Below are 68,595 nucleotides of genomic sequence, written 5' to 3' on the forward strand. Positions count from 1 at the left end.
CTCCGGTGCTTTTGCTCGTTTCGGAGATTTATATGCGGAGTGCAAACCGCGACTCGCGGGTTGCAGTCATCGCGATGGGACTTGCGAACGTTCTCGCTTGTACATTAGTCACTCTGTGAGTCGTTTACCTGGGGGCCATGCTATTGGCCGTAGATCAAAGGAGTTCGTGTATGAGGTACGGTTGATTTTAATGGAGCTGTTATCATTTTGGTTTCCCGCTCAGAGAAAATAATTTGTAGAACAGCAGACGGTGTAGGTGGGGCTGGGACTGTATATTGATTGCGTTAGATTCTCGCGTACTTTGGTTGATTTTAATTAGATCTAATGATATAATTTGTTACTTATAAAGTAATTTACCTTTTCATAATAGAAGAATTATATTTTTTTATTTTATTATTTATTTATAATTTATTGAAATATAAAATATAAATTCGATTTTGTATATTCAGACAAATTATCAAGCATTTATCTATGGTGCAAGGACATGATAATATTATTTATACTTGCAGTAGTAAACTTCAATACTCGCTATAGTGTTTCTTTCTACTTCCCCCAGTATCTTATGCTTTAAATGGCTATCGAGTTAGTCTTATGGTTGGACTTGTCTTTTAGTACCTGTGTTTAAAGTGTCATAAATTAGTTATTATACTTTTTTCTCTTTTTATTATTTATTATTACTATTTTTTTTATTAAAGCAGTGACCCCAATGTTATTAAAATGGTATAGTAAATATCGAATAGAACTAGATAGGGTAATGAAGTTTTTTATATTATAATTTAACAAATATTACGGAAAACAAATTCAGTTAAAAGTTAACTAAAAGTTATACTAACGTAAATTCGTAATCTAATAAAGTATCTGAGTTTTTTTATTTTTTACGAATATTAACAAAGGAGCGAGAAAGAAAAATAGAACCACAAGTACTAAATTGATATATTTAATCATAAGATATTTAATTAGAAGGGAATTTATTAGATCTAATTGATATATTTTAAATAAAATAATAAAGTAAAACATAATAAACCAGAGATAGTATTAAAGTTTTTTAATGATTATAATATATGTGGTCTTGATTATAAACAAATGGATATCATTATAAGATGAGGTGTACCCGGAAACATGAGAATAAAAACAATATATTAAAATATGTTTGTTACGTTTTGATGGATGTTGATGTGTCTTCCGACACCTGATTGCTATCATTGTGGAAGGTTGAAAAATGTCAATTCGCAGGTGTGTAACAAATTTCTTGAAAGCTCTGATGAAATTCATTCTGAGTCAGATTATCGTCACACTTATAGATTATTTGATATGAATCTTATATTTTTTTTTTTTTTTTGGTTATGATTGTTCGTTTGCATTATTATTATAATATTCTAAATTCATATATTTTAAACTTCTAAGAATGTTTAGTGTTAATATTCATGCCTAGGATAAGAGTGTACATTATTTGTTTTTTACATAATAAATTATGTACAATATAAACTATTGATCGGTTCCTTTAAATTTATTATATGTATCAAACTTAATAAGATCATTAGAATAGTCAAACACACGATGCATTTTTTTTTTTGCCTTATGTCCCAGGTGTGAATTCGAAACTTTTCGATCTATTAAATATTCCAATCACTGCACTAGATGAAGTGTTGTTCTGCTGTCGAAAGTGAGTGTAATTTACATCTACAGTATTTTGATCTAGGAATCTACAATTTCGATTGCGTTAAATTCGTGGCTTATCGTTTGCAGATGCCTCTTCGTGCTCAGAATGATCCTTCGGCGCATGAAAGGATAGAAGTATCTTCCTCGCCCCATATAAGCTTTCAAGATTTACACGGCTTGCATTTATTGGACTCATTTGATTGTATTAGTTCTTTCGAGGCCAGTCAAGTCCCATTTGTCATTTATATCGAAATATTTATTTGCTTTTATTTACTATCACAATAGATCGCGATCTGAGTTTATGGTGCTTTCTCTCTCTTGACAGGTGTACTTCTATTTTCAAATTATGCCTATATATATTATTTTTATTCTTAAAAAATATTTTTGGCTTATCCAAAAAAATGTGTAGTTTTACACTTTCATTATAAATTGATCAAAATTTAAATATTTTTCAGTAAAAATAAAAAAATATGAAAACATTTGCATAAATAAATATTAATTTATTTAGAATTAAAGTGCGTACCTCTTAAATATATATGGTTTCATAAACAAGTGTTCTCTTTACTTTTATCGCTTGTACGTATTTTTGTTTTTTATCGTTATTTAGTTTGATAATGAATTCTTCGGGTGGGACGCATGTATTTGCCTGCTAAATTTTAAAAGTAGAAAAATAGAGAGAAAATTTTTTTTTCAAAAAAGCACAAGCTAATGGAGAGTAATTATGTTTGTCTTATCATATTTTTTTGCTGAATTTTTGTCTAATTATTGTTTAAAGAAAATATTTGAAAATTCTTTTCTCAGTTTAGGCAAGTAATAATGTTTTAGGATTTATCTAAAATGAAATACTTTTTAGGCCAAATTAAAAATTGTTGTATCTTTATATTGTATCAAATTGCGGAGGACAAGTGCAAAAGGGCTTTGGTATTGATACCGAGTATGCCAAGTTCGAATTATAGTTGATTCCAAATTTTCAGCTATTTTATTTAAATGGAATAAGAATTAAGTAGCGTGTATTATTTCTAAAAAAGTATGTATCACAGGTTTTCAATTTTAACCACGACAAAATATAATTGTGTTACGGTAAGAGAAAAAAAAAAAATATTAAACCCACTAGGCACAAGCCCGCTTGTATTAATTCCAGATTTTACTTCTATTTTTCTGGTGTGAGCGGAAAGGAAACATATTGTGTAAACAATGGTTAAATTGTTTGTTCGGCACGAATTAGGCAATGTCCTCTACAAAGGTAACATTGTAAATAGGATTTACGATGTTCGACTGTTAGTAATATAATTCGTTGAGTCAATTACTTGGGTCAAGTGTTTTATTTTTAATCTATTTTTGTTACTAGCGTTCTGTTCGCATATAAGTCGTCACACTTTTCACATTATTAATTCGATATTTGAATATGTTGGTGTTAATAATGATGTAACAATCATATAGTGGCCAGTTATACGACTTAGTGTAATTATTTTATTGTGTATGATTTTCATGGGCCAATTGAGAGTGACAACAAAATTTGAGAAAATTTAAGCATTAGTGTAGTTATACACTTGTAAGAGGCTTAATTTATACTTATTAAATACACATTTTTTCACTTTCATTTATATTCCGATCTTTTTTTCTTTTTCTACTTTACCAATTCTTTTGTTCTAGGCCAACAATTTTTTATCTATTGTTTTCTTTATCCTTTATTTAGCAATGAAGTTATTATTTTAATAAAATTTGTTTAAAAAATTATTGTTATTAGTGGTAAAGCATGGATTCAACTTTTTTAGTGGAATCAACAACAAAAATTTAAAAATAAACAAAAAAAATTTGGGCAATTTGCATAAAAATCACAGTTATTAAGTTTTGTAAAATGGATCAATTTCCAATTTTGCAGATTAGAACGAATTTTTTGCTATCGAGACGAAAATAGTCTTATTTTTTTTTTTCTTCTTCTTTCTGTCCTTCGCGATTTTTCTTTCCGCTTCTCTTCCTGCAGCGCCCTCCTTCCCACAACCAATTCATGGCCCTCCAAAATGCCATCCCAAAACTCTCGTTCTGTTCCCCTCCTCCTGCTCCTCATTCATTCCATCTCCTTCTTATCTTTCGTCCTCTCCTCCTTATTCCGATCTTCACATCGACGGTTCCGCGCCGACGCTAGTGATCGCCGAGGTATCGCCTGCGAGGAATCCGCGTTGCGTTGCGCGGGATCGCGTTATGTTCTAGAACCTTACGAAGGAGGCGGGTGCTGATGCGCCAGCGCGACCTAAAGCAGGGCAGCGGGGCAGGGCGCTGAAGGTACTCCGCGGTCGAGAGAGACCTCATAGAAGAACGAAGCCTCGACGAGGGTAGGAGGAAGTCGCTGGTTGCGGCCAGGTCGGTAGTAGATCTGAGCGATGCGGACGCGACTAGCGACCTTATATCCGCCCCGGTCCGAGTCCTCTTCCGGCTTGAGGGGAGATGAGAGCGTCCAAAGTGATTTTGTTAAGGTGTAAAATAGTTGTAATGTTAGAAGATATACTAGTAAAGGACAAACGAAAGAGTGACAGAGGAGAAGAAGAAAAATTGTTATAATTTTGGGCGACAAATGAATGAAATTTGGACAAAATGTTACAAATTGTGCAATTCTTACATCAAATTGACTATTTTTTACCATTTTTCACTATTTTATCCATGATTTCTAAATATTTAGATAATTTACATTTTTTCTTAGATTAATTTTCTTATTTCTCAATTTATACTTATTTTTTCTTCTTTTCTTCCTTGTTTTCTACTCCTCCTACTCGAAGCCTTACAAAGAAGTGAGATTGCAAGGCCGGGCTGCGGCAGCGGCAGCGGCAGCGTGGCGCAGGGCGGAGCCGGTAGAAAATGGATGTGGCACGACGCGAGTTGTTGAGCCGCATGATGTGTGTGGTGCGGCCCTGCAACAGGCAGCGCGGCACGAGAGGCGGAGTAGGAAAGTCGGGATGTTCGGCAGCCGGCACGGCGCGAGAAAAGGTGGCAGAGCGGCGTGGGGTGGATGGGCATTAGGTGGAGATACGGGCAGTGGAGGGTTGGCGGAGAGGAGCGGAGGAGGGGAGGCGGGTGGTAGTTAGAGGTAGCTGCGGGAACTGTAGAGCGCGACGCGTGGCGAGGGCGAGCGCAACGAGCGCGAGTGCAGCGGGGGCGGGCAGGGGTTAAGCAAGGATGGCAGCGGAGCTGAGCGGAAGAAAAAATAACATGCGAATGAAAAAAAGAAAAAGAGAAGAGAAAAAAGAAGAGAGGAAGAAAAGAATAAAGTAATTTCGTTCGACAGTGAAAAAATTCGGTTCGATCTGCAAAATTGAAAAATGTTGTCCAATTCTTACAAAGTTCAAAATTTTGTAAATTTTTTTGAATTGGCTAAAAAAAATTGTAAAAAACTTGAATACAAATTTTTAGTAGTCACTATTTAAGGCAAGTGTCTTTCAATAAATTGTTGATTTTTTCAGAATAATAAATGCATTATCATAATGATAGATGGGTAGAGAAAAATAATTAGATTTCTATAAATAAAATAAATAACTTGTAACAGATATAGAAAAGAAAAATAAATTGAAAAATAATATAGAAATGTAATAAAATATTGAAATATAATAATATTTTTGAAAGGTTACTATAATGGTAGTAACTAAGTAAACTAAAGATAAATATAGTTAAGTGTAATTAAGCCGTTATAAATCTGAAAAAAAAAAAAAACTTCCTATACACCCTATGTGGACATCCTTATAATTTTTTGGTTTAAAAAATTTTAATTATATTCTTAGTAAAAATAAATGATAAGTGAATAATTCTAGTATAAAAATGAAAAAAAATTAGAATGTAAAATTTATATTTATACTAAATATACAAGTAGCATTACTCTACCAATATACACCGTCGCCATATGACACATATGAGGTTATATAACATTTGGGGACCAGTGAAAATACATTTCAATAACGAAAATACAGGTTTGATTGCCATTATCTATGAGATGGTGACCATTGGGTGGTTATTTTCTACTCAATCTTTGTTGTACCTGTCCAGATAGATGTCAACGGATCGGATTCGGTGTAGATTTTCAAAAATCCGAACCCGAACCCAACTCTAAACCCGAGACCCGAACCTGAATCCGAACCCGATGGATTTTAAAAATCCATATCCAAACCCGAACCCGACCAAAAATCCGAAACCCGAACCAGAACCCGAACCCAAAAATTTGAATCCGAAATAATTATTTTTTTTACAATATTTCAAAATATATTATATTAAATATAAATTTTTAAAATACAAATTCAAATATAACATCAAATTTTTATATATTTATTATATATAATACAATATAAATTTAGTTTCGGGTCGGGTTCGGGTTCGGGTTCGGGTCGGGTACAATCAAAATCCATATCCGAATCTATATCCGTCGAATTTCTATTTTTGATATCCATATCTGAATTCATATCCATTTAGCATCAGATATATTCGTTTCATTCGAGTTCGGGTTCGATACAATTTCGAGTTTCCATAGCCATTAACGTCCCTATGTCTAGATGCAGAAAGGGTCATTATCCAGCTAATATTCTACGTTACGTCAATAGGACCTGTTTGATTCATTCCTTATTATTTTGCATGACCATAAATTAAAAAGTACAAAATAAAAAACAAAAAACAAAAAACCTTTTAGTGTGATGATAGAGCTATGAAACTATAAATTCTTTTTTGAAAAAAAAATAATATGTTGCATATTTTATATAATTTTAAAATCAACTTAATTAGAAACGTTATTCAAATTTAAAAACTTGAAAATCAATCGTCAAACTTTTTATCATTTGTGTTAAGAATAGTCAATAAATTATAAATTTTAATATGAGAGATGACATATTTAAATGTATCCTACTTTATTTTTTTGGGTCTTTTGATGTTGCTTTCCTGATTCTTGCTCATTTGATGATATTTTGAATCAATTAAAGATCTTTGAGATGTGTGAACAATAACAAAACAGATAGCTTCTACTTCAATATAGTATAATGACTCCAATCCTCTTCATAGTGAGATTTGGATATATATCTAAATCCAAGTCCACTTGAGAACTTAAACCACTATAGCTGGTCGATTTGAATCTGAAATCATAATCAACAACTGATACAGTCGAAATCTTGTAAACTTTTTTTTTTTTTTTTCAATGCCATCTCTTAAGCAGATAATCTGAGACTAATCCCACTTTAAACAAGGATTTTGTACAGAAATAAAAGCATCCGAGTCTATTCATCAATACACCACTTTTTTTTGTTTTCAATCACCGTTCTACGAAGAACTAATCATTTCGCATATGAATAGTTGGTTTATACTCTAAAATCTGAACTAGAATATCTGAGGTTAAAGCACTGTTTTTTGCGAAAATTGTGCATATATCGATCATTGAGGAGTTTGACCACATTATTTGGATGCACTGTAGTCTCCAATGGTTAAAATGGCCTTGGGACATGTCACGAACCTCGTCAATATTAGAGCCCAATTATGTTTTGGGCCCTATATCAACGTTTATCGGATCCAATTAGGCCCAAGTCCAATGGTTCTCTTCGTAATTTGTGGCCCTTTTAGGCCCGTTATCTAGAAGCACCATTGTTCGTAATCTCACGGTGAAAACAGCTGGCACCGGTTTCTCTTTTTCCGGTAATAACGCGAGAATATCCCTTTTTGGGAACATTACCAAAATGGAAAGAAACCGAAAAGCATTAGCGCAAGAGAGAAACAGGGTTTAATCTCTTGTTTTTAAAAAAAAAAAACAAAAAAGCATCTGGTAAGTGAGAGTTTCTTTTTTTCCTTTTAATTTTTCCGAAGCAATCAGAAAATAAATTACTTTTGTAGTTGTTTAATACCAAAATAAAACCAGATATATAATGTGGTTTAAGGGACACTTATGTAAAATATTATTGCATGGTTTAGGAATCACAATTCACAAGTGAGAATGTAAGGAGTAATAACAGAACGAAAAAGGCAAGAAAACACATATAACGAAGTTTAAGAGGAATATAACGAAGAATAGTAGAACACTAAGATAGGATTATGTATGATGTGACAGCATAGGTGGTGAATTATTACATTTAGTAATCCTTCAAAATTTATCTGTTTTTTATTTTGCAGAAGTTGAAGCCACCTGCATATATTGTAAATAATTTGCGTAATTTAGTTTACTTTTACTCCAACATTTTCATTTATAGACAGAGACTGAATGTAGTGAGTGCACAGAAGTTCACTGGAAGTGTTTAAACTGACGAAGTAATTTGATTGCTTCGATACTTTTTAAGATTCATTCATCTCATTATAAAAAAATATTGCATGCGTATAAACGAAAGTTATCCCCGCTATTCCGCCAAACGGGATCATTTTTTGCCAGGATATTTTATTCCGGTCAAAGCTTACTATTCCCGGTTATCCCGGAATAGCAAGCTTTTTACTATTCCACCATTTTGGTGGAATAGTACTATTCCACCATTTTGGTGGAATAGTACTATTCCAATGCTTAATTTCAAATTTAATTAAAATTATAAAATAAATTAAAACTAAATTATATAAATATAATATATTATATATTATAATACATTATTTTTATTATAAAATTATTAATTGTACTATATTAATACATATTATTTATATTTNTAATATAAAGAAAGAAATAATATTATTATTTTTTATTTATAACTATCCATTTTAATTCTTATTCTATCTTATCTAACCAAACGTTATTTTTCTTATTCCCATGAATACCCTAATTTTCATCCAAACGCAAAATTGATTTAATCCAACCAAACGATAAAGGACTGAACGCTAATCATTAGTCATATGGAATAGTAGATTAACAAACTGGGTATTAACTAACTACAGGTTTCTCGAAACAAAAAACATAGTGAAATGTAGAACTGATAGAAGAACTATCAAAGGAGATATATAGGAATAGCAGGTGCTGTTATAACCAATTCCAAACAAGGGGGAAGAAAATCCCAAAGCACAGGAAACAGTTTTTGAGATCACCAACTCCATCTGTAATCGTAAAACCTCCTTTAAAGAACTAAGGATATCCTAGCGATGTAATGTGTTTATTATAAAAACCACTATCCAATAGCTTATTGCGATGAAGCCTATTATGGTGGCGGAGGACGGCATAATGTGCTGCAGCAATGTAGTCCGCGGAACAAGTGGGTTTATTTGTTGGTCTTCTTTGGCACACCGAGCCGCAGCCGGAAATCATCTTCCATGAGCGGCAAACCCTCGCGCAGGGTAATCTTCGGCTCCCATCCGAGTAGTTCCTTGGCCTTTGAGATGTCCGGCTTTCTCTGTCGCGGATCATCAGGCGTGTTCTCCACTGTCTTCAGTGGTACATTCGGGTCAATCAACTGAAATTTACACGAACAAATCATTCCTGTTATTCAACCTTTGGAGTTAAACCATCAGATGATTTCATTGTTCTGATGATGGTGAATGAATGAAAACTGAGTTATGGTACGATACACAAGGAAAAACCATTTAGTTAGTTAACTTCGACTATTTCTCGATTCTTTTATTAGAGTTTAAAGTTGCATTCCACAGTGATTTTTTTTTTTCATTTTTTTACGCCAATTGTTTTCAATATTCTGACATGCTTTGCCAAAAATTAACTACGTGAAGAAAAGGATTAGCGGAACTAACCTCCTTGACAGTTTCAGCAAGCTCCATCATGGTGAATTCACCTACAGCATGTTAGAGACACCAATAAGTACTAAGGGATTAAATTACTTATAATGCAGTCCCCATTGAGATCTCATCAATGAGAGCAGTGAAGTATCTTAGCAACCAAGAACAGGTCAATCAGAGTGCAAGTCGAAGAAACAATGTTACCTGGGTTCCCCAAGTTAATAGGTCCTGTGTTATCCCCTTCCATAAGCCGAATAAGGCCATCAACCTAAGCATGGTGAACAAGAGTGACGTAATATTGGAAGGAAAAAAAAAGAAGAAGTGATGAATGACGTAATATTGGGAGAAAAAGAAGAAGTGATACTAGAGACCATAAATGAGATATTCAGAAAGGGGATATATACCATGTCAGAAACAAAGCAGAAGCTTCTAGTTTGTGTTCCTGGTGCTTGAACAGTCAAGGGTTCACCACTGCAAAATGACAAAAAGACATAAGCACGAAGTCTAAGATAAGTTTCATAACTTTGCAAAGCTATGCAGAAAAGAGTCCAAAAGGAAAGAGAAAAGTAGAAATTACCGCAGTGCTTGAGCTATGAAGTTACTCACAACACGACCATCATCAATGTTCATGCGTGGTCCATATGTATTGAAAATCCTAGCAATTCGGATTTCTGTGCAAAGAAGAAGATTTTCATTAAGTAACACATATTATTTGCTGCTGTACGTGAATAGTAAGGGGGAGCAGAAAATTCGCAGTAGGTTTTAATTCTAGAGAAACTTTTACCTATGCCATGCTGCCTATGATAATCAAACATCAAAGTCTCTGCCACACGCTTCCCCTCATCGTAGCAGCTCCTAACTCCTGCAAACAGGAAAAAAGTCAACAGTTAGAGATACTAAGAGAAGTGTTATTTAAATACTCTTTGAGGAAAATATATAGAGCATAACACAAGCTATATAGCTACTTATACAAATTTGGCATACCAATGGGGTTGACATTGCCCCAGTACTCTTCCTTCTGAGGATGCTCAAGAGGATCACCATAAACCTCAGAGGTTGAGGTAAGTAAGATCCTATGTGTGAAAAAAGAAAAAAAAAAGAAAAGAAAAGAAACAAATAATAGCAGATTTATAGATATCATCCTAGAAGAAGTAAAACAATGAAGGGGAATATTCCTACCGTGCACCAACCCTCTTCGCAAGGCCCAGCATATTTAGTGTGCCGATCACATTGGTCTTTATGGTCTGTAGCACCAATTTTCAACTTATCAGCCTTATTTAAGACCAATTATTGATGGAAAACAAGTATTTTCAGGTTGACTCTTAGAATTTGACTGTTGTATAATCCTTCCTTCAGTGATAAAACAACACAATGCATTTTATCTGTATCATAATAATGTTATTGGTAGGGAATAATACACACCTTCACAGGATTGTATTTATAAAATATCGGAGAAGCAGGGCAAGCAAGATGATAGATTTGATCAACCTCCACTAGCAACGGTTGCGTAACATCTGAAAGACAAGTAGAAATAATATTGTTATTCTCAAATAACCCTAACATAAAAGTGCATTGCACACTCAGAAGAATGCAAAAGGGATGCGTCAACAAATGCTCCCAGGGCATCCATCCACGAGAAAGTCCTTGTTAAAGTCTATAATTTGGTTTGCTGGCCATTCATTAATATGAACAAAATCAGTTGCTTCAAAATGTGAACATATGAATTACCATGTCGGATGAGCTCAAATCTTGGATGGCCAATCCATTTTCTAAGGTTGTCTTTCGATCCAGTGAAAAAGTTATCCACGACAATGACCTAGATACATTAAAGATGGAAAAACAAGTGAGTGCAAAATATTAAGGAAGAAAGGACTGTAAAACAAAATACGATGCTTGGGCATTTCAACCAATTTTATAATTTCATTGCAAGATAACATCCTTTTCGAGATAGTCAATTACTAAGGAAGTTAAATAAGAAAGATTTGGACCAGTCATTCCACAAACTTCCGATGAGTGTAAGCCAATTCTTTAAGGTGATGATAAAATCAGGATTAAAAAAGAAAATAAAAAAGAACAGTGGAAACTGTATATCAGCATCTCAATACAGATCCATGTGCATCATAGACAGAATTTTCTACAAAGGAAATCCAAAGCCAGTTATATCATTATATGGGAGTTAGCTGTCGAGAAGAAGAGATGACCATGTGCAAGTGATCCAAATTATTTATGATAAAATGGATCGATTCTTAAACTGAATCTACTGTCCTGAAGATTCAAAATTACTACGCTTCCGAATATGCTAAAGGTCAAACTCTTAAGCCCCAATTATTAAAGGAAAACCTCAATACACATGGATTTACGGTAAAACTTGCTTCAACATCCGAACATGCCCTTAGTGAAACCCTACAAATTGTTGGATGTGCCACATTTGCTTGACAAGAAAGAACAAAAACTGTTTCTTTACAGAAAATTCTATAGAATTCTCGAACATAACCGTCATATAATACTGATAAAAGTAACATTTTCTAATGATAAGCATCAATATCAGTAGGAAACCATACAAAACAAAAGAAGATTAAGACCTCATGCTTTTCATTCTCCATCAACTTATCCACCAAATGGGACCCAATGAATCCAGCTCCTCCTGTAACCAGTATCCGCAAATTGGCCTGTCACAGATGGAGAATATATGATAAATGAGAAATCAAAGCGATTTTCAGATCATCCAGATCCACTCCTATCCAACTCGAATTCATGCAAAATAACAAACTTTCTAGCTATAGAGATCTAGCTTTGCAGATAGTTACTATTGTGTGTGAGCATGCATGAAAGAATAATACACATAGACATTAGAAGTTGCTTAATATGGAAATCAATATCAGAGAACTATAATTGGGACCATACTGAATAAAACTTACCTGGAAAAATTTAGAGAAGCGGAGAGGCGACGGGGTCGGAGGCGGCCTCGTGATCTTCTGCTCCCCATTTGCCGATTCCTTCGCCATTGTTGCAGCTTCTTCTCAATCAACAGATCTGCAACCAAGCCTGATCTCTTTAGATCTATCTTACATTGAAACAAAATTCAGAAAATTAAAAAGAGAATTGCAGTAAACAGTCCGAAGTTCTGATAAAACTACTATCTCTAAACATTAATATACACAAAATACTCACAAATGGTACAAAATCTCTTTGTTTAATCTGAAGAGAACAAATCAATTCACTCACAACAAGCCCCTTCAGATCCGGGACCCTATATATACCCAATGAAAACCTTACCAACCGGAATAATTAATCATCAAACCTCACACACACACACACACACACACACACACACCAAAAAAAAAATCGCATATATTTATTCGGGGTCGACACAAATATTACGCTTGTAATTGAAGCAAAGGACAACTCGAGAACGATGCCTCAACGATTCGAGATCTCGACTTCAGATCCAAATCTATACCTTAACTAATGATTAAAAATGCGAAAAAAACACAGGAAATTACCTTGATTGATGAGGAGATCTCTAGGGTTTAGTAAGCAATTCGATGGGATTAAGAGAAGGGGAAATGTTCGTTAACGTGGGGAAAGTTGGGGATTTTGGATAGTATTGATAGGTCGTTTTAAAGGTATCCGAATTTTTTCTGCATAATATGGACATATGGTAATAAGTGTAGTGCGGCTAAAACCGATGAGCTGGAGCCAAGGAGTATCATTTGACCCACCGAGTGGAGCGAACGGCTGAGATGATTCCCCATAGTATTAGTGCTTTTGATGGAGACCGTTGGATGAGTAAACTTATCTGATGATGACATCGACCTACTAAGAAGAAATTGTTGCATGCACCTGGTGCACCATGCACCAGCTCACACTTAAAAATTCTATAAAGGATGCAATTGAGAATTTAAAATTATATATACTCGAGCATTAAGTGGGAATGTATGATAAAAAAATACTTTATTCGTTTCAATACGTAATAAGACTTTCTTAATATCACAATGAGTCGATTACAGTATATTTTTCTTAATCCTACTATAAAATTGAGAATTTTTTTCGCATACTAATATTAGATGTGCCTTAAACCAAACAAGCTATATATATTAAATTTCAGGCCTTTATTATCACATATCAAATGTGGCTCATGAGATGCACGCGTACACCAGGCGCAGCAGGCCGTTTCTCTTTAGTTAGTACGAGTATGATGACGTGGATTAAGATCCATCGTTCATCTAGTCGCACCAAAGGCGAATATTATCGAGGATCAATTTGTAGTAGGAAACAGATCCTCTATAACTCATGTTTCACAAATTTAGTTCAAGAGGGTTTATGTTACTAATAGGTTGGGTATTATTTTGGTTGGTGTGATTAGACATTTAACGAAACACAAACAACAAACAGGATAGTGCCACGTGTTCTGATGGAGCAAATGATGATCCTATAACGTGCGACTCGTAAATCGTGGGGTTTTAATATGGAGATGTTTTCCAATTGGGATCGTGCATGGAGGTGGGCGCACGATGTTGAGCTCCATAAATGAGTTGTGCAAATGATGTTAGGTAACATGACGTATTAATAATTTGTACGATACTGGTCGCAGTGGGTCAAGCTATGTTTTTTACCTATGAAGAGGACTCTGTTCGACACAGCTTTAGCCTGTTTCTCTATGTGGCCTATTTGTTTGCTCCTAAATAATTTAGAGGTAAAAAATAAATTTTAACTGAACTAAAATTCAGATAATTATTTTTTTAATTATTTTTTGTTAAAAAATTAATTACTTTAGAACTGTAATTAGTTTTAAATTTATTTTATTGAAATTTTCAATACTATACTAGCATATGAAAGATGGAAAACTTATAACAGTTAATTTTTTTTTTACTATTTTTCTTTCGTAATTGATTTTGACGCTATTTAAGACAAAATAAATGATGATATTTTGAAAAGGTGTGGAAGAATTTATTTACATCAGACCTAATAATAAAAATAAATGTTTACAACCAAAAAAAATTTCAACCTATTTTTACTTTCAGTAAAGCAAATATACCATTACCACATCATTTAATGGGGGATTGAAAATGTTTGTACTCCCGACTTAAATAATATCCCCACATTTTTTCCAACGAAAAAGAATAATAAAACAACTGTGCCGCCCACCTTGACCTGGTCAAGCTTTTCGAAGTGTCTGAGTATTAGAAACACAAATAATCCGATAGTCAATAAGTTTTAAAATCCAAAATTTTTCCTCCAATGCGAAAGAAAAATAACTTTCCTAATTACTCAATGTAGAATCTTCTATAGAAAGCTTTGAAGATGTGGAAAAAAATATTGCTAGAAAGCTTTGAAGATGTGGGAAAAAAATTTGCTAAAAAACCTGTCGTGCCTTTTGTTACGGCTCCACCGAAACACACACTTCATATGAAGACAAAATTTCTTATTTCGTAAATACAAGCTACTTCACGGACTCACAGTAGTTATTAAGAATCAGACACGTTACCACTTTAGTTTCACAAAAAGCCTTTCACATCAAGAGCAAAATGGAGCAAATGGAGCAAACATGTTACTAAGCGAAACTGCATGTGTACTTGGGAAAAACAAAGATCTAATTCCTTCAGGTTTTGGTAGACCAATGAATATCCAGCGATCGCAGTAGTATAAAGAAGTGTTATTTTAACGTAAAAGCAAAAAAGATCCATGGGCCACAATAACACAGCCATGCCTTAAAATATTCTGGGAATACTTGCTTGTGCATCAATTTTAGGTACCACAACTCACATAATCATCAGATGAACCCATTCACTCCCTTCTAAATGCCAGGCCAAGATCATTTATTTCGGCCCAAGTCCACACCAACGGTTACAACATTAAAAATACAACACAACGATCAGCAGTCGAGTCCAGGAAAATCAATAAAAGACTTGTATTGGGTCTACCGACTAAAATTACTAACTAAAATACCCACATTATGAAGACATAGATCAGGCTAATAGCTTAGATGTAATTATAAGATCATAAAGCAACAAAATATGATAGCTTAGCTGAAACAATAATTGATCACATTCTTATACTTCGCATTGAAGCCACTACTTACCTAACTCGGTTAAATAAAGCAAAAATAATACAAATGCAAAAGACTATTACTGCAACAAGCGGATGGAAACAAGTCGACTGATGTAAATTACAAAGCTCAACTCCTCTTTAGAGACACCTTTCACCAGTCGTACCTGATCAGGATATATAGGGGACACGGATGCCGATGAGGACGATTGGCATTTGGCATTTGGCATTTGGCATTTGGCGTTATTATACTTTTGGTGCTTATACTTTAAAATCAATAATACAACTGCTTAAGGCGGTTTTTTTCTTTTTTAGAATATGTCTGGGTGGAAATGATTTGGAATCGAATTGGCCTCCTGTGCCTTTTGTAGATGTACCTTTAGTGTATAGTTGGTCATCTGCCAAATGAAGTACCCATTAGTGATTCAGATGATAACAGACCAAATGAACTCTAGATAAAATGCATTGAAATGAAGCTACTTCTCTACCTAGCTTCATTCCTATAGTTAAAATTATTCCACAAGAACAGCTTTATGGTTATCCACAGCATGATAGTGGTGATTGGCAATTCTAGAGTCCTATGAATCATTTTTAGTTACCTCAAGATTACGAACTTGCTCTTGGTATTGGCTTATAATAAGCTTCAATTGTTGCACTTCCTTTACCTTCTCCTCATGCTCCAAATTGCGTTCATGCTGAATAGCAACAGCTTTCTTCAGGATTTGGTTGTCTCGTATTAAACATTGCAGCTGCTCCTTGAGAGAATTAGCTTCATCCTAATCACAATTAGCCAAGATAAGAGTAGATACTATTAAAGGAGCAGAAAAAGTTGAGCTTCCGCACAAACCCTTCTAAGAATGGAGATAACTAGGAAGTTTAACCCTGCAAAAAAGATATGAACGTATATAGCCCTTTAAAAAAAAATTTCTAACATTCATAATATTACTTAAAAAAAGCTACTCTTTAAATCTTTTTTCTTATATAAAACCAACTTCATCAATTGCATGACTTGCCAACTTCATAAGAGATTTTGTTTAGTACTTTGGCCTATTTTTTTCTTTTCCAATTCAAATTCTTAGATATCGGTGCTCAGGAAGATGGACTTATCTATTCTTGTCATTGTTGGTTAGCTTGTGAGTCTTCTTAGGAAAAAGAAGTGAAAAATTAAAGAGTAACTAAGATGTTTTCATTTTTTGTTGTCAAATAAACGATATAGACAGAGATAGCAAGTAGTATGCATTCCGCCTGCACACTCCATCAAATAAACTTGAGTTAGACAAAAAAAGGGAAACAGAAGTGCTAAACAAGGCAAAAGGGTCCATTCTGTAAGAAAATGCACCTTCAAGGAATATGTATGAAATTTCATATTTTACAGGGGAAATATGTAAATAAGCAAATTTGCAGGGACACACAGAGTCATGTACATAAGCCTCGTATAAGATTATCTACCTCTGCTGATGCGGTGGCATTCTCAACAACATTTCTTTCAAATGCTTCCAAGAATTTCATAGCACGGCCTCTAACATCATCCCAATCTGAGGCATTCATCATTTCTTGGACAAACATATCAACCCAAGCAGCCCTATTCTGAAGCATACTCTCTCCAGAGTTCACATTCACAGCATGAGTGCTTTCCACATGCTGTTCAGTTCTCTCTGAATTCATACCACCTGGGGTGTTCATAGATAGAAAGGGCATAAACTACGTTACATACAAGGATACTGCATAGTTTGGTATCATCAGATTCATCAATAAACCATCTAATATTTTAAAACCAGTTTTCTTACTATCAGTAGGATTGTCATTTGGCATGAGCATTGAGTTAAGTGCAGTTAAATCATTAAGACCAGTTAAATCGTTCCTAGCAGCACCATCACCGAGGCACAGAGCGTGGAGGCTCTTGATGGCATCATCTATTTTGTGGTCATGGTTATTTAGAACACTCTCGATGACCTACAAAATAAATTCAAGTATCAAACCAATAATCATTAACAAATAGGATAATTTAATTCAGAACTAAAATGAAACTGCATAGGACGCAATTATCAATGAACAAACACAACAGCATCCCAAAACCCAAAGCACTAGCGAGGGCATCACTTGCTCGACAAAAAATATTCAGACATAGCTTCAATCACGTACAACATCCAATGCAGGACCTAAGAAGATGATAGGCACTGGCTGATAATCTGACAAAAGGAAATTTAAGTGAAAAAAGAAAATGGCATTATAGGAAAAGTGAATGAGCTATTGTTCTCAAGTCACAACAACTACACGATACAAAACAGATCCTAACTACATCAAACACCATTACAAGATGACTTCATACACACTTTACTGCGATTTCCAGTAAATGACTTCAATTTACAAGCAAGATAGGTAATTCTCACTAAATTAATCCTATCAATATACTTACTCAAAAGGGTATCTTTCCCAATTATGCAAGATCTAAAGAGACTAAATGTAGTTTTTGAAATCGCAAAAATTGGAAGTAATTGGGAAATAAACTACACATATGTTCCTACACTTCTCAAGCTGAATATCTCTCACTCGGATTTCAAATCAGAAAACTAACATCAACATACAAATCACAAACCAAACAACTTGATTCAGAGATTAATTAACCAAATCAACGAATCGAAATCGAGGTAGAAACAAGTGTATTCATATCAAATCGATGACTTACCTCCCGATCCATGGAAGGAAACAAGCTGAGGAGAAAGGAGACCTTATCCTCGGATCCGAGGGCCAAATCCGGGGATCGCACGGGGGAACCGTAGCGGGAGCAGCGAGGCCTCTTCGCCGACGAGGACGGCGAGGGCGATCCGAAGATTTCCTCAAACCCTAGGCGCTTCCCGCAGACGCCCGCAGACATGGCAGGCAAACCCTAGCTCGCCACGCAAAACCCTAGGGTTTCGATCGAATCCGAGCGCCCTAACTCCCCCGTCTTAGCCAATTTCTCGCCCCCTCCGCCCCCTTATGTTCGTTCGCCGCTCCCTCGTTATTCTCCGCAAAACCCTCGTGGTTTGATCCGAAACGCCCCCTCACCTTTTCGTTCCATTTGGTTCGTTCTTCATTTACTTATCATGCGTAGCTCAACGAGGCGCGGTTTCCATGCAGCGGTTATATGTCACGGTTGCTGGGAAGGTGACAGGTCACCGCAAGTGGAGCCCACGGTGTGGGCCCACGTCTCGGTATACAACGTTACACAGGGTTATCCCTATTCCTCTGACACGCGGCGCTGCGGGGGTTTGTCGTTTTGTGTCTCGAAGGCCCGATCAAGTGATCACAGCCATCCGTGTTTTAACAGCTGAGATCGCAAGCTGAGTATCCCCTGCTTATGTCGTACCGTGCATTGTGGTGGGGCCGCGTGCTACGCATTGGGCCGGATACTGGGCCTAGGACCCATCCGTTATCCTTACAAGTCCAGAGGTATTGATAAAAGTTTTTTTTTTTTTTTTTTTTTTTTGGTTGGGGGTGAAAGAAACCCTATAGGCCACATCCATTGATCAAAGAGTTTCATAATTACAATGATTTCTAAGCTTATGAAGGGATCCCTCCTTAGCACTTTTTTCCTTTCTTTTTTCTATTTATTAATGTAAATAATTAATTTTGTTTTTAATGTCTTCTACTCATAATGGCAGTGATATGGAATAGCACACTGTTGAGAACCTACACTTTTCCTATTTCAGTTAGATTATGAGATCAGATGTAATATAAAGCTTAAACTAATAGGTGAAAAAATCAAACTTAAAAAAGGTTAAATAATAAAAAAAAAAACTAGGTGAAAAACAAAAGCGATGTACGTGAACCAAACTGTGGTATGTATTTTATTAAAGCGCTTGAGTCTACTATTAGGTTGATAGGTTGAAAAGCGTCGATCTCACGTCATATATAAATCAACATTTCGATTTTTATTTGATATGAGACTAATATATATCCTCAACCAAACTTAGTGTCTAATGTACGTAATAATATTGCATGATCCACATAAGCCATGTAAATTAAAGCTTAAAGACAAGGGCAAGTACTTGATGAAAGATGCGCGTGCATTTCTCTAAAGGAACTAATTTATTGGATATTGAAAAATTCGAAACAAAAGTGGGAAATTAAGCAAAGAGACAATCTAAAATCAACAATTTACGATGTTTCAGATTGGTTGGGACTAAACCATTTATGCAGTTTGGTTTTATTATCAACTAAATTTTTGGCACTCACATGGGGAGGGAGCTTAAAACGCACAAAAGGTAAAAATGTCTACATTATGAACCAATCAACCATGCATGTTAATTTAATTAGTTCGCCTACCACTATATTGAAAAGCAATGTATGCAAGAATTGGTCCGAACCCCCAATATATATATATATATATATATATATATAGAGTAAGGCTACTATGCTTTTGAAAGTACGGAGCCCTCCATACTTTCAGGTTATTTTTGATGTTGCGAATTTTGAATCGTCAATCGGCTCCGTTAAACTTGATCTAGAGTATTTGAAGTACCTAGAAAATAAATTTTATGATTTTTCGATATCGTTTGCCTTGTGATCGAAGGGGCTCAAAATTAATAATTTTAATGGTCGTAGTGAGCTGTTTGCAAGTTTAACAGTGTAGAAATACCCAAATCACGTAAAATTTTGATAGAAAATTCTTTATACTATATAAAACAAGATCAATATCTTTGATCTAAAATTTTAATGTCATCACGTTTTGTAAGATTTTTATTTTCAGCCGTTGATTTTGAGCCCCTTNAGAGAGAGAGAGAGAGAGAGAGAGAGAGAGAGAGAGTGAGTGAGAGAGAGTTGAGCTAGGATACTTCTACAAGTACCAAAGAGGTGGTGCTTTTGAGTTTTAAGGCATTGGATGAAAAAATATAGGGTTGGGATGATGATGGTAGATGGTGGTAGGTGGAATAGTGTTTGATCCAAAGGCTATTAATAATCAAGGAGTAGATCAAAGGACTAAAAACTTAGAAGCACCAAAGAGGTGGTGCTTTTAAAAGAATTCTAGCTCAATTCTATATATATCACTACAACAAAAACAGTCTATAGCGACACTTTTAAATGTCGGTACAGGTTAAAAAAAAGTGCTGCTGGCTAAATTACCGACACTTTTAAAAAGTGTTGCTATATGTGGGGTCGCTAGGTATATAGTGACAGCTAAAGAGTGTTGCTATAACCTAAAAAGAGTGCTGCTAATTTATCAATATTTATTTAAGTATTTAGCAACCGCCGGAACTCTACCTCGTTCGCTACGGTGGCGGAGGAGGACGAGAGGAAGGGATCTTCATCTAGGATTTCAGTCGATTGAGTAAGGGAAGAAGGGGAAATGGTAATCGATTTTTTTTTTCTTTTTCATTTATGTTTTTAATCGGGCCGAATGGGTTGCGTGGGGTGGGTTGAATAAAGTAACCTTTTATTTTTGATTAGATTAGACTTTATATTTAGGCATTAGTAGATTTTTTTAAAAGTTTTGGTATAAATGGGACACTCACACAAAAGTGTCCCAAACACGTGTCCCTATAATCTAATTCTGTTGTAGTGTATATATATATATATATTATAATACATATCATGCATACTAACCTAACATTATCATGTCAATTAGTGTGGGCTGTGTTCTCTCATCTTTTAAAAAAAGAGAGTCATATTAATCTAGAAAATTGACCAAGTTCGTAGCTCTGGACACTAGCTATTGCTTAACATGTCAGCCACCATAAACACCCATCTCGAATTATTAATCCCATGCATACAGATCTCTCTCTCTCTCTCTCTCTCTCTACTCATCAAAATAGAACCAATCAATGGTCAAATATGACTGGGACAATGCACCATTCATTACTCAATCCCTATATATACTATATACAAGTAGCTCAATATGAATCATATATATATAGTGGGTGCACAAACACATAATTAAGCTTACACATCGATCCAAAACATACCAAATATAATATCGAAAAATGACATCAAAATACCATGATCTCCTCCTCAGTTTCTCTCTCTCCTTATTGTTCTCTTCATGTTTCTCTGCGGGCCCAATCGCCCATTACTGTGGCAAGGGCTTAAACGACACCAACGGTAATACAACTCTCTCTAATGATATCAGCTACGTGCTCGCAGATCTCGTCGCAAGGGCGTCGGCGGGAGGCTTCGCGATCTCCTCCTATGGAGGCGTCCGCAGCGAGAAAGTATACGGGCTCGCGCAATGTAGGGGCGACGTGGACGCGCGCGACTGCTCCGCGTGCCTCGCCGACGCGGCGCGGCGGCTGCCTGCCACGTGTCCGGGCGAGGGCGACGCGCGGGTGTGGTACGACTACTGCTTCGCGCGGTACGAAGTCGGCGTCGACTTCGCGGGCGCCGCCGACTTCGGCCTCGCCACGATCCTCGTCAACACGCAGAACGCCACGAATCCCGAGGCGTTCGACGCGGCGGCGGGGACGGTGATGGGGAGGGCGGCGGCGCGCGCGGGCGGGGCGGGGGCGGGGTTCGGGACGGAGGAGGAGCGGTTCGACGCGATCGACGTCACGATATACGGGCTCGCGCAGTGCACGCGCGATCTCCAGCCGTTGATGTGCGCGCAGTGCCTCTCGTCGGCGGTGGGGATGCTCCGGGAGTATTGCAGGTTTCGGCAGGGGTGCCAGGTTTTGTACAGTAGTTGCATCGCACGCTACGAGATTTATCCCTTCTATTTTCCTCTCGATATATAAGCGTGAGGGTTCCTAGTAAAACCATAGGGATAGTGTGACGTGTGCGTTTGTGTTTTTGTGTTATCATTATGACATATACTTCATGTACGAATTGCGATGAATAAAAGTTTAAGTTTCTTTGGTTATGACAATGCATGTGGGACATATTTTATTTGGGCTGTGCATATACTTGGTTGACTTGGACTGGGCTTAGTTGGGCCGATGCGGGCCATTGATATCTCTATATATCTACTTAATTGGCGAAGGATACTTGAACACTGTAGGAGAGAGTCAAAAAGACCAACCAAGTGAAGCCAACGTGGAAGCAAGGGAGATGGCCATGGCGTGCATGGACGCCACCTCTCTCGCATGTCGCTCGCTCGCTCGCTTATCCCTTCATTTTGGATTTGCGCCTCTCCAACAAGTAGATGAATTTGTAAGTTCATAGCCATCTGGGATCATATATAAAGCTAGGATAAAGATGAAGAGAGGAAACAGTTAACGTACAGTAACCTTTGATTTGAATGGCGCCGACGAATCTGAGCCCTGCGTTCGCGTACACGGTGGTGTACGTGAGAGACGTGGCCAAATCCGTGGCCTTCTACTCCGCCGCCTTCGGCTACAGCGTCCGCCGCCTCGACGACTCCAACATGCAAGTCTCTCGCGCGCGCTCTCTCTCTGATTATTTATTCTGTTATAAATTTTGAACTCCATCCGTACGTTAATTTCGACTCACGTAATACGTCTGTGCGATGCACGAGTACAAAACTAGCTAGCTGAATACAACAATAAATAATAAAAAAAGAAAGGAATAATTAATGAGATGTGCGTAGGTGGGCGGAGCTGGAGAGCGGGCAGACGACGATCGCGTTCACGGCGGTAAACACTTTTTTCCTTTTTTTTTTTTCGCCACTAATTCTCGCTAGCGGGTGGCAATTGGTTGAATTGGATGGAAGGGGACAAAATAATACCTGATATATCCCTAACAGAAAATTATATGCTGTAAATAATTTTTCAAAAAAGATAAAGATTGTGAAAAAGAATGGGAATTCAAAAGCGGCTAAAAACTAGATTTTTTAGCTCAAACGAAGAATAACCACATCAATCATAGAAATCGTGAATCAACCTTGCTGCCATATTCAAACATTCACTTGAGCGCAGCTCATTTACATCCAAAGATGTAACCCGAGAAAGAAATTTAACGCTAATAAGGAATTTAAGTTAATGCTGGTATCCATAATACAACAAATAAGATTAAGAGAAGAGAACTACTTATCCTGCTCCTGCTAGATTAGGATCCAAGTCCCGCTTAGGGTTATCAAACAAATTTATAAATTAACTGAGAGAGAGAGAGAGAGAGAGAGAAAGAGCATGCGGTAAAAAAAAGAGTTGATTGAGGCCCTCTGAAACATTTGCCCAATGCAGTAAATTGAGAAAAGTTTCACATAGACGCGTGGGTCCTCAAGAGTGAAAAGCTAAATCCAACATTTTGACGAAAACCGACCATCATCACTTCGACAAAATGTACTATGAGAGAAATCTGCTTGGAAGTGGGTAATTCACTAGCGAAGCATGCTATAAAAGATTCCCCACCGCCCCCCCTCCGTGATAATTATAGCTTCTACATGAAAAGCGGAGTTCACACCAGATATCCATCGAGCTTCTCTCACCCAAAAGCCTTCTTCTAAAGCATCTCCTGCGATCGTCGGACGATGCGGCTCACTTTCTTCTTGAACTCATCCCTTCTCTCCCTCCATTCCTTCTGCAGTTCGCAACCATGAAATAATACAAGTATATTAGTTATCTGGGTTTTTACAAGGTTTTTTGACGTTTTTCACGAGTTCAGAGAGATATGTAAGTTATTTGGAGCGGTTTACAGGGATGTGCCAATAATGATCACAAACGGATGATAAAAAGGAAGAACATCGGGATGTCTAATAATGCAAAAGGGCGATATGTATTCCAATAAATCATGCGATGGCGCCAATCAGCTAAATAACAAAGATACAGTTTATTTTCTCATCCAAATAGCAGAGAAACATTTGCTTGACAAAAAAGCTGAATACTAAATCTGCGTGCGTCTCCATCCTACATATATGTGTCATCCTTTCTATCAATCTACCCCTATCTTCCAAAGTTTGCTAGCTAACAAATAGTCTTCCAAAATTTGTGAAGTTGGTCGCATAGCAAGAGGAATCCAGATTGATGTAATTCCTAATATCTACAAGCAAAGAAATATAAATATAAATCTTAGGTAGCATTGCCGGAGGATACAGTAGGATAGTAGTGAATATCACTATTGTTCCACCAGAGATGTTAGAAATCCTAGAACTCTCACCTCAAATAGAGATGTTAGAAATCCTAGAACTCTCACCTCCAATAGAACGAGTGAAAGTGCCAGAGAGTAGAAATGTAATATCTCCTAAGGACAGCTCACTATTCTACATAATCCCCCTCTATTCCTGAACCAAACTAATTGAACCTTTAAGTTCGCATGAATGATAGTCATCCTTATCCCTCGGATAGAGATCCCCCAACAAAACCTAACTTTGTTCATCTTCACTGGCTTAATTTTCTAATTCTCAGTATTTATGCATGATGTTCTCTAACTGAACATGCTACCCAATGATTCAACACAGCAAGGGAAGATTAGAATTGACAGAAACTTCATAGTTGGAATATTTTTTCAACTTACAGCTGCTTCGACATTTGCAGGAGATTCATCATTGGGACTTGAAAGCATCGAAATAATACTCAAAACAATACTCTCTACCTGCCAAAAAAAAAGAAAAAAAGGATCATTAGTTGCAAAGAAGTATTTCCCTGCGTCAAAAAGAAGAAGAAAAAGAAAAAACAAAAAAAAGACATAGCTTCACCATTTGAAGAAACATAAGGAAAGATTTTTTTTTTTTTTTAATAAAAAGCTAGCACAACTTAAATATCAGTTTGCCTTCTAACAAGACCCACTATTCTTATAGCACCTAAATCAGTACAATTATGCATCGAGCTTAATGGTGCTTTGACTCCATAACAGGCTTAATGGTGCTTTGACTCCATAACAGCCTCATCAAACATAGAAATTGAATAATTTTCATGATTAATCTTCAGCTAAACAGAAGGGTGTTAAAAATTTCCTAAACAGGCAACAGATAACACCAGCCCTGCAACAGTACAAGATTTTTTTTATCTCGTACTTCCATTATCTCTCTCATGAAAAATATATGAAATGATAAATATTATTAAAAAAGAAAGTGACAAAGCACATAAAATAAAATTTGAATTACCGTATGGACCGGTGTCCAACGCTCACTTGCAAGCTCATAGCCATTTGGATCTTCCCCGGGTGCATGAAGAATAGATATGCAAACTCGCCCATCAGGATAAACTGTAACCACAATGCAATTATTTTAGGCATTTCAGTAGAAGCATATATAAGAAGGACAGAGAACAATAACCTTGATGACATAACTAACCATTAGGGTGCCACATCTCTGAAGTAAACCGTACAGTAGGTGGGCTATTAGGATAATTTTTCGGAAAGCTCATAATGGCATTAAAATAGCCTCCTTCACTGCAACACAAGTATTAAACAACCAAGGTCAGTAAGAGAAAAAGTAACTATAAAAACTGCAGGAGTGCTAACAAAATCTACAATATACAAGGTAGAGAAGCTGAAATAGACGTTAGATAAAATCAGTGCCGAAGTTTTTGCTCTCTAATTAGTGAAGAATAATGGATAGGTCTTTAGTATCCATAAAGAGCATTGGTCATTTATTTTCCTTGAAGATTTGAAGGAAATCAAGGGCTAATTCAACAAATTTTGGTTTATTGCACACTGTTTTAATTCTTCGATTAGTGAAATCCAGTCTATTGTTTTCATGATAATGAAATACCATACTTAACAAAAACATAGAATAGACGACTATAAGTGAAATACTTACAAAACATATAGCCAAGATGAAAAAAAGAGAGGAGTTATGGAATCACTCTATAATATCTTCTGCCAGCCCTAACACCAATCTTAGGACGACAATAGAGGCTGTTTCATATCAGGAAAACTTCTAGGACTTTAATTAATAAAGATAATCTAGATTTCTCTTTCTGGACGACAAGTTGGATCAAGTAATAATGCATTAGCTCTCCGCATGTTCTATCAAATATCTCAAATATCAATTTGTAATCTCCTCATGTGAATACATCCAGTTAGTGGTCTTTCGGCATAGTCAACCAATCTTTAATATCAGCACAAAAGTTTGACACTCTTTAAGATGATAACATGCACAAGAGGTCCAGCAAAATGACATATGTGCGATAAGATTCTGGATAAGTTGCCAGATTAGAGCACAGCATATCGATCACCCAAATTTTGCAGGGCAGAATAATCAAACAAAGAAACAAAGTTTGCAGGATAGAAGTATCAAGCAGGGATTCCATGCAGTATAGTTTAAAGCTTCTGATATTGCAGTTGAAGCTATAGCACAATTTGGACCCTGCAACAACTTACGCAGCGTAAGGAAGTTCTAGAGAAAAAAAATAAAATAAAAGCCTGAGGAAAGAACAAGAACTTCATGTAAATCTTAAGGGATAGTTGCCCATGAGAAACTAATTATACATGCCACTAAAGGGCAGCTTAGATCACCTTTTAGAAAGAACCATTTGTTAGAAAACTTCTAAATCAAGACTCCTAATCTTTCTGACTTTCTTTTAGAATCACCTCCCATTACATTAATTAACTTCAATTCCATAACCTTAATTTAACTTCAATTCTAACCAGCGTGAACCCTGTACGATGAGTATCATCCAAAGAGTTAAACTTCAGATATGTTAGTCTGCATCAGCATGAGAGCTCATGTAATGCAATTTCTTCGGAATAAAATGGAGTCAAACACTAGAATCTCCATATCAGCTTCTGATCCAAGAGAAGAAAAGTTGTGCCCAATCATACCAAAGAAAGAAAACAACTTTTCTACAAACTTAAAACTATAAACAATTATCAAACTGAGAAAGAAAACAAAGGTCCCAAATTTAATCAAGAATAGAACCCCCGGATTGTAGAAAATCAGGGATCATCGATGACAAACAACTCCAAATGAGGTTCAAATAATCAAACCAATTGATCGCATAAACACTCCGAATTGCCACTATAAAAAGGAGAAACGAAAAGGAAAAAAAAAGAAAGAAGATAGCTTTTTTTTTTCTCACAAGCACTGAGAAGCAATCTATTATTAGAATTCAAACCCTAATTCCAACAACCAAGACGCAAAGAACCGATTAGCGATCGAAACAGCGCAAGGGATTGATCCAACTCACTAGAGCGTGTCGGGGGGCCCGATGATGGTAACGCTCCACTCGAAGATGTTGGAGTCGTCGACGAGGCCAGCGGAGAAACCATCGACGGGGTTCTTCGAGAGATCTGACCGAATTACGCAAATAAAAGAAGCCCTTAGACACGGATCGATCGAAACCTCGGGAAAACCCTAGAGATCGGGGCGCGAGGGTCGCGGAATTGACCGTACCTTTGAGCTGCTTGTGGAGGAGGAGGCTCGCTTGGCTATGCGCCGCCATGGAAGAGGGGGTGCTCCGAGAAGAAGCTCCGAGAAGAAGCGCTTTTGGGCGAAGCCGCGGTTGGGGGTGCGGAGGAGGGAGGAGGAGCCGAGAGGGTCCTCGAAATCCCGAGGAGCGTGCGGCGGAGGGAACGAACGAGATCGAAGCCGACACGCTCGATGGCTTATATACGTGTGTAGGCTCGAAACGGAGAACAGAGGAGAGAGTAGGATTAGTAAAAAGAAGAATATATTATTATTATGTAATATGTTAGAATTGTACAGTAACATAGGAGATTAGCAAAGAGTTATCGAAAGAATCTATAATAATATGGTTAAAATACTAAAATCTAGATAAACTTTCCTATTTAAAAAAATATTTATCTCAATATCAAAATTAGCTCTCAACGTAATATCACGATTTCCTATTTTATCTTAAATTTTAAAAAATAAGTTATTTTGAAGTAAAATTTCAGATAAAAAGTATATGGTCCACATGTCAAGCTACAATTTTTATCTTAATAATAATATATAATATATAATAAATTATTTTATTATATTATATTATACAATTTTTTCTGAAGTCTTGTACGGCTTTACGTGCCTTTCTCGGTAAACTTGCTTACAAATAGGGAAAGGCACAAAGATGGGCGCAATTAAGAACAGAAGCAAAAGATTTATGGTAACCATTTCCCAACTCACAGTGCAAACCCTTTTTTCTGAACTAGATGCTTGTGATGATGGCATGATGACCCTTTATCTCCTTTTGCAAAGAAATTTTTAATTTTCTTAAATACTAAATTAAATTTATTTATGATTCTCATAATGATAATTAATACTCCAATTAGTGAGTATTAAAACAACATAATTGGCACGAAACCATGGTTATTCAAATAGCATAAATTCTTTTATGTTGCACATAATGAAAAGATTTCAAAACCGAATTGTCCGTGTTCCATATCAAAAAGTCAAAAGTGAGAGAGTTACGCTTCATATAAGAAACTGTACCTGTTTTTACATCATTTTGAAGTTCATTTAGAAAATTCAGTTGAAAAAATAAATTCATCACGGGAGCTCTTGTTTCCTTTTTCTAATTTCTACGAGTGGTCTCATGAATTTCTTTATTTTGGGTTCTGGAGAAAAGTTTGAGGAGCCTGTCTCAAATATTACATAGTTGGAGGAGTCCCCATATCCGACGCTATACAAATTCCTCTTGTAAAATAATGTGTGGCGTAATATCAAAGGAGCCTCCGAATCGAATAGTGACCTCCAGATTGGAATCGGTTTGGCCTATAGTGGATGTAGATGCTGAGAACTTGGACCTACTTTTTCAATTTTTTATAATTAACTTTTTCTTGCGAATCATCATGCGTTTGCGTGGAGCCTCAAAGAGACGAGAAATATCATATTCTGCTTAATATTAACCATCCGGATTGTTGAATTTAGCATCTCTCTCTCTCTCTCTCTCTCTCTCTCTCTCTCTCTCTCTCTCTCTCTCACACACACACAGTATTGTTAGTACTCAGTACCTTCTTTTCTTTTCCAATAGCCAAAAAAGAAAAGGTTATTATCTTCATATGCTCTTTAATTGGGTAGTCTACTTGACAGGTATCCAAGGATAGAGGGGCGGGTAGCGTAGATTTTCTATATATTGCATGATTCGACAGGTCATTTGAAGACGGAGTTGATCTTCAACGTTAGTGATTTAAGTAAATTTGTGTTGGTGGAAAAGATGGTCATATTCTGCGGTGTGGAAAAAATTCATGCACACTATGTCGGCCGAAAATCCACACCAACTTGAGGAAGTGCATAATGGAGCTCAAAACAAAACAAAAAGATGAATCTGACGTTGATCTACATTAATCAGATTAGAGCAATCAGAAAAAAAAAAACCCTCGGATCTCACAGCATAGTCGATTCATCTGATAAACCTCGGATCTCACACCAAATGTTTGACAAGCAAAATGCGCAAAGACCTAATTGCAGCTGGAAGCTAAAAGAGGTTTTCGGATCCCCGAAAGAAAAAGCTCCCATCTAATTCCACTTGCCCTGTAGCACAAAGTTTGTTAGCACTTTCGACACGAGCTATGATGTCCATGATAGTTACGCGCACAGTTAATCATGATTAATTACAATAAAAGATGGATTCTCGTCATTTGATGTTTCAATAGCAGGCCATTAGTCACTACCATTATCGACCGTAGCTAAACAAGTATGAGGAAAATGACAGGAAAAAAAAAAAAAAATCAGATAAAGAACAAGGGAGACACCAAATGAAGAAATAGCCCTGACGAATCTGGTAACATCAGAATCTTCTATAACTAATCAGCAGGAAAAAGAAAAGATCATTTGCAGCCAAAAAAATAAAAGGTAAAGTGGCTTCTCTGCCCAGGGTGTCGGAAAACAATGGTATCCTCTATGCAATAATTTATAATTTTAAAGCAAATTATTAAGTTGCAATACTATGAGCATCTTTGTGGTCAAATCTTTTAATTCTTTGTTTTTTTCATCAAATAGGGAAGCTGGAAGCCTCCAGCCTCCTATGTCAACAAAGATCAATTCATACTAGATGACCAAAAGGTAAAGATAAGCTGACCGGGCACCTGAGACATAATTTAAGATCTTGCAACCTTTTTTTCTTTTCCTTTTTTTCCGCCTCGTTTGTGGATATCGAATCTCAATCCAGAGAAAAATGGTATTACGAACCTCGAATGAGAAAGATATGAAGACATAATTACATCACGATCTTGTGTACATTAAATGGATCTACAACGTACAGCTGATTCCTGGCAAGCATGGGTCCTATAGAAAGCATTGAGACAACTGTTACAGCTATTGCTTCAACAGAAAACTAAAGATCTTCTTTTTTCCTAAGGTCCTTAGGCCTATAGTGAGCCGAGCTAAAAAATAGTTGTGGTAGATTTTGCCATAATTCAGCTGCATAGAATGCATGTTACTCACCAATGTCAAAATTTTTAAGTTATATCAGGTTGGCCAATCTACTGCACCGTACGCTTTCTTTTTGATCGTTTGCCCTTTCTTGGTCCCGTGTAATCTGGAATTTGTTTAGCTCCACTAGAATTGTAAGCCTTCTCCAGGACTTCTCCCTGCTGCAGGTTTTTATCAGCCAAAGACAGATCAGCACTCTATTTATAGCCTTAGTGACATGTAAATAAAACCGTTATGCGTTCCACTAGGTATTTTTCTTTCACTACAATCATCATTTACATGACCCATTAATTTAATTATGCTTCCATAGATGAAATTCATGTTTCCTCGGCAGTACGGAAATTTGATTCTTGTTTATACACCCATTAAAAAATTGGGGAATTTGCATTTTACCACTGTAAAATTTCTTTGGGGTCATATGTGAAACCCACCAAGCTGCCCCTTGGAAGGAAGATAAAAGAATATTCTAGTAAGCAGTACCTTATCCTTGGGCTCATCATTTGAACTATCTTCAGGTTCATCTGTTGAGGATGACATCTGCACTTCCTCAGCTGGCAATGCTTTGTTAAGCTTTCTCCTATCGTCCTCCTCTTTTAATTGCTTAAACCTGCTTTCATCACAAGGGTCATTAGTGAAGTTCTCAAAATAGCTATAAAAGTCATAAGAATTCTACACAATGAAATAATAACCTTTCACCAGTCCTTGCAGGTTGGGAGGTAGAACGTTTCGCACGCCCTGCGCTAATGATTCCACCTCCATCCTCACTAACAACAGGTTTTGCCCCACCTAATTTCCTCAGCCATAACTGCTGAGCTGTGCTGAGAATATTGTTTGTAAACCTACAAAACGTATGTAGTTAACTCAACAGGTGGGGATGTAACAACTCATGCGGCAAATTAAATTCTCAATCTTCACGGCATTGAATTTTCTGCTTTATTGTGCAGTTAACACAAAGCAAAGACTGAAAGTTTATGCTCACATATCACAATAGTTGCAAGAGACAGCATTATATTTGTGTTTATAAGATTAAATAAAATTGAAAACATGGAATCTTATGTATCCATAAAGAGATGCCTCAGAGAAATATAAGAAACGGGGAGGTTGAGTATGCCAGGTACAAACGTATAGCAGTCACTAAAAGAAAATGGTAGAGCTACGAACCAATAAATTGACAATCCTGATGGAACCGACAAAGAGAAATAACCAATCATAAGAGGGAGAAACTTGAAAACAAGAAGAGAGTTCTTTGCAGCTGGATCATCACTCTGCAATTAGATGCCATTAAATTTCAAAGCTCAACCAGTAATAAGTGGCCAAAAAAAAAGGAAGCAGATAACATGGGGTGCAGTAAAAAATGGTATCCACCTGCGGTGGTTTCATAATCTCCATAGAAACATATTGACTAACAACAAGAAGAACGGGTAAAACAAGGTATGCTGCAGTGTCAGACCACCCTAAGGGCGGATGTCCGTCCTGCACATAATATGTCAGAATCAGCGACTCATGATATTGACAGTGAGTAAAAGTTTTTCTGATAATCTTTTTTTTTTTTGGTGGTGGATGTACAATCACTTTCAAGAAAATAAAAAGATAGGAAAATGAATAAAATAAAAAAGGGTAAAGACAGCATGCTTTTTATACTGTATGAGGCAGTTTGCTTTAGGAATAGATTTAATGGGGATAACTTTTCTTCTTCCAGTTATTCTGCTATCACAGGATAAGCAAGTACAAAGCCAATTTCAAGTTTGATTTGACATTAGAATCGTACATGCAGTGATTGCACGGATATTGTGATGACTATGGGGATAAGTGAGACAAAGTTTGGGACAGCAGTCTCAGGAAGACCTGGAATAGTTGTTCCCGCATTATCCTATAATAAAAGGCTTCGGCAGGAACAACTATCCTGAGTCCTGACCAATTTTCGTGGATTGTATATGTTTGTCTCTGGAGCAAGGATACTCAATTACCACAAAAGGAATGAGCCAGGAAATCCCCGATCCACTTTGCCGAGCAGCTATTGTTGTCGGACCTCCCAAAGATGGAATCCAGAAAAATCCTTCCGTCAGCAACCCCTTCAATAAAGTAACTAGAACAAGTCAGCACAAACAATTAGAAACCAAAAATGATATAGATTATAGAAGAATGAGATATCCACGAACCTCATTTGCCACATTTGAGAGAGCTTGGTACAAACCAATCCATACAGGAATAGTAGCCAAAGTTGGGAAACATCCTGTCGAACGCATACAGACAGCTTTAGCCGAGAAAGATTTATAACCATGCACGCAAAAAAAAAAAAAAAAACTTTTTGAGATTAAGTCCAGCAAATTGGGCATAGATTGGAAAGCAACCTGCTAACGGATTCACTCCAGCTTGCTTATACAAACGGGCAGTCTCCAGTTGTATTCTTTCCTGAAGAGCATAAGGGGAAACAAAATATTAGGATACTGCTAATTAAATTGGGCGACATTAACTTTTCTAAATAGCTACCAGCCCTTTTTTGGATATTATAACTATAGTGGACATAAGAAACCGGAATAAACCTGATTGCCTTTGTATCTCTCTTGAATTGCCTTGATCTTTGGTTGCAAATTTTGCATTGCCAGGGTCGACTCTACCTGCATAACAAAGAAATTGTGGCAATAAGCACTTGGAACGTGTGGACTGCTTGCAAAAAAAAAACATTCTTTAGAATTCACAAGAAAACAATATTCAGGAATAGACAAATAAAAAAGCAAATTGAACGACCAATAAATAGCGGGCACATCTAGTCGTTTGAATCCTAAGTTTCAAGACAATATGAACTAATAATAGAATATGAGATGTCGCTATTGTTGGTACATAGCTGAGCTCTAGATACAATAAGCGGTTAAGATGGAAAATCCAAGAAATTTCTTTATGTGAAACAATGACATAGTTACTGACCTGCTTCTTGGTCAAAGGAAGAGTTGCAATCTTTACAATGACAGTGAGAAGAATAATGGCGAAACCATAAGCATATGGCACATGTAAAGCTGAAAGACCATCCTTTAGCACCTGCATTCATGAACCATATTGTATTAGCCTTCAACATTTAATGCATAGAGTTTTTTTCCCAAGTAAGTCTGCAACAGTTGCCTTTTGAATTAAGTAATGGCGTCTTAAAATGTAATGCTGAACACGGCCTCAATGTGAAGATTTGTCTTTTGATTTATCAATTATGGATGATAGTAAAGCGCGAATCTGATATATCAGACTCACTATATAAAACCACGAATCTGACTTCCAGTTACGCTCATGTAAAAGAAATATGATTGCATCATATGTGTTTAGCTTAAACACCAACTTATACTAAAGTATCAACCCAAGACATGGACGAAGACAGAAATTTTCAGAACAGGTAAAAAATACAAACTTTTTGATCATCCAATAGTGCTTAATTCCCAAATTGTACAGCACAATAAAATCACCAGTATCGGAGTTAGAAGCAAAATATGAAAGAGTATACCTTGAGAACCACTTCCATGGTTTCTGATATGAACCCGAACCACCCACCGTTCTTCTGAACCGCCGCGGTAGCATCGGCCCCCGAAGAAGAAGGGTCGGCGACAACAGCTGCATCGGCGAGCGTATACAAGAGCCCCTCGGCTCTAGCCACAATTCCATGGAAATCCACAAAGGAATCGAGGGATTGGAGCGGGGGGACCTCGTGGAAGCTGAGTTTTACCCTGGTGTCGACCCTCCGAGGTTTGTATAGAGGAAATCCGCGTCGGCCATGGCGAGGGAGGGGAGGGAGGGGAGCGGAGAGGAAAGAGGATGGGGAGAAGATTAGGGATTTCGCCATGGATTAGGGTTTCCTCGGTTCGGAGCAGAGGTGGGGTGCTAAGGGCTCATAGGGAGAGGGGTAAGAGGGGAACGCGGGGGACGACGACGACGAGAGTTGCCGAGCGGAGTGAGTGGAGGCGAAGAGGATAGAGAAAGAGGTGGCCACCAAATAAATAATAAATTGTTATTATCCGCCAATCGCGATTCGGCATATTAAATCCTCGGCGCGCCTATCCGAATACATTACGACCAAACAAAGCAGTTTTTTTATAAGACTAAGGATTAAATTATCCTTTTTTTTTAAAAAAAAATGTTCAATAAAAAATTTTAAGAACTAAAAATGAAACTCAACTATCAACAAATCAACCTTTTTTTCACCAACTAAAAATGAAACTCAACCATCAACAAATCAACCTTTTTTTCACCCAAAAAAATAAAAATTGAAAAAAGAAAGTAAAAAAGAAATATTGGGCCTCTAATAGAGTTGGGCTGCGCTGGACCTACCTCTGATGGGCTTTTGGACAAAAAGGATACGTACCGGGCCTTATGCGTTATTTTCCACATGTAAGGGGTTTCAATAGTTAACTTGGTAGGCCTTAACTATTAAGCCCACGGACCTTATTAGCCCACGAGACACGAGAAGCGATGCACTGGTAACGTGAAGCTTCTCAAAGCTGCTTGAGCCAACGAGGTTCGTGACATGGAGAGTGACCGTTACAGAAGCAATTGAGTGTTCTAGAGAACTCGAGCACATCGGCGAATCATCCATCACCGTCGCCCCCGCGCACCGTCGGCCGATCCAACGGCTGATACGCCCCCATCGAAGTTTCCCGAAACTGAAATCCCCACTGTATAAAATCCCTCCCTCTCTACCTCCTTTCTTCCCATCCTCACCAAAAGCAAGCAATTGAAATTAAACATACTCTCTCTTCGTTGCAACTCAAACGCCATTCGCGCTCTCCAAAGCGAAAGCTCTCTCTTTCTACTACTACCACTACTGCTACTACTACTGCAACTTCGTCTTCTTCGTTGCGATAAGCTTTTCTGAGTTCTGAGATCCATGGCGAGCAAGGGTAAGGGCGAGGGACCGGCGATCGGGATCGACCTCGGCACCACCTACTCGTGCGTGGGGGTGTGGCAGCACGATCGCGTGGAGATCATCGCCAACGACCAGGGGAATCGCACCACCCCGTCCTATGTCGCCTTCACCGACACCGAGCGCCTCATCGGCGACGCCGCGAAGAACCAGGTCGCCATGAACCCCACCAACACCGTCTTCGGTGAGTAGTCCTCCTCCTCCTCCTCCTCCTCCTCCTTCTCCGAGTGGCATTTAGCTCCTTCGCTAGGGTTTTGAATCTAATTACGTATTATGCATGGCATGCCGAGCCTACTAGCTACTGCATGCCGAGCATTTTAATTAATTTGTGTTTTGTTACAGCAGGAATAATTTTAATTGTGATTCTGACGACTGGGTGGTGCGATCGATGTTTTTGCATGCGCAGATGCGAAGCGGCTGATCGGGCGGAGGTTCAGCGACCCGTCGGTGCAGAGCGACATGAAGCTGTGGCCGTTCAAGGTGGTGGCGGGGCCGGGCGACAAGCCGATGATCGTGGTGCGGTACAAGGGCGAGGAGAAGCAGTTCTCGCCGGAGGAGATCTCGTCGATGGTGCTGACGAAGATGAAGGAGATCGCGGAGGCGTTCCTGGGCACGACGGTGAAGAACGCGGTGATCACGGTGCCGGCCTACTTCAACGACTCGCAGCGGCAGGCGACGAAGGACGCGGGCGTGATCGCGGGGCTGAACGTGATGCGCATCATCAACGAGCCGACGGCGGCGGCCATCGCGTACGGGCTGGACAAGAAGGCGAGCAAGGCCGGGGAGAAGAACGTGCTGATCTTCGACCTGGGCGGCGGCACCTTCGACGTGTCCATCCTGACGATCGAGGAGGGCATCTTCGAGGTGAAGGCGACCGCGGGGGACACCCACCTGGGCGGCGAGGACTTCGACAACCGCATGGTGAACCACTTCGTCCAGGAGTTCAAGCGCAAGCACAAGAAGGACATCAGCGGCAACCCCAGGGCGCTGCGGCGCCTGCGCACCGCGTGCGAGCGGGCCAAGCGCACGCTCTCGTCCACCACGCAGACCACCATCGAGATCGACTCGCTCTACGAGGGGATCGACTTCTACGCCACCATCACCCGCGCCCGCTTCGAGGAGCTGAACATGGACCTCTTCCGCCGCTGCATGGAGCCCGTCGAGAAGTGCCTGCGCGACGCCAAGATGGACAAGAGCGACATCCACGACGTCGTCCTCGTCGGCGGCTCCACCCGCATCCCCAAGGTGCAGCAGCTCCTGCAGGACTTGTTCAACGGCAAGGAGCTCTGCAAGAGCATCAACCCCGACGAGGCCGTCGCCTACGGGGCCGCCGTCCAGGCCGCCATCCTCAGCGGCGAGGGCAACGAGAAGGTGCAGGACCTGCTCCTCCTCGACGTCACGCCGCTCTCCCTCGGCCTCGAGACCGCCGGCGGCGTCATGACCGTCCTCATCCCCAGGAACACCACCATCCCCACCAAGAAGGAGCAGATCTTCTCCACCTACTCCGACAACCAGCCCGGCGTCCTCATCCAGGTCTACGAGGGCGAGAGGGCCAGGACCAAGGACAACAACCTCCTCGGCAAGTTCGAGCTCACCGGCATCCCCCCGGCCCCCAGGGGCGTGCCGCAGATCAACGTCTGCTTCGACATCGACGCCAACGGCATCCTCAACGTCACCGCGGAGGACAAGACCACGGGCCACAAGAACAAGATCACCATCACCAACGACAAGGGGCGGCTCAGCAAAGAGGAGATCGAGAGGATGGTCCAGGAGGCGGAGAAGTACAAGGAGGACGACGAGCAGCACAAGAAGAAGGTCGACGCCAAGAACGCGCTGGAGAACTACGCCTACAACATGAGGAACACCATCAGGGACGAGAAGATCGCCGGGAAGCTCAACCCGGCCGACAAGAAGAAGATCGAGGACGCCATCGACGAGGCTATGAAATGGCTCGACGGGAATCAGCTGGCCGAGGCCGACGAGTTTGAGGACAAGATGAAGGAGCTCGAGAACCTGTGCAATCCGATCATCGCGAAGATGTATCAGGGAGGCGCGCCTACCGGAATGGACGAAGATGTGCCGAGCGGCGGGGCTGCTGCCGGTGCGGGGCCTAAAATCGAGGAAGTTGACTAAGGGGGGGGCGCTGCGGGAAGTGAGTGAAAGTTTGGGGTCCTCCTTTCTCTTCAAGCAAATTAATTAATTAATGTTGCTGCTTCTGATTGTGTTGTTGGTGGTATAGTTTCTGTGGGATGTTTTATGAGGGGTGTGATTTAGCGTCTAGTTTGCTCTAAGTATGTTGTTACCTTAGCCGTTATAATACACTTTTTTGCGTCCTCAAGTGTTACAATGTAATAAATACATGATCCTTTCATTTCGATGGGAAGAAAGTGTTTCAAATTCATATCACGTTGTTTTTCATGATCGCTCTGTTGTGTTCTGCTTATCTGCTCTGTTTTCTTCTGCTTGGAGTAGTGGGGGATGTATATGCTAAAATTGATATCTTCCTGCATCTAGCGTTCCATTTGTTTGCGCTCAACGGCCTCGGCGACTGATCCGTAATGCGTCGGTAATTTATGAGAAGACTCCTCCGCGAGCTTTTTGAGTACTCATATATGAACTGGGGATGGTGTTGATCATGTGCTACAGAGTTCGTTCAATTAGGAACTAACGGGGAGAATGTTGGAATCCAGTACTCGAGGAGGCCGGGTTTAGTTTGAGTCAAATATTAACTTAACAGTTTGGATATCAAGAGAGTTAGAAGTTGCAGAGGAATTATGAAAAATTTTGCCAACAATATTTATGGAAAACAAAATTTAGCACAAAAAATGCCCCCGCAGAATGGTCTCAAGACGGCTCGACGATCTCCATTTTTTATTCTCCTAACATAGTGAGGAAGGATTGGACGCTTTTCATCTCCAACTCAACAACCGCCAAAGAAAAAAGTCAAAATTTCTCTCCGATGAAACATCTCTCATCACTTGAATCGTCTTTTCGTTGTTTCGCTTGCACTCAAAACAGCCCCCGAGTCCAAACAGCAGGCATCACCGAAATAAATAGGAACAAAATGACACTACCCAGTTAACATCAACACCCACATCCATTCTCAGTTCCCTAGCATAAACCACGAGAATACAAGGCAAGAAATAGCAATTGGTACAGTTACTGAAAGAGAAGGGGAACACATTGATGATCAAAAATACGTTGGAAAAGCACTACTTAATACAAAGAAATTAGAAAATATGGAGCTTTTAGAAAATTAGTAGATTCAAAAAGTAAAAGAACAAGCCACAGAAGAAATTGAGCACACCAATTCGAGCAGGCTACAGCATAGCAACAAGTGAACAACAATCACAATTTGCAGAGAACAGAACAACAGCTTTCCTTGTCGTAACAATCCTCAATAAGACGAGCAAATAGCATAATATCCCACTAGTCACATCATTTAGTGCAACTTCCACTGGAAAACAAGAATAAGTTCCATCTGCACAAGCAGATGAATAAGAAGACGACCGACAATACCAACACAACTAAAAGAAACGCACCCTATACACACACACCCACCCCCCACACACACCTGAACAGAATCAGGCATTAACTTCAATTAAAAAAGCCAATTCGTGAAACAAGTCACTGCTAGTCAAAATCCATTGACAATAAACCAAAAGATCACACACACGCACACACACACACACACACACGCGCGCGCGAATGCAAGCACACGCGCGCGCACACACACACACACAGGAATCAGGCATGAACTTGATAAAACCAGCCTTAAGATGACACAGAGACACACCCACATACGTACCCACCCACCTACCTGAATAGAACCAGGCATAACCCTTGAGCATCTAATATGCGAATTTGTGAAACAAGTCGCTCCCGGTCAAAATTCATTGACAATAATGAAAAAGATAGAATTCACACCTGCGCCATACAAAGTTCTTCGATGTAAGCTTAATATAACTTTCATTATCAACTGTGCACATTGTGATCAGGCCCATAACAAATCCAACAAATAAACAAAGTGTATAAGCATTATATAATCAAAGTCAAATATGCATTTCTTTATCCTCAGAAATAATAACTTGAAATTGTAGAAGCATTAATTTGTTGCCATTCTCCATCAAATAAAAGAGATGCTTTGTTCAAGAATTACCACAGAACAATAGTAAGCCCCCTAACAACGTCAATGAACTACCAATATCTATACAATCATCAACTTGTTATATTCTGTAGAAAAGTAAATGGAGGAACCACCAACATATCCATAAGCACTAAAGAAGGTTATAAAAAAAAAAAAAAAATTAAAAAAAAAAACACTTTGACCACAGAAAGATACTAGGGGGAAGAAAAGTTAACTCTTGAGTATCCATTTCAAAATGTAAAAAGCCAAAGATAGAGAAAATGACCCAGCAACGGACTCTGTAGTTTGTACCGGTTTCCTCAAAACTCCCAAATGTGCAACAATTCAATAATCCCAGCATTTGCTCCAACCAATCATAGAAGCAGTCCGAAGTACTAAGCAAAACTGAGTAGCAAAATAAAGTGCTAATGGTAAAGATGTAGTTTCGTCCATGCATATCATCGTATAGTACAGAGTTAGTAATAAATGGAAAGTGGGCCAAGGCAACCTGCCATGCTCGCAAATCACTCCCTTCTCAACTCAACAGAAGTTCATTTGATCCAAGATGAGGCGGGCGCATGCACACATGAACTTCATGTTCTTCTGGTCCAACACGGTGTTTTGGGACCATAATCTCCAACCCAGTTCCAGATTCATCATAGTACGCCTCCAGTTTAGCATCTTCTGGGATCCGTGTAGCCAATGGTATCTCCCTAATAAATTCACCTGGAGGGCAATGCTCAGGAGAAGGGTCTGTAAGCTTGAAGGTCCTATCGTGTCTTTTTATGAAAGGCATTCGAGCTGTACTAACACAAGATATCTTCACTACCCCATGAGTAATTGTGTTTCTCCAAGAAACCTTCAAACTCTGCAGATCAGAGAAAGGCAGGCTGACCAATATTAAGTAACCCCCATCATCCTCGTATATTGTCTTCGCAGCGGTCACAGGTCCACACGCATGCCTCATCACGCCAGTGAAGTCATGCACCCAGGATGGCTCAGAGGCTTGAATATCCATGTCCTGGGCCCCGTCTGAACAAGAATTACTAGCTAAGCAGCAATCTTCCTCCATTGCATGGGGAAAGAAATCCTTTTTGCGTTTATTACACATGCCAGATGCATCTCCAGTTCCATCCCCAGAAGTATGGCTCAACAGCTGTGTGGATAAGTTGAGGCCAGAGCCATTACATAGTTTCTTCTGGTGAAGATGCATGGTGGTTTTTGACGAAGGAGGCTGCCTCTCGAGCTCAAAATCGGTGCTGGGGAGATTCCTCCATGATTCGAAATCACCTGCTTCAACAGGAATTGAGAAATTAAGCTCCCTTCCTGTGAGCTCCATCCACTTCTTCCGATCGGCTTCTGGGACTACCGACAAATTGGGCGACCTCACGATCTCTATACCATGAAGGCATTGCGGGTTAGATAACCCTCTGTAGTGCTTACGCTGCATGCGGTGGGACCGAACAAACCCTTTATCTACGCTGAACGGGAACTGTGGTTCACCAAGCCGAGAGTGCCCGTTCATGTAACTCCGAAGCTGCATCTTACCAAGAGCATTCTCAGGCCTCTCTTTGAAGACCCACATATACATGTTCTCCATATCATGCTGGACTAAGAACACATCAAGCCGGAGATCGGTTTTCTCAAATCCGGAAACCCCATTAGCATCACGAACAATTTTCCCCTTGGATTTCTCAACTAAAGCAGGCTTGAAATAGAAATTGAAGAAGAACCACGCGCCCCAGATGCTATCTCCCCTCTTGGCGCACTTCCTGGTAGCAACTCCGCTGCCGCTTCCATTGCCGTTGGTTTTGGGGAGGGCGAGGGCGGTATCGGAATCATAGATATGGGCCCCGAGATTAACATCGAACAGGTCGCAAGCATCGGAGCCCCACGGACTGTGGGTAGTAGAGGGGTCCGAAGAGAGGGGGAGGTTGATATCCGGCGGGCCCGACAGGATGATCTGCTGCCGTTGAATCAAGAGATCGTTACCGTTACAGTCGTTGTGAGGGTTGAGGGCCGCAGATTGCGGCGGCGGGCCGGCACCAGCGGGGTCCATGGAGAGGAGGGTGGAAGGGTGGTGGTTCTCCATGGACAAGGTGGTGAGGAGGGACTCCCCCATGGATCGATCTCTCTCTCCCCGCTCCGTCCTTTCACCTTTTCCTCCTCCTCCTCCTCCTCCTCGCCGCCTCCTCCTCCGCCTCTACCCGATGCGCAAACGAGCATCACACACCAAGAAAAACCCTTACAATTCCATTTCGAACCAAATCCCCCCAATCAAAGCCCTAACCACATAACCCCGCAGATTCCAAAACGAGCCCGAATCGCCGAATCCACCCAAAAAGGCGAGACCTTTACCGACCCCCCCTCAAAGAATCCCACGGAACCCACCGAAAACTGGAGGGAACCTCCGAATCGACCAGATCGGGGCCATCGAAAGCATCCACCGATCCAAAACAAACGCTGTAGAGAAGCAAAAGGGGAATGGAATCGGGAAACCCTAAACCTAACCCGAGAGAGGAGATTTAGGGCGAGGATATCGCGAGGAGATTACCTTTTAGGGTTCGAATCGCCGCGAGGAAGAGCCCTCCCGAAGCTTCGTCGGAACTCGCCGTCTCCATCGCCAGGGTTTCCGTCACAAATAGAGGAGAGAGAGGGAGAGAGAACAGAGAAGAGAGAAGAGAAAGAGGAGAAACGGCGACGGGGCTGCGTTAAAGCGACCGTGAGGTCGGAAACGGCCTCCACCAGATGGAGCCGAACTTGCCGTTAAGTAACGGCGACGGCCGACGCGCCGTTATGCGTCGTGACTACACTAGGTTGCAGGGAAGCTGCAGTGAAACCTGGTGGCCGCGCCGTTAGTTGACGGTGACGGGTGCTACAGCGCCGTTCAATTATGGAACGGAATCGGTCCAATAAAAGGAGGAAGCTTGTGGCCTGGGTAAGATATGCTTGGTGTACTGCACCGGGCCCAATCAAACAGCAACAAATAGAGATTTGGTTCTTTTTCCTTTTCTTTTTTCAATTTTTGGGAAAATGTTCAGATATTGGTGCTGAGAGATCTTCCAATATTTAGATGATAAAATACTAGGGCTAAGGATACTATATTCTTATGATTAGAGATTTTTGTACTTATAAATTTTTTATCGTTGAATAAAAGAATACGTGGTTAGAATGATAGTGGTCCCTGATTAGGATTATAATGATTTTCTAGGGTTAAGTGGGTGATTGGTTAAATAATATGATCTAACGGATAAAAATAATAAAATGTGTCGAAAAATTATAAGTACAAAGAGATCTATACTTAAAGTATAATAGCCGGACTCAAAATGCTGGTAGCTCCCTAAATTAATGCACGATTAGAAAATGATGTTCACTTTTTGTGTTGAGGCTATCAACACAAAACTTTAAAAAAAAGAAAAGAAAAGCTCTTAATAGTATAGTTCAATTACACTTTAATATTTTCTGATTTAAAGTATGGTACATTTTCTTATCAAATTACCATTTTAACTTCGATACGACGATATAATATCTAAGCATATGGTAATAGTCTCTTAATAGAATACTACAAATTTCTGTGATACAATCTGATTTACACCGAAATATTTTCTGATCCAAAATTACAACACTTTCCTATCTTGTTTGTATTTTAATAATAGATTCTTATGACAATTTGAAATAAAACCTTGTAAGATAAAATGCAAAACCAAATTTATATTTCTGCATACTTCAGAAAAACATCGGCAAACCAATAGAGATGGTAAACAATATATGTAGGAGGCAATATGTAAATTCTATGTAAATTATCTCTTGTATAATTTGATACATGAACCTTTGACATCTAATAATTTATTTCCATAATTGCCATACCCTGCATTTCTTTTCACTTTACTTCCATACATGCCAGGATTAGTCATTATTAAAACTTTTAGGGGGACCGACCATCTCTAGAGCAAATGGTAAAGGATTTGGTGGTTGGTATCCGAGATCTTAAGTTCGAATCCTAATTGATTCACATTTCCAGCTAAGTTTATTTCTAAATAAAATAAACGAAACGGGTAGTGTGCTACATATCTCTCAAAAAAAAAAAAAAAAACTTTTAGGGGAAACTTCAAAAACCTTTCTGTGGTTTCGCACTTTCTCACTTTAGTACCCTATGGTTTAAAGTGTATCAAGTTAGTGCCCTGTGGTTTCGCACCTTCTCACTTTAGTACCTTATGGTTTCAAGTGTTTCAAGTTAGTATAATGTGGTTTCGCACTTTCTCACTTTAGTACCATGTGGTTTAATATTTCGTTAAATTATATATCCCGAAATGGATAATAAAAAAAGAAAATTAAAACCACAGGGTACTAACTTGATACAAAAATAAAACAATATGGGACTAACTTGATACACTTGAAACCACAAGGTACTAAAGTGAGAAAGTACGAAATCATAAGGTAGTAACTTGATACATTTGAAACCACATAGTACTAAAATAAGAAAGTGCGAAACTACAGAAGAGGTATTTGAAATTTCTCCAAACTTTTATATCTACGTACAAAGTACACGTCAATTCAGAGAAACCAGTGCACTGCCGCCGACCATGAACTTCCCTTCACATTTGTTTACATTAAATTATGGAAAGATCCCAAATTTTCCACTGAATTATGGAGATGTCATCATCATCAACTACAGGTTCAATCCTAAGATAAGCCTTTCTCTGTTGCTACAGCATTCGGATTCAGATGATAACTAAATGGGTGGAGGGGGAAAACAAAAAGGGGAAAAACTACCACTCATTGAGATGCAAGGTAACATGTGGACGAGGTTTTTAAGCCTCTTTCTCAACACAGTGCTTTGTATCAGGAAGGATAGTGAGAGGAAAGATGGGGACCCTTCAACCTCCCCTCTTTTTTAAACTATTCTGAAGTAGTAGTAGTAGTAGTCCATTTGGGCTCCTATTATTAAATAGCTTCATTGAGGCTGAGGTTACAAGGAAAACTCTCTCACGGCATCCTTTATCTTCTAAGCTTTTTTTTTTTATCAATTTTTCACCGACGTGAAACATTTTCCTTTTTTTTGGACGTGACAGTTAAGTAGGAAGTGTAGCTTTTAATTTCCAAAAAGATTAAAAAAAAAATTAACTTATTTACTTTAGCGTTTTTTTCATTAGCTCACACTGTATCAATCTCTGGGGATAAAAGTGAATTTATATAGGAGTTTTTGAATCACTTGTGCAGCTCTGTTTCTTTTTTTCTTTTTTCTTTTTTTTTTTGAGAGATAGACGGAACGCTATCCGTTTCGTTTATTTATTTAGAAATAAATTTAGCTAGAAATGTGAATCAATTAGAATTCGAACTTGGGATCTCAGGTACCAACCATCAAGCCCTTTGTCACTTGCTTTAAGGACAGTTCGTTTATTTTTAAAGTGAGATTAACAATGAATTAAACCATTTCGCCGTAAAAAGAGAGTTTTATTATTTTTTTTGTAATAATATTTTCGGTAACAAAGGTCTAATGAATTAATAATAGGCATCATGCTTAACCAATAGTCCACCTAAAAAGTGGCCCTCCTTCTCACAATAAGCTTCTGCTGAGTACACTAACACGTGTAAAATAAAAAGGAAGTGGTAAATATCTATCACCTCTTTACGCTTTTTATACCAGCATCCGCAAATGATTGAAGCACTAAGATTAACTGTTTCCTTACTTTTGACTCAAAATTTGAGTTGGGATCTCAATCAGATAATGCATATGACCTCATCAAAATCTCCTTTTGCGTGATTAGGGTGACCATTTCCTCTTTACCACACACATTATTGAACTTCATGTGGTGATGTGGGCCATAAATCCACCCTTTCTACACCCTACAGTGTTTGAGATTGATTACATGGCCCCACCATTTTGCACCATTCAATCAAACGATAAGGCCCACTAACTGCTTGTGAAAACACATTATAATGTGGCTCTAGCATTAGACCACATCTCACTTTTGCACAGTCACAACATTCGCACTTGCGAAATGAGATGCCCAAAAATAAAACCCTCAAAATTTTCAGTTCCGTGTTGCACCGAAAAGCTATAAAGATGATTTTAATGAAAAATCCTTTAGATGCTTCTGCGAATAATTCTATTTAATGTTTTAACGGAACCGGCCCGGACAAGCAGCGCACTAAGTATGAATATATGATGGAGCTATTGAGCTCATCGAATGACCTGATTTTTCATCTAAAACCGAATAACTGATCAGTCAACTAAGAAAACTAGTAAACAGGTGCCATAACAAGAGTGTAAATTGCAATCAGAGAATCAATTTTGTGTTGTGGAACAATTCAGAAACTCTATGCACTCAAAATGACAAAAGCAAATAAAGTAAACCCCCAATGACAGATCTCTAACCAAGTCCAGAAACTCTACGCACTCAAAATGACGAAAGCAAATGAAATAAACACCCAATGACAGATCTTTAACAAAGTCACATCATTTGCAAGTCATCAGGATTCAGGACAGAAATGTGTCTTTTATGTACAGGGAATAGGTTTCCTTCTCGGTGATGCTTTAGCTTCTGTATGGAAAATTTACATCTTTCTAAGATTGTCTAACCTTGCCTGTAGATCATCATCCATACTGCCATTGACCTTTCCGCTCATTTCAGCTTGTGCAACCTTATTAGCTGCTGTTGGCGCCGCAACGGCGGATGACGGTGCCTTGACCAGCTACACACACACAAAAAAAGCATTACACCATCAACACATTTGACAGTAATAGCCCAATTTTAGTCTACAAACAAGCGTTTTTCGACTGTAAAACTTTGCAATCCTGAAGTGCAATCCTGAAGTTGCTGCTCTGATTTTTCGATAGAACTTGGAAGTTAAATACTGTTAAGATTAAGCACGTGAAAATTACATGGCTTTTCAAATGCTTTCATTAGGGGTTTGATTGCTTAATTCTATAGATCCATTCTATTTGTACAATTTAACGAGTCAGAGTTTGTGATGTACTCAATTTTAAACAGCATTTTAGAATCAAGTCCTAGTGAGTAAGAGAAGCAGCAATCACAGGGTGTAAGAGTGGTTCCAGCATAAACTACAGGTAAAGAGGTATCGAAGTAAACCTAAATCTGCTTAAAACTCAATTTTAAGGTAAGAGTGGTCACCTCTTCATTGACGTCAATACCAATCTCATCAAGGACTTGGTTGACTAGTTCTTCTGTCTCTTCCTCCTCCTCATCCCCTTCCAAGGCATCGTCTATAGCATCTCCCATCACCTCGCTGACCAATTCCATCCTCTCATTCTGTCTCTCAAACTCTAGCATTATCCGCTGCAATGCTGGTAGATTCATCTGCCTATTCATCTTCCCCATCGCCTTCGTAACACCTCTCATGGCCTCGCCCATTGCTTGCGTTGATTTTAGCGCCTGTATTACACCAAATGAAACAGGGGCTTTTAGCAACCACTTAGAATCTTTTGGTTACAATTCTTCTTTTTAGCTTATCAAACAGTTCTAGTGATGGACCTGAGCACCCTTATCTACCAGCACTTCAAAAGAACCAATACTGGAAAGGATTGGTTACAGCAAACGAATATTTAGAGGTTATTCTGCTGCTACAACAGAACTTACAAATAACATTCATAAGTCAGCTTACATCTTCCACCCCCCGCCCCCCTGAATCTGCCCATAAGCCTCTCAACCCAAACCCTCCGAATACCTATATATTAACCCCAAGCCAGGGGCATGAGCCCCACCACTCAGTAATGCTTAGATAGGTGTAATGCGTTGTCACTATCCTATTGAAAGCTATATTGATTTAAGTTTAGGAGAATCGCAGTGTCATGCGTGATTCATATAAAAACCGAACCTTTGACAATCAAGTGTCAGGTTTTGTCTTCCCAGTCATTCAGCAGAACAACTGAAAAAAGGCATGAAAGAACATAAAATCTTATGAAGACCCGAAGAGGTAACAAGTAAAATGAATTGAATTACAATTAAACCAATCAGAAATTTGAACAACCAATAACAAGACAATTTGCTTATCTAAAGAGTATTTGACACAAAATAATAAGCCATGATGTCAAATCAAAATCTAGCAGATAATGAGACGTCTGCTTCACGATTACAACAAGAAAATGCACGTGAAACTTAAAAAACCTACCTGAATTCTTAAAGAAACTCCCTGAAGCTGTGATTTGAGTGCATAGAACTTGGTGATCTGATGCCGTGTTCTTATAAGGTCCTTTGCCATCACTTTTACAGCTGCCTGTTACAATTAAACACCAACAGATAAATTTTTAATATAATGATACTACTGCAACTACAATCCATTCAACAAACAGCAAAAAAAGTAGAGGAAAAACTTAAGAATCTAGGAGAAGCAGAAGAATATAGATAGATGCGACCCCACCCCCACTTTCCTCCTCCTCCTCCTCACACAGAAAAGGAAAAGCAGAAAAGAAAAGTCAACATGGCGCTATCCACTCTGACTTAACCATTTGAAATGTAGAGGCAGATATATCTAAAAAGCTCACAAGCACAGCTTGTGATCCAACATGAAGCAAGCCATACACAACATACAGTAAGAATTCTAGAATAGAATTTGCGCTCACTAATGTTGCAGATCTTCGTTCGCTCTTTTTTTTTTATATAAGATATGTGCAACATTTAGGACCTGTGTAATAGAAATAAGGATGAACAGCATATGATTTTATCATCACCGACAAGTTATTTTTATTTGACAAGGAAGAGAAAGGGGTTGACAGTAACTCTTCTTTTACAAGAATCTGACAGAGAGACTAGTAAAGCCGAAAATCAAGTGAATAATTTTGCTTGTAGGGTTATTACAAGAGCTATGTCTAAAGGAAACATAAATCCCCAAAATCCACAAGGATAGCATTACAACAATCAATAGCAGAAGGGAGCATTAACAAGCAGTAATGAGTATCACTATGAGCATAACAACACAAAACCATTAGCTAAGCACGAATAGCATGATAAAATGAATTACCATTTGGCCCTGCTTCGCTGTTTTCTTGATCTCCACAATAAGTCTCTTTTCCTGCGTTTGCAACCCCATTCTCTCCCTCTCTATCTCTCTGATTGATCTGTCCAGCATTCTCTTGTTCTCCCGCAGTAGCTCTGCCAATTATCCAACAAAACCCATTAAAAAATATATTAAAAAAAAAAAAATCTGAACTCATAGATCTTAAGACTATTTCTAAACTGCTTCCTATCAGATTGATCGTTTGAATAACACGATATAAGAGCTAGTCCCCTTGGTTCCAAAAGTCCGATAATTTTCACTAAAGCCACAATTTAATGTGTTAAATTCCCATCCTTTATTTGTTCCGTTATCTCTCCTGCGATTATGCATGTCATGGTTCACCTAATCTTCACTATCCACATGAGTAGTAATTTTAAGACTATTGCTGATCAGTTTCCAATCATATCAATCGTTCGGATAACAATAGATACAAAAAAAAACCCTAAAATATAAGTTACTAGTAAAACTAAAAATTGCAGCAAAGATCTCTCACAGCAACAAGTATTAACGAATACTCCTTTTTGGATCAAAGAGTCAAACTCTACACGCCGCATCCAGATTCCCCCCAAAAAAAACTCAAAATATAAAGTAAAAACAGAAGTGAACATCAAAAGTCAATAGGAACATAGTATCATACTACATGATTATCGAGAGAATCACCAAATAAATACTAGAGATATCGCAAAAATCCCTGGATACCATAATCCAAAAATAAATTTACCTGCGGGGGTTTTGCGACTACCGAAGAGGAAACTCATTGTGGATAGAAGCGATCGCCGCGATTTTTTTTTTTTTTTTTTTTTTTTTGGTGTTTGATAGATCGGAATATGTTTTGATCGCTTCTTCCTCTGTTCGCTTCCTCCTAAACATGCTTTTTTAATCAAGAGGCGAACTTCACCACATCCGGCGCATAGGATGCCGGATTTAACTAGTTTTGGGAATCTATCGTGTAGGGGGCGCTAAAGTCGGCGCCGACGACAACAGGACGTATATGTCGTCGTCGAAACGCCGCGAATCAAACCGATTTAACCTCAAAACGCGGCGAATCATTCACCGCATTAAAGCCTCTAGTTCTTTTAAAGGCGGTGAATCGTTTACCGTATTCATTAAAGCGGTGAACAATTCACCGTCTTCTTTGTAATTTTTTAGAAAAGAGATTAAGTTTGTTAAAACTATACGTAGATTATACGAAAAATAAAAAAAAGTGAGGTTGTTAGGATTATGCGTGAAATATTAAAATTTTTGTTTAATTATTAGAATTATATGAATAAATTATTAGAATTTTTTTGATTGTTAGGATTGTATGGATATATTATTAGGATTTTCAAATTAAGATTATATATGGTGTTTGATTATTACGATTGTACGGATAGATTATTAGAATTTTTTGATTGTATAAAGCACCGTTTGGTTAGGGGATAGGGATAGGAATAGGCCCTTATCCCCCCCTTAATACCCAAACGCTAATTTTTTACCCGAGAATAGTAGTTCTCGGTTATCCCTACCAACACCTTCATTTTCTATATAAAACTTCTTAATATTTTTCTTATCCTCGGGAACAATCCAATTTTCATCCAAACGCTATTTCTCTTATCCCCATACTTGTACCTATTCCTGTAATAGCTAGTTCTTGCTTATATCCGAACCAAACGGTACCTTAGGATTTTATGGATAGATTATTAGAATTTTAAGATTGTTAAAATTATATGTAATTTATTGAAATATTTATGTGGTTGTTAGGATTATATATGAAATATAGAATAATAATTTACCGTTTTTGTGAAAAATTATGATCTTTATGAAGGCGGTGAATCATTCACTGTCTTTAAGAGATTAGTTTTTTAAATATAATTTTAGCAAGATTATTTTGCAAATAATAAACTTTTAGAAGGTTATTTTATAAAAAAGTTTTTAGATTGGATTTGGGTTAAGCTAGATTTGTGAAGCAGATGCGAGGGCATGTTTGGCCCTTGATTGAAACCAATCTTTTTTTTAAAAAAAAAATTGCTTCTGAATAAAAAATAAAATAACAAATTATTTAAAAATATTTAATGTATTATTAAAATAGAAATCAAAATGGATAATTAAGATACTAAGATTTTGAAAGAGGGTTTTAATTAAGAAAAAGAAGGGTGATAAAAGAAAAAGTAATGGAGGTGTTTGTGAGAGAAAACTTCTTAGCAGTTTATTCTGAAACGAATCAATCTAAAATTCAAATCAGATTGGCTCATAAGTGAATTGAACAATTTTCATTCCTGAGTGGAAAGAAAATGGAATTCTGATTTTTGTGAAACAAACAATAACAATTAGAATCAATGAATTTCATTTTGATTTTAGAATCTAAAATGGATAAACCAAACGAGCCTTAAACAAAGAACATATCCGAAATGTGTGCTGGTAAATTGAAGATAATAAGCTTGGCTCGATAGATCTGGCCTCTTAAGTAGGAGCCCTAATCCGAATTGATTAAGGGCTTGATAGGATATAGAAATGTATTTAATGTTGGTTAGCTGAGCAACCTTATCCTCTCTTCCACACTTCAGCAACCCCCCATCCCACTTGATCCATCAATGTCCATTGGATCTCACGTTGTTGTTATGTCGATGTTAGAAGATGCATTTGAACAACAACATTTCTGGGTGTCTGGGTTTCGAAATTTTCCCCTATGGTGATAATGAATGCAGCATGCTGATCGACCAACAGGTATGCTATGCCCACGATCAGACATAGGATCGCAATAGTTGTATGCAAGGGACGCAGTTACTTTACTATTTATTTATTCTCAGTAACGGGCATAGCATTGTTGGTAATATAACATTGCTCCAACAGTTAAGATACACAGAGAGAGAGATGTCGAGAGAACTTACTCTTTATATTAAATAATATCTCAACTTAGTACCAATAATATCCAATCTGCAGTTAAATTGAAAAGTGGAAAAGAAAAAGAGCTCAACGTATATAAGGCCAACAAAATTCTGACCGAACCTAAACATAATTCAACGAGATCTGCTATGACAAACCCAAGCAGTTATTTAAGAATAAAATTGATGCTGATTAAACTCGGGAGATTTCCTTAATCAACTTCTTCAATCTTGGGGCCAGCACCGCTGCTCCCACCAGCCGCAGGACCGTCTTCATCCATGTCACCCGCCATATCAGCACCCGCACCCTGGTACATCTTGGCAATAATTGGGTTGCAGATGCTCTCGAGCTCCTTCATCTTGTCCTCAAACTCATCGGCCTCCGCCAGCTGGTTGCTGTCAAGCCATTGGATCGCCTGCTCGATCGCATCCTCAATCTTCTTCTTATCGGTGGCAGCCAATTTGGACGCAATCTTGTCGTCCTTGATGGTGTTCCTCATGTTGTACGCGTAGTTCTCAAACGCGTTCTTCGCCTCAACCTTCTTCTTATGCTCCTCGTCCTCCGACTTGTACTTCTCGGCCTCTTGCACCATCTTCTCAATCTCGTCCTTGCTGAGCCTTCCTTTGTCATTAGTGATCGTGATCTTGTTCTTCTGCCCGGTCGTCTTGTCTTCTGCCGAGACGTTCAATATACCATTGGCGTCGATATCGAAGCACACCGTGATCTGCGGCACACCTCTCGGTGCAGGTGGGATACCGGAGAGCTCAAATTTCCCCAAAAGGTTGTTGTCCCTGGTCCGCGTTCTTTCTCCTTCGTAGACCTGAATTAGGACACCAGGCTGGTTATCGGAGTAGGTGGAGAAGACCTGCTCCTTCTTGGTGGGAATTGTGGTGTTTCTCGGGATCAAAACGGTCATCACACCGCCAGCTGTCTCCAACCCAAGGGAGAGAGGGGTGACGTCCAACAGTAATAGATCCTGAACTTTCTCGTTGCCCTCGCCGCTTAAAATCGCGGCTTGGACCGCAGCACCATAAGCAACAGCCTCATCGGGGTTGATGCTCTTGCAGAGCTCCTTCCCATTGAAGAAGTCCTGCAGCAGCTGCTGGACACGTGGGATTCTGGTGGACCCACCGACAAGCACAACGTCATGAACAGAGCTCTTGTCCATCTTGGCATCTCTCAAGCACTTCTCCACGGGCTCCATACACTTCCTGAACAGGTCCATGTTCAGCTCCTCAAACCTGGCACGGGTAATGGGTGAGTAGAAATCAATGCCTTCGTACAAAGAATCAATCTCGATTGTGGTTTGGGCAGTCGAGGAGAGAGTCCTCTTCGCTCTCTCACAGGCTGTCCTCAGCCTTCTCAGAGACCTAGGGTTTCCACTGATGTCCTTCTTGTGTTTCCTCTTGAACTCTTGAACAAAGTGGTTCACCATGCGGTTGTCAAAGTCCTCGCCACCGAGATGCGTGTCACCAGCTGTGGCCTTCACCTCGAAGATCCCCTCTTCAATGGTAAGGAGGGAGACATCAAAGGTGCCGCCTCCTAAGTCGAAGATGAGAACGTTCTTCTCTCCAACACTGGTGGCCTTCTTGTCAAGCCCATAGGCAATAGCAGCCGCTGTGGGTTCATTAATAATACGCATGACATTGAGGCCGGCAATGACACCTGCATCTTTAGTGGCCTGCCGCTGAGAGTCGTTGAAGTAGGCAGGGACGGTGACAACGGCGTTCTTGATGGTGGAACCAAGATAGGCCTCAGCAATCTCGCGCATCTTCATCAGAACCATTGAGGAGATCTCCTCAGCTGCGAATTGCTTCTCTTCACCCTTGTGCTGCACCACAATCATGGGCTTGTCCCCAGGTCCTGCAATGACCTTGAAGGGCCACAATTTCATGTCGCTTTGGACAGGGGCGTCACTGAACCGCCTCCCAATTAGACGTTTTGCATCTGAAACAGCATACAAGCAATGCAATAGCTGTTAGAATTTATGGATCTATGACAAGCTAAAATTGGTGCAAGATGCAAGACAAAGTAGCCGAGCAACACTAATCGCTTCAAAAGAACTATTGGAAACGGAGAAGCCTCTATTGCAAAGAGCATTTGCATGTACACTATAGCTTGAGAAACATTTAGAAAGGAAAGAAATTTAGGCGAAAAAATTAGTAATTGTGAATATGCTAAGAGACCAGCATACATGAACAACAGCTGAGAAATATGCATGCAGTATACTTAGGTACCATTAATTAAAACCACAAATATGAAACATCTGAAATGCAAAATTATGTAGTTTTGCGACTACTATTCTACAGGAAGATGGCATAATTAACATATTAAAAAAGCAACTTTCTATACAGTGAGTTCTCTGCGACAATCTTTGCACTAAGATGAGGAGGAAACATTTTCATATTCGCTACTAATTCTAGTATTTATTGAGTGAACACATTTTCCTTCTCCCATATGGAGGAATGAAAAACATATTCCCTTATCTCTCATTCAAGATAAGTGGATCGAGTAAGCACATATGCCATCTATAATTCTATAAATTACAAAGTAAGGATCCACAGAACTAATCAACTTTGTTTACTTGGAATTATTGGAAAAGGAAAACGCCCAAAAACAGATCCCAATTACAGACCAAAAGAGAGTGCGACAAAAGGTAACTACCACAATACAACAACCACACATATCAAATCGACTGTTAGGAGAACAGATCCAGACCATGAAACAGCATATCGATCAATACATTAAATCGATAATGGAAAGACAGATCGATGCAAGGCAACCCTATCTCAGACAAAAGTCAACCCGTCGCTATTTTAAAACCTTCAGATCTACGAAAATACCACAAAAGGGGCATAAAATTTGAAGAGACGGGTTCACCCAATCTCTGATCTGCACAACAGACGTGCTTACGATACAATTAAATGATCAACAAGCTCGAAGTTACACACTTCTAGTCCAGATATACTATATAAGCAAATGAAAACAAGACAAAACGCATTGGTCCAGAAACATCAGCGACTTTTTCACCAGATCTACCATTAGAATCACAAAGAGACACACAAATAGCTACTAAAAAACGCAGATCCATCACAAATCACACCGAGTAACACACTGAGGATTACAGATCTACCGAACAGAGATGCGAGAGATCGAGAGAACTCACCGAAGACGGTGTTGGTGGGGTTCATGGCGACCTGGTTCTTCGCGGCGTCGCCGATGAGGCGCTCACTGTCGGTGAAGGCGACATAGGACGGTGTGGTGCGATTCCCCTGGTCGTTGGCGATGATCTCCACGCGATCGTGTTGCCACACCCCCACGCACGAATAGGTGGTGCCGAGGTCGATCCCGATCGCCGGTCCCTCGCCTTTCCCCGCCATGTTCGATCTACAAATGGGATCTACGAAAAAGACGAAGAAGGAAACGAAGAAGATGAGGAGAACAGATCCGTCGCGGCGGAGGCGGCGGATAAATAACCTAAAATAGTTAGAGGAGGAGGAGCAAAGCAGAGTATGAGGGAGTATATATAGTTTCGTCGAGGCGCTTTACACCGAAGCCTTTGATGGATCCCGACCGTTGGATTTGATCTGGACGGATTTTGAGGCGGTCTTGTAGCCAAATTAGTGGAACGGGCTGATCGTTCCACGGTTCTAGAGAGTGCGAGAAGGTTCTAAACGTGCGTATTGACTTTGACCAGAGTCGATCAAGGCCGCTCGATTGGAGTAATCTATAAATGGGCACCGTAGGTCGGCAATACAGTTAGATCAATTTTCGGCCGTCCGATTAACGTGACAGCGAAAATTTGCTGGACGGCACCAAATAGTATGGCTCGTGGGGGCCCACCGTGAAAACTATTGTCTAAAACTCCCTCTACCACGTCATCATAGACCAAGCCAGTTAAGAATCGGTCATTTTTTTAATTTTTTAATCGGCCTCATTATTCACCCCACTTCAAATAATAAATAAATGTAACCATTACTGTAGATTTCATTATCCCACCCCATACTAATACGAACCTATTATAATTAACACATAAGAAACTCCAAGAATCAAATCAGCAAATATGCATATATGGCGTTTGAAATTTAATCTAAAAATTTCTTGAGGATAAAAATTTACTGTACTAGATAATATTCTACATGTGATAGAAACACACCTCTTGTGAGTAGAATACTATATTGTATGCAGTCGAAAAGAGGATTCAGTATTATATAACATCCTAAAAAAAAGATTCAATATGACAAATATATGGTAGTAAAATCATTTATTTACAAATATACTTGGATTATATCAAACACATGTGAGTATCTCAAAAATTATTTCACTCATATATATTCTTTTTCTCGCTATGACACTGCCTGATTAGTATACATCTATATAGGCAAAAGAATGCATCGAAGGCCGTTATCAGTACATTTGATGAAATCTAATTAATTATCTTATATTTTTGTTTTGTTGCAATTAGCGAACTTGAGAGAATAGCAAAGGTTGCTTTGAGTATAAAAAGTGGTGTAAAGAGGTACGTATAAGAACACTTAGCTCTTGTTTGGTTGGGGGGTTAAGGGGTGGAATAACCCCTTAACCTCCCCAAACACCCTAAAAAATAGGTGGGATTAGCTAACCCCACCTAACCTCACCTCAAATAAATTATCCCGGGTTAGCTAACCCCACCTAACCCCATCAAACTCCAACCAAACACTATTTTCTATTCATAATAACTCACTATCTTTCTTATCACACATACTCCAACCAATCATCATTCTTCTTTATCAATCACTATCTTTTTATCCCACCTACCCAACCAAACACTATTTTTCATTATTCTAGACTAACTCCAACCCCCAACCAAACACAAAAAAACTTTAACCCCACTTTAACCCTGAACTTAACTCTATCCCTGGAATAGCTACTTTTTCCTTAACCCCGAACCAAACGGAGGCTTATTAATTCATCTTATACACTTATTAATTCATATGTTATTGCATAGTAACAGAATAACTGGCAATGTGGAAGTCCATTTGTATAAGTACTTAAAAATTCTCTAATTATTGAGCAATGTACTCAAAACCATTTTTACTTCTGGAGACGTACGTAACATGATTAATGCATTTGAAACGTGTAGGGAACGTATCTTGTTTTGTCCATAACTAAAAAATTCTCCCCTTTTTAGAGGAACAAGTTTGTACTGTAAGCTTAAGAGGAACAAAGGTTTAGGAGGGTATGCCAAATTCGATGACAATCCCAAGTGAAACATTTTGGTTGGACTATGGCGCTGGGATAAACTAAATCAAGGAGACTTAATATAAGAAATTTAAAATTGTGAAAGGAGGATATATATATAGTCCGGCTATTATACTCTTATGAGTATGATCACATTCGTACTCATAAGTGATTTTTGATGATAGAGTTTTCGAATCGACGATCCACACCATTAAATGTTATCTAAAGCATTTAAAACGTCTAGAAATCAAATTTTATAATTTTTCAACATCATTTACCTTACGATCAAAAAGTCACAAAATTGACAATTTTTAACGGCCAGTATGGAATATTTGCTAGTTTAACGGTGTAAAAGAATCGAAATCGGTTGAATTTTCGATAGAAAATTTTATTCACTATATAGATAAAGATTAATAACTCCGATCTAAAATTGAAGGATCCGATCATCTATTTTTAAGACGTCGTTCGATTTTGATTGTTTATTTTATATCCGCTTGATGAACTTTATTATGATTTCGAAAAATTACGAAATTTATTTTCTAGAAGTTTCAAATATTTTAGATCATATTTAACGAAGTGAATCGTCGATTTAGAAGCTTAATCATTGAAAACAACTTATGAGTATGAAGGGTTCTATACTTATAAGAGTATAGTAGTCCTAACCTCTATATATATATATATATATATATATATATATATATATATATATATATATATATATATAGAAAGAGAGAGAGAGAGAAAGAGAGCAGGTCTTGTATGCTATTAGAAGCACGAAGGTCTTCGTGCTCTTATCCGTGCTCCTAAGACGTTTTCGATGATGGAGCTTTCGAATCAACGATCGGCTCCGTTAGACTTGATTTAGTGTATTTGAACCATCTAGAAAATAACTTTTGTGATTTTTCGGTATCATTTTTCTAGCGATCAAAAGGGTTCAAAATCAGCAATTTTTAATGGTTGATGTATACCGTTTGCAAGTTTAACGGTATAGAAGTATTCAAATCAGATAAAATTTTGATAGAAAATTCTTTATACTATTTACAGCAAGATCAATATCTTTGATCGAAAATTTTAATGTTATATCACCATTTTTTTTGAGATTTTATTTTCAGCCGTTGATTTTGAACCCTTTCAATCGTTAGATAAATGATATCGAAAAGTCACAAAATTTATTTTCTAGATGCCTCAAATATGTAAGATCAAGTCTAATGGAGCCGATCGTCGATTCGGAAGCTCCATCATCGAAAACAGCTTAGGAGCACAAAGACCTCCGTGCTCCTAATAGCACACAAGACCCACACACACACACACATATATATAGAGCCAGGCTGCTGTGCTCTCAGGAGCACGGAGGCCTCCGTGCTCCTGAGCCGTTTTCGATGATGGAGTTTCCGAATTAACGATCGGCTCCGTTAAATTTGATTTAGCGTATTTGAAGTTTCTAGAAAATAATTTTTGCGAATTTTCGATATCATTTACCTAGCAATCGAAATGATTCAAAATCATTTAACGGCTGAAAATAAAAATCCAATAAAAAGTGGTGATATAGCACTAAAATTTTCGATCAGAAATATTGATTTTGTTGTAGATAGTATAAAGAATTTTGTATCAAAATTTCATCTGATTTGAATACTTCTACACCGTTAAACTTGAAAACGACAGATATCAACCATTAAAAATTATAAATTTTGAATCCTTTCAATCACTAGGTAAATGATATAAAAAAATCACAAAAATTATTTTCTAGAAACTTCCAAATGCGCTAGATCAAGTCTAACGGAGCCGATCGTCGATTTGAAAATTCCACCATCAAAAACGGCTCAGGAGCACGGAGGCCTCCGTGCTCCTGAGAGCACAGCAGCCCTGCTCTCTCTCTCTTCTCTCCTCTCTTCTCTTCTCTCTCCTCTCTCTTCTCTCTCTAATATATATAGTATAGTAATATATATCCATATATATGGTGTGTGGTGTTGTTGTGTTGGTGTGTATTATATATATAGAGTTGGGGGGACTGGAACTACTATTAGTAAAGCCAAAATCCCATTGTTGGCTACCAGTTTTTTTAAGGCCTTTGGATTCAATTCTTTTTCCATTATTTCTAAAACCCCATTGGATTAAATACTTATAGAACCAGGTGGGGACCACTTCCAAACCTAGGAGACCACTCAACTTTCCTAAAACCGACTAATATCATCCTTTACCCTAGGAATATTTTTTCAACCCAAGGGGTTAAAAAAACTTGATAGCAAAAAAGAACGTTTTACTTATTAATGGTATTCCAAGCCTAATTCTATATGAGTTGGACTGGGGTACTATAATAGCAAAATTTTCACATTGTTTTGCTAAGTTTTTTAGCCCTTTGGATCAACTCTTTTATCATTTCCCTAACCCAATTGATTATTAAAATACTATAAACCCAGTTGAGGGACCACTTTCAACCATTAAAATTATAAAAAAATTTAAATGATATTAAAAATTCCAAACAAAAATTATTTTCTAGAAAATTCCCAAATGCCGGCTAGGATTTCAAGTCTTAACGGAAGCCGGATCGTCGATTCTTGAAAAATTCCCACCCCATCCAAAAAGGCTCAGGGAGCAAACCGGGGAGGCCCTCCGTTGCTCCTGGAGAGGCACAACAGCCCCTGACTCTTCTCTCTCTCTCTCCCTTCTCCTCTCTCTTCTCTCTCTTCTCTCTCCCCCCCCTCAGTATATTATATATATATATTATAATATATATATGTGGTGTGGGTGTGGTGTGTGGTGGTTTGATTATATATAGAAGTTTGGGACTTGGGACTACCTATTAGTAGCAAAAATCCCCCCATTGTTGCTATACTGTTTAAGCCTTTTGGATCAATTTTTATTATTTTCTAACCATTGGATAAAACAATAATCCCCAAAGTGGATTTTCCTACCTCAAACCTTTTTATGTGTAGGACCTTCTCATCTAAACTTATACCGACTAAATCTAATCGGTATATTCCCTAGAATTTTTCATCCATTGTGGATATAATACTTGATAGCAATAAATAAGGAACGTTACTTAATAGTATTCCAAGCCTTAATTCTATTATGGAGTGTTTGGACTGGGCTACTATTAATAGCAAAATTTCCATTGTTGCTTACCAGTTTTAGGCCTTTGGATCAACCTCTTCATCATTTTTAACCATTGGATTAAATACTATAAACCCCAGTGAGGGACCACTCAAAAACCCTAGGGACCAGTCAAACCCTAGGGGGAACCACTCAACTTCTAAACTACTAGTATTCATCCTAACCCTACAATTTTTCAATCCCTAGGGGTTAAAACCTTGGATTAGCAAAAAGAGGTTTTAACTATTTAATAGGTATTACAGTTCTACATTCTATATATATAATATATATATATATATAATATATATATATATATAAATAAATATAATATATATATAGGGTTAATTACACCAATGGTTCCTAACCTTTACATTGTTTTTCAATTTGGTTCCCAACCTTTTTTTCTTTTCAATCAATTCCCTAATCTTTTGATTTCATTTCAATTAAGTCACAGCCGTTAGTTAGCCATTAAAATTGACGAAAAATGCCACGTCATCTCCACGTCAGCACCATAGAGGCACCATGTCCGCGCCACGGTGGCGCTGTGTTAGCGGATTGCAAGAAAAAAAAGGTTGGGGACCAAAGTGAAAAATAGTGCAAAGGTTGAGGACCAATAGTGTAATTAACCAATTAAATTTATAAATTCAAAAAAAAATTAATTTAAGATTTAAATTTTATATTTAAATTTTGATTTTGAATTCAAATTTAAATTGGAATTCAAATTCCGATTTTGTATTTAATTTTAAATTTTAAGTTTTAAATTCAAATTCACATTTGGAATTCTAAATTCTAATTTAATTTCAAACTTCGATTTGAAATTTCAAATTCAAAATGTGAATTTGATTCGAAGTTTAAATTCAAATTTAGAATCGAAATCAAATCTTAAATTCAAATTTAAATTTTAAATTCAAATTTAAAGATTTAAAATCAAAATTTTGAATATGATTTTAAATTTAAATTCATATTTTAAATTTAAATTTCGGTTTCAAAACTTTCATTTTAAATGTAAATTGAAATATCAAAAGTTTTAAGTTTGAATTTAATTTTGTTCAATAAATTTACTTTAAATTTGATTTCATGCAAAAGTTTTAATTCGCTTTAATTCAAATTCAATTCTAATTTCTGTTAGTTTTTAAATTTTATGTTGTAATTATTTTCATTTAATTTACTTTTGAAATTTATTTTAGGATAAATGAAATGTGCAGTTTAAGGGACCTAATTGACATGCAGAGGTTGCAATAAAGTGACGTAGGCGATTCTGTTTATTTATAGGTTTTTATGTGTGACTATTGTATAAAATCAACAGTAAGATTAAGATCATTGCAAAAAAAAGGTTTGGGGACTAGTGAAATTGGTGGAAAGGTTGGGATACGGAGAATTAATTACCTTATACTAGAGAGAGAAGAGAGTTGAGCTAGATAATTCGATAGATCTGGCTTTTGCCCATTTGTTTTCGATGATGGAGACCTCAAAATGGATGATCGGTCGTTGACTGATCTCTACCATTTGAATGTATTTAGAAATCAAAATTGTGTAACATTTTCATATTGATTTCTTGATTCATCAAGTGGACAAAAATGAACGAGTGAAATATATTCTTAAATAATGATGTAGCGAGTCTGAATCAAGATCAGGTATAGATTTGTTTTAAATTAGTTTTAAGAATTTTCTACAAAATTATGATTTGGATATTACGCCGTGTACGAAAACGGACTAATATATCATTAAATTACAATTTTGAACTTTGATATTAGGCAAGATGATGTCGTAAGATGTGAATTTAATTTCTAACATTCAAGGTGGTACGATCATGGTTCACGAGATCGATCGTCGATGTGGAGCTCCATTATAAAAAAACAAATGGTGGGCAAAGTTGCACGGGTTGCTATCAGATGGTTTCTAGTAAACGTTAGGAGTAGTATACTAGTTCTTGCACGTGCAGTGCAGTAATTTATTAAATAATTTATATTATTTTAATTTATAATTAGTATGTATAATGTTTATATTTAATGTTTTTTCTAGATTATTTTTTAAATATGTATAAAATTTTAAAAAGTTAGTATTCTAATTTTAATTATATTCAATATTTAATTTTGAATATAACTCAAATTTGAAATTATTTTGGATCATATTGAATATATAATTAATATTAAAAATTAATTTATTTATCTATCTATGTTTTCAAATTTGATTTTTTCAGTTAATTATTATTTTTAGATTGTGAAACTCTTGTACAATTATCACACCAAAATATTTGAATTTTAATTAATTCATTTGAATTAAAATAATTAATGTCACATTTGAAATATGACCAATTTAAATTTAAAGTTGATTTATAAGTCTGAATTTAATTATTTTTTTCAAATGTAATTTTTTATTTAGCTAATTGGAGAGATGTACATACAAAATATTTTCATGTTTGTTGCATAGAGATTTTCGTTGTTTTTTGTTGTATGGAATATTATTTTAGAGGATCGCAATAATCTTCTCGAGTTGACAAATTTGATAAGTATAATTTTTTTATTCTCTGCAAGATGATGATATGTTTTCGAGTAAAAGGGGTATGCGGCGTGTCAATATTATTGTTAATAATTATCTCAAATCAATATCAATTTGTGAATCATATTTACTACAAATTTAAAATTTTAAATTGTAAATTTATATGTTATATTTTATTGAAAAAATATCTCATATTTTAAATATTAGTAGGTAAAATTGAGATAATTTATATATATTCACTTTTTAAAAAAATATGATTAAATATTATATATGCGGTAGGTATTATGTGATTGGATATTATATAGGTGGCGAATATTACGTGTGAGAATGAAAATATTTAAGAAATACGAATATTATTTGTGATAAAATATGATATTATATTGGCGGCAGTTATTAGAAGATATGACACACATATAAAAAGTAAAATTTGATACGTACTATCTAAGGACAATTTAGGTAAAAAAAGTGACAGATACTTAATTCGTCAGTCATTGGATTAGATCGAATGACTAAGAATTAATATATTTTATAATAATTTAACAATAAAATAAAAATTGTACGGCTGTGATTTATTTTATTAAAGTTGAATGAATGATACTATTAGTATGTAATTGGAATTATATTAATAGGAATCGGCATTTTGGGAAAGAGAAAAAAATTTAAAACTCGCGCTTTTATAAGTAGTATAGATAAAGAGAGAGAGAGAGAGAGAGAGAGAGAGCTAGACTGGTATACTATCGGTAGCACGGAGTCTCCATTGTATCAAATTGTTTTCAATAATGCAGTTCCAAATTGACGATCGGCTCCGTTAGATTTGATCTACACTATTAAAAGTATTTGAAAACTAGATTTCATATTTTTTCGACATCATTTGGCTAGTGATCAAAAGGTTTCAAAATTGATAATTTTAATGATCAATGCGATGTAAAACAATCCAAATCTGATACAAATTTTATAGAAATTTTTTTTCACTATTTAGAGTAAGATCAATATCTCTGATCTTAAATTCAAATCGTTTATCATCATTTTTTATGAGATTTTTATTTTCAGCCATTCATTTTTAGATTACCCGTTTGATAGGTAAATAATGTCGAAAAATTATGAAATTTAGTTTCTCAATACTCTCAAAAGTGTAGATCAAGTCTAACAGAGCCAATCGTCGATTTAAAAGCTACATCATTAAAAACAACTTGATAGCATAGAGGTCTCCATACTACTGATAGTATACCAGCATATATATGTATGTCTTATTCTCATCTAAATCTTTTATGTCGAAAGATACAGCATGAAAAAGAAAAAGAAAATTGGAATTGCTTCTTTCACTTTTTCTCTTCTTATTCCCAAAGAATTTTACTTTGTGTTATTCTAACATTTATTGTTTGTCACCGACCGTCTCTAGAACAAGTGACAAAGGTCTTGATAATTGATACCTAAGGTCTCAAGTTCGAATCATAGTTAATTCACATTTCCAACTAAGCGCATCGGTGAATTAGGACGTATCTCTAATAACATCATAAATAAAAAGAATATATCTAGCATAATGTGATCATCAAAAATATCAATTCCGTTTTATTGCATTTGAAAAGAATAATCGCATCCACATAGTGCAACTACAATCTACAAAGAGAGAATGTTTGCAGGAAAATTCGTGAAAATTATTGAGACGATTGAGAAATACTTCAACAAATTAAAGGATGTCCATGATTTGCATTTGTAATAAAGATCGACCAGAAACATTGTGGAAAAAGAACCAGTTCTTTTTCCCCTTGAAATTAATATACTTTTTCATATATACTAGACCGGGTTCGTAAACTATTGGAGAAAATCAACATAACGGAATGTCAAATTTCACACTTTCCACATCTACTAAATCAGAACAAAATCCCATTATTCTCACCAACCCATTAAATAACAATGACCACAAACACTTAATAAAATGATAGAAATTATGTCACTCTCTAAGTATAAAGTTAAGGGATTATTCCTAAGGGAGTACTTTTCTCCGGTATCCTTCGAATATCTAACATGCATTTTCACGCATACGAATATATCTCAATCGAAGGAACTCAAATTCCCCTTGTCTTCTCCTTCCTTACTCCTCTCGCAATGGCCATTCACCATCATAAATAGTCCGAGCTAATTAGCTGTCCAGAAACATACGTGTAGAAATTAAAGCTCGCAAATAATTAATCAAAACGCAGATGCTTAATTTCACTGTAAACGATAAGTAATTAACTAATCACAGAAAAAAAAAAAAAATNCAAGAACAACTTGATAGGACAAGTGCTACTATCCTTTTAATAGGATAGTAGCCCTAGCCTATATATATATATATATATATATATATATATATATATATATATATAGAGATAGGCTAGTATACTATCGGTAGCACAGAGGTCTCCGTGCTATTAAGTTGTTTTCAATGATACAGCTTTAAAATCGACGATCGGCTCCGTTAGACTTGATCTACGCTATTAAAAGTATTTAGAAACTAAATTTCATAATTTTTCGACATCATTTGGCTAATGATCAAAAGGTCTCAAAATTGACAATTTTAATAGTAGATTTGATGCGTTTGTGAATTTAACGGTATAAACCAATCCAAATCCGATAAATTTTTTTATAGAAAATTCTTTTCACTATTTAGAGTAATATCAGTACCTCTGATCTTAAATTTAAGTCTTTTATCATCATTTTTTATAAAATTTTTATTTTCAGCCGTTTATTTTTAAACTACTGGTTTGATGGGTAAATGATGCCGAAAAATTATGAAATTTAGATTCCAAATACTTTCAATAATGTAGATCAAGTTTAACGGAGCCAATCGTCGATTTGGAAACCGCAGCATTGAAAACAACTTGGTAGCACAGAGGCCTCCGTGCTACCAATAGTATACCAGCCTAGCTCTCTCTCTCTCTCTCTCTCTCTCTCTCTATAGAGAGAGAGAGAGAGAGAGTTGAGCTAGAATACTATTGATAGCAAACGAGCTCCGTTGCCACCCATTTGTTTTCGATGATAGAGCCTCCAAATCAACGATCGGCACCGTTGAACATGATTTATACTACTTGAAGTATTTAGAAATCAAATTTCAAATCTTTTTGACATCATTTCCCTAATGATCAATGAGTTTCAAAATTTATAATTTTAATGGTCGATATGAGGCGTTTTCTCGTTTAACAGCGTAACGATATCCAAATCAATTAAATTTTTGTTAAAAAATTCTTTAAACTATTTAAAACAAGATCTACACTCTTGATCTTGATTACAAGACTCCTATCATCATTTTTTAAAGAATATTCATTTTCCGCCGTTCATTTTTGTGTCCACTCGATGAATAAGAGAACAATATCGAAAATGTATGAAATTTGATTCTAAACACTTCAAGTGATATAGATCATATTCAACGGTGCCGATCGTTGATTTGGAGGCTCCATCATCGAAAATAAATAGGTGGCAACGGAGTCCGTTTGCTATCGATAGCATTCTAGCTCAACTCTATATAAATGGGTGGCAACGGAGGCCTCCGTGCTTCCATAAGCATACCAGCACAACTCTATATATATATATATATAATATATATATATATATATATATATAGAGTGCGTCTGGGGTGCTTTCGGAAGCACGGAGCGCTCCGTGCTTCCACTTTGTTTTCGATGTTGGGACTTTCAAATCGACGATCGGCTCCGTTAGACTTGATCTAGAGTATTTGAAGTATCTAGAAAATAAATTTTGCGATTTTTCGATATCATTTGCCTAGTGATCGAAGTGGCTCAAAATCAACGGCTGAAAATAAAAATCTCACAAAATATGATGATATGACATTAAAATTTTAGATCAAAGTTATTGATCTTGTTTTATATGGTATAAAGAATTTTCTATCAAAATTTCACGTGATTTGGATATTTCTNTTCATGTGATTTGGATATTTCTACACCGTTAAACTTGCAACCGGCTCACCACGGCCGTTAAAATTATTGATTTTGAGCCCCTTCGATCACTAGGCAAATGATATCGAAAAATCGCAAAATTTAATTTCTTGGTACTTTAAATACTCTAGATCAACTCTAACGGAGCCGATCGTCGATTCGAAAGTCCGAACATCGAAAACAAAGTGGAAGCACGGAGGCCTCCATGCTTACGAAAGCATACCAGCCCACTCTATATATATATATATATATATAAAACAGTGTCTAATAGATTGTGAGATATTCTATCTATGTACATACACAGTGGACTTAATTTCTATAATTGTCATTGTCTTTATCTCCGTTGACGCATTAATTTGTAGATCAGCAAATCAAAAATCAATTGATCCACTAACAACTTCCCCAATTAATATCTACTTTATAATTAAGCTGTATATACATTCTCCCAGCCCTAATTAATTAATTTGGCATTTTTTTTAAGACCAATTAATTAAGCATGCATGAATTACGTTTAAAAATTCTATCATACTACGTACTCTGGTAATTTAAAATGAATTTATTTGTAATTTTGTACATTATGATATATTTAATTATCTTATTTATTGTCGTGATTTTTTTCCGCGGGGCCTGTATCTTTCATGAGAGGTAGGTTTAATAATTTTGACCCGTATGCTTAACGTCGCCGACTTTAGTGGACCAAACCAAACATAATCTCAACCGAATCATGCTTTACGTACTATGGACGAACTTGATAATGATGAGTCCATCTAAAATTTGCATAACAATTTTGAAAATGAGAACTGATTATTGGCTAAGCACTTCTTACTATTATATATAAATAGGTAAATATTATTTTTTGTTTTGGTATATGTAATATGTATCATAGAAATTTTTTTTCAAATTAGTATTATATATTTTACCTATAAAACATCTTACTTTATTTTAAAAAAAAATCAGAAATGCAAATTATCATTAAATTATTACATAATAATACAATAATAATATTATAAATTTGACTAATTAATTACAATTTTGAAGAATATTCTTAGGTGGCCGTAGCATCCCACTTCTCAACAATCCATCATGGCTTGCGTGCCGCTGTCGCGGAGAGTTGTCTCTGTAAATAGAGGCCTCGGATGCAAACGAGGCGGATCTGAGAGTTTGAATTGGGTCCGATTCGGAGTTAATTAATTTTTATCTTATTTTTGTTTCTATTTATCGTTTCATTCGTAGGACAGATCGAAACGAAAGCAGAATTTTAACGAATTTTTGGTATGTCGGAAGGAATCATAAGAAGAAGGAAATTTCTCGTCTTTCATTGTTTTTTTTTTGACAGATCGGGACTGATTAGGTACAGATTATTTTTCTATATTTTCGGCTCTTATGTAGGGTCTCATTCGGGGCGGATCGGAATGAAAGCCCCAGCAGCAATCCGGATCCGTTTGCATCTCTAGTGGGACCCACTTGACGAGTAAAAAGTTAAGTCGACAGGCTCCCTCGGACAGCAAGGGGACGAAGAATCGGAACGATGGACTTTCCCATCGGCGCCCACCGAGTTTAAAGGCCCATAAAGGCGAGTAATTGTCCCGTGGACCTAGTCCACCTTGGACCGGGTTTCGAAGTAACTAACTGTTGAGTGTAATTGTTGTGTTAGAAATAATAGTCTTTTCTTTCAACATTTGATTTTTTTTTGGGTTGTTTGATGTTGCAGTAAAATGTACACAATCTTTGTATGAACTGATCAAATATAGCATGCGAGATTTTTATATATTACAATTCAGACTCCCAGTTCAAAAAGTTAAACTTTTTTTTGTTAAAATAATTGTTTAATTCTGCTCAAGTTAATAAAACAAAAGGAGAATATATAATATGAGAACGGGTAAAAATAATTTTTATAGACAAAGAATAAAAAAAAGAAACTAGACTAGTATACTATTAATAGTACGAAATCATTGGTGCTACCAAATTTTCAACTCTTGAACGAAGGAATGTATTGTTATGATACTTACGGTCCCCTAATGTTGAGTGGGTGGCTGGTTGAATACTACAATCTAACATGTGAAAATAGTTAAAGTGATAAATTTAACGGTAAAAACTTGATAGCACCAAGTATTTGGTGCTATTGATAGCATTATAACCGGACTCCAAAAAAAAAGAAAAGAAATTTGATATTACGATAAAGATTTTTTTTTGATTGAGAGAAAAATAGCAAGCTATCCACTTTTTAAAAATTTGATACAACTAGACTTCCAACTTAGGATCTCGAATATCAACCATCAAACTTTTAACAAATCTAAAGTATTGAAATAAAAAGTTCGAAGGTAAAATACAAAAAATAATACATTCACTTACAGATTTTATAATATTTTATATATTATGATACACTGATTCGAAGGATTTCAATTGG

General features: G+C 37.4%; 9 protein-coding genes across 17 annotated transcripts; 2 read left to right on the top strand and 7 right to left on the bottom strand.

The window, feature by feature from the left end:
- On the bottom strand, positions 8,477–12,973 carry LOC109724295 (UDP-glucuronic acid decarboxylase 6-like). Of its 4 annotated transcripts, none has more exons than XM_020253070.1 (14): positions 12,816–12,969; positions 12,484–12,562; positions 12,231–12,345; positions 11,895–11,981; positions 11,041–11,128; positions 10,735–10,826; positions 10,492–10,556; positions 10,297–10,385; positions 10,097–10,174; positions 9,890–9,983; positions 9,717–9,783; positions 9,517–9,580; positions 9,328–9,368; positions 8,477–9,035 (listed from the first exon to the last, which is right to left on the bottom strand). In XM_020253070.1, exons 3-14 carry the CDS (start codon positions 12,315–12,317, stop codon positions 8,844–8,846), a joined length of 1,044 nt encoding a protein of 347 aa, XP_020108659.1. In that variant the 5' UTR covers positions 12,318–12,345; positions 12,484–12,562; positions 12,816–12,969; the 3' UTR covers positions 8,477–8,843. The 4 variants fall into 4 exon arrangements, with proteins under 4 accessions (XP_020108659.1, XP_020108656.1, XP_020108655.1 ...); XM_020253067.1 differs by having other exon boundaries at positions 8,587–9,035; positions 12,231–12,372; positions 12,816–12,970; XM_020253066.1 differs by lacking the exon at positions 12,484–12,562 and having other exon boundaries at positions 8,587–9,035; positions 12,816–12,973.
- LOC109723978 lies at positions 15,104–18,427 on the bottom strand. 2 transcript variants are annotated; one of them, XM_020252534.1, is made up of 5 exons: positions 18,047–18,427; positions 17,148–17,313; positions 16,810–17,030; positions 16,026–16,136; positions 15,104–15,758 (listed from the first exon to the last, which is right to left on the bottom strand). In XM_020252534.1, exons 1-5 carry the CDS (start codon positions 18,233–18,235, stop codon positions 15,672–15,674), a joined length of 774 nt encoding a protein of 257 aa, XP_020108123.1. In that variant the 5' UTR covers positions 18,236–18,427; the 3' UTR covers positions 15,104–15,671. The 2 variants fall into 2 exon arrangements, with proteins under 2 accessions (XP_020108123.1, XP_020108122.1); XM_020252533.1 differs by having other exon boundaries at positions 15,960–16,136; positions 18,047–18,424.
- Positions 21,146–22,104, top strand: LOC109723979 (cysteine-rich repeat secretory protein 55-like). The gene has a single exon (XM_020252535.1). It carries the CDS (start codon positions 21,324–21,326, stop codon positions 22,068–22,070), a length of 747 nt encoding a protein of 248 aa, XP_020108124.1. The 5' UTR covers positions 21,146–21,323; the 3' UTR covers positions 22,071–22,104.
- LOC109723981 (ubiquitin-conjugating enzyme E2 7-like) lies at positions 23,231–27,802 on the bottom strand. The gene is made up of 6 exons (XM_020252537.1): positions 27,566–27,802; positions 27,360–27,462; positions 25,523–25,620; positions 25,334–25,434; positions 24,745–24,822; positions 23,231–23,811 (listed from the first exon to the last, which is right to left on the bottom strand). Exons 1-6 carry the CDS (start codon positions 27,612–27,614, stop codon positions 23,734–23,736), a joined length of 507 nt encoding a protein of 168 aa, XP_020108126.1. The 5' UTR covers positions 27,615–27,802; the 3' UTR covers positions 23,231–23,733.
- On the bottom strand, positions 29,476–34,531 carry LOC109723977 (inner membrane protein PPF-1, chloroplastic-like). 4 transcript variants are annotated; one of them, XM_020252531.1, is made up of 12 exons: positions 34,029–34,530; positions 33,467–33,577; positions 33,085–33,159; positions 32,893–32,953; positions 32,701–32,774; positions 32,509–32,613; positions 31,907–32,014; positions 31,703–31,806; positions 31,231–31,380; positions 31,022–31,148; positions 30,554–30,702; positions 29,476–29,641 (listed from the first exon to the last, which is right to left on the bottom strand). In XM_020252531.1, exons 1-11 carry the CDS (start codon positions 34,362–34,364, stop codon positions 30,592–30,594), a joined length of 1,362 nt encoding a protein of 453 aa, XP_020108120.1. In that variant the 5' UTR covers positions 34,365–34,530; the 3' UTR covers positions 29,476–29,641; positions 30,554–30,591. The 4 variants fall into 4 exon arrangements, with proteins under 4 accessions (XP_020108120.1, XP_020108119.1, XP_020108121.1 ...); XM_020252530.1 differs by lacking the exon at positions 29,476–29,641 and adding an exon at positions 30,204–30,394 and having other exon boundaries at positions 34,029–34,529; XM_020252532.1 differs by lacking the exon at positions 29,476–29,641 and having other exon boundaries at positions 30,204–30,699; positions 34,029–34,531.
- On the top strand, positions 35,211–37,859 carry LOC109723974 (heat shock cognate 70 kDa protein-like). The gene is made up of 2 exons (XM_020252527.1): positions 35,211–35,625; positions 35,848–37,859. Exons 1-2 carry the CDS (start codon positions 35,406–35,408, stop codon positions 37,572–37,574), a joined length of 1,947 nt encoding a protein of 648 aa, XP_020108116.1. The 5' UTR covers positions 35,211–35,405; the 3' UTR covers positions 37,575–37,859.
- LOC109723975 lies at positions 38,672–42,410 on the bottom strand. 2 transcript variants are annotated; one of them, XR_002219802.1, is made up of 2 exons: positions 42,122–42,410; positions 38,672–39,368 (listed from the first exon to the last, which is right to left on the bottom strand). XR_002219802.1 is itself a non-coding variant. In XM_020252528.1 (2 exons), the coding sequence occupies exon 2, from the start codon at positions 41,687–41,689 to the stop codon at positions 40,103–40,105; it is 1,587 nt and encodes a 528-aa protein (XP_020108117.1). In that variant the 5' UTR covers positions 41,690–42,030; positions 42,122–42,260; the 3' UTR covers positions 39,530–40,102. The 2 variants fall into 2 exon arrangements, 1 of the variants encoding a protein (XP_020108117.1); XM_020252528.1 differs by lacking the exon at positions 38,672–39,368 and adding an exon at positions 39,530–42,030 and having other exon boundaries at positions 42,122–42,260.
- On the bottom strand, positions 45,839–49,603 carry LOC109723980 (vacuolar protein sorting-associated protein 2 homolog 1-like). The gene is made up of 5 exons (XM_020252536.1): positions 49,307–49,603; positions 48,550–48,680; positions 47,701–47,805; positions 46,704–46,964; positions 45,839–46,263 (listed from the first exon to the last, which is right to left on the bottom strand). The coding sequence occupies exons 1-5, from the start codon at positions 49,341–49,343 to the stop codon at positions 46,126–46,128; spliced, it is 672 nt and encodes a 223-aa protein (XP_020108125.1). The 5' UTR covers positions 49,344–49,603; the 3' UTR covers positions 45,839–46,125.
- On the bottom strand, positions 51,437–54,957 carry LOC109723973 (heat shock cognate 70 kDa protein 2-like). Its single transcript, XM_020252526.1, has 2 exons — positions 54,614–54,957; positions 51,437–53,394 (listed from the first exon to the last, which is right to left on the bottom strand). Exons 1-2 carry the CDS (start codon positions 54,825–54,827, stop codon positions 51,659–51,661), a joined length of 1,950 nt encoding a protein of 649 aa, XP_020108115.1. The 5' UTR covers positions 54,828–54,957; the 3' UTR covers positions 51,437–51,658.

The sequence above is a fragment of the Ananas comosus genome, linkage group 18 (genome assembly GCF_001540865.1).
Source record: "Ananas comosus cultivar F153 linkage group 18, ASM154086v1, whole genome shotgun sequence".
Lineage (NCBI taxonomy): Eukaryota > Viridiplantae > Streptophyta > Magnoliopsida > Poales > Bromeliaceae > Ananas > Ananas comosus.

Excerpts from the sequence above, each read along its gene's own strand:
- LOC109723974 (XM_020252527.1), top strand. The coding sequence starts at position 35,406 with ATGGCGAGCAAGGGTAAGGGCGAGGGACCGGCGATCGGGATCGACCTC. Across the intron at positions 35,626-35,847 it reads CCCCACCAACACCGTCTTCG|ATGCGAAGCGGCTGATCGGG; the intron begins GTGAGTAGTCCT and ends TTGCATGCGCAG.
- LOC109723973 (XM_020252526.1), bottom strand. The coding sequence starts at position 54,827 with ATGGCGGGGAAAGGCGAGGGACCGGCGATCGGGATCGACCTCGGCACC. Across the intron at positions 53,395-54,613 it reads CCCCACCAACACCGTCTTCG|ATGCAAAACGTCTAATTGGG; the intron begins GTGAGTTCTCTC and ends ATGCTGTTTCAG.
- LOC109723977 (XM_020252531.1), bottom strand. The coding sequence starts at position 34,364 with ATGGCGAAATCCCTAATCTTCTCCCCATCCTCTTTCCTCTCCGCTCCC. Across the intron at positions 33,578-34,028 it reads CCATGGAAGTGGTTCTCAAG|GTGCTAAAGGATGGTCTTTC; the intron begins GTATACTCTTTC and ends TCATGAATGCAG. Across the intron at positions 31,149-31,230 it reads CCTGCAAGGACTGGTGAAAG|GTTTAAGCAATTAAAAGAGG; the intron begins GTTATTATTTCA and ends TGATGAAAGCAG.
- LOC109723980 (XM_020252536.1), bottom strand. The coding sequence starts at position 49,343 with ATGAGTTTCCTCTTCGGTAGTCGCAAAACCCCCGCAG. Across the intron at positions 47,806-48,549 it reads CAGCGAAGCAGGGCCAAATG|GCAGCTGTAAAAGTGATGGC; the intron begins GTAATTCATTTT and ends TAATTGTAACAG. Across the intron at positions 46,264-46,703 it reads GTATTGACGTCAATGAAGAG|CTGGTCAAGGCACCGTCATC; the intron begins GTGACCACTCTT and ends GTGTGTGTGTAG.
- LOC109724295 (XM_020253070.1), bottom strand. The coding sequence starts at position 12,317 with ATGGCGAAGGAATCGGCAAATGGGGAGCAGAAGATCACGAGGCCGCCT. Across the intron at positions 11,129-11,894 it reads TGGAGAATGAAAAGCATGAG|GTCATTGTCGTGGATAACTT; the intron begins GTCTTAATCTTC and ends TAATGTATCTAG. Across the intron at positions 9,369-9,516 it reads TATTAACTTGGGGAACCCAG|GTGAATTCACCATGATGGAG; the intron begins GTAACATTGTTT and ends AACATGCTGTAG.
- LOC109723979 (XM_020252535.1), top strand. The coding sequence starts at position 21,324 with ATGACATCAAAATACCATGATCTCCTCCTCAGTTTCTCTCTCTCCTTA.
- LOC109723981 (XM_020252537.1), bottom strand. The coding sequence starts at position 27,614 with ATGGCGGCGCATAGCCAAGCGAGCCTCCTCCTCCACAAGCAGCTCAAA. Across the intron at positions 25,621-27,359 it reads GGGCCCCCCGACACGCTCTA|TGAAGGAGGCTATTTTAATG; the intron begins GTGAGTTGGATC and ends CTTGTGTTGCAG. Across the intron at positions 25,435-25,522 it reads AGAGATGTGGCACCCTAATG|TTTATCCTGATGGGCGAGTT; the intron begins GTTAGTTATGTC and ends TTGTGGTTACAG.
- LOC109723978 (XM_020252533.1), bottom strand. The coding sequence starts at position 18,235 with ATGTCTGCGGGCGTCTGCGGGAAGCGCCTAGGGTTTGAGGAAATCTTC. Across the intron at positions 17,314-18,046 it reads TTCCTTCCATGGATCGGGAG|GTCATCGAGAGTGTTCTAAA; the intron begins GTAAGTCATCGA and ends TTTATTTTGTAG. Across the intron at positions 15,759-15,959 it reads AGCAAGTTCGTAATCTTGAG|ATGACCAACTATACACTAAA; the intron begins GTAACTAAAAAT and ends TTCATTTGGCAG.
- LOC109723975 (XM_020252528.1), bottom strand. The coding sequence starts at position 41,689 with ATGGGGGAGTCCCTCCTCACCACCTTGTCCATGGAGAACCACCACCCT.